Consider the following 72,089-nt stretch of genomic DNA (forward strand, 5'->3'; position numbering starts at 1 on the left):
AATTGCTCTTCACTGAGCTTGTGAGCACATTTTCCACAACATCATGGTGTGGCTCATCCCAGATGAATGCAGCTGCTTTAGTGATTCTTCAGCTCAGATCTGCTCTCTAGTAGTCACTGATAAGGAACTTCCAAACAGAGGCATATACCATCATGGAAACTGCTACAGCGATCTGAAGGCACTAGCAAAGATGCCTCCTGCAGTTTAAGCAGCATAAGTTATGAAAAATAGCAGACAATTATGTACCAAATCATACATTGTTGCATGTCTCCAGCTAAGTGAACACAAGGGTGAAGCCTAGGAGTGAAGCAAGTGTGAAATCACGGTAGCCAGGCCCTTGTTCATAGACTGGGCAAAGTATCTGAAGCAAGTTTAAGGTAGTATTTTTAGATTTTTCATGGCACATCAATGAATCAGTTCTAACATTAAGAACTTTTTAAGTAGGGGTTATTCCCACCAATGGAAGCCAATTCTTCAAAAGTGTTCTCCTTTTGACCAGCATTTACTAAATACTGCTTGAGTTCATATTGGACCAAATACTCTTCAGTTAAAAACTGTTTCAAAGCAGCAGCACTTAGAGCTGAATCAATGATAAAATGTGATAGACTTAGCCACAGTCATGGTATGGAAAGCATACTAAACATACTGGCTGTAGTAAGATCCTCCAGTGATTAACACACATGAAGGTCAGGCTAAATCAGCTCTTCTGCTAGAGAGGGGTGATTATAAAGCTCAGGATTTCAAGGGCTCATTCCTGTTCTTTATATATGCAATGGCTTCATGACACACCTGTGCCTCCCCCCAGCCCCTCCTCCTCCTCCCCTCAAAAAAAAAAAAAAAAAAAAGCAGCAGCAAAGGCAGCAGGAATCTACTGTCACATGCACAGAGACTTTGTTTGTGTTTGTGACCACATCCATGGAATGTCACTGTAGTCATTGCTGTGCTGTGGCTTTGAACTGTCATGGCTGATAAGTGTTACTGATGGCTGGAGGTCTTCTTGGTCTTGATCAGGAAGTGGAGATAGATGGCTTTGAGAAGAAAGTTTTGCAAAAACCTGGAAAATTAATTTTTTTTAAGCATAATGGTTGCTTATACCAATCTACCTCTGTTCCGTGCAGGAGGTCCATTTGGCAGTGAATCTTGGAAAGAAAAATCTGTTTCAAATAGTATATACCTGGACGAAGATTTCCTTTCTTAACCTTCTTTTCTTCTCCCTCCTGTTGGTTTTACACAGAACATGCTGCAGTGTTCCCAGACTACAGAATTTAGCATCGAACTCAAATGATTCTCTCAGCTGATTACCCAGCTCATCGTATAAAATTTCTTGTTATGCACAAAACTACTGTTTTGACAGCATAGAACTGGAAGGCTCATTTTGCCTTTAATCTTGCAATTCCAACAAAACTGCATATAGATTTACCTGCTAGTTGTAAAGTGGAAATCAGCATGAAGTATGGTTTTCCTCTCCACAGTGACAATGTACGATAAAGAAATCATTAGCAGTAGAATTTACATAAAAGAACCAATCTAAATGGTGGTTTGTTTTTGCACAGTTTACTTTCCTGCAGTAGACGGAGTAAAAGTATTTTTTCCCTTGACTATGCTGGGAAAAAGGGAATCCTCTTACCTCTACCAAACAGAATAATTTATAACCATTCTTATGAAGGCTGTTTCCACACACCTAATACTAAACAAATTCAGCTCCACTTGATCCATGGTGTTGGGGAAAGAGAAGGCATTTTCATAGATACAGGCTTTTAAAGACTAGTTTAACCTTAAGCATTTCTCTATATACATTTTTTTCCATGAAAATCAGCTTCTTAATTTCACAATGGGCTTTATGCTTTATTAACATCTTGGAAAAATCTTGAACATCATGAGAACACACTATCATACAGCCTAGTAGTTTCACTAATCATAGATTTGACCTTAACCCTTCAGATACAATTTCTAACATCTTCACTGAAACAAAGTCAGTCGCCTACTTTAAGGGGGAAAAAAAAAAAATCACCTAGCAGCTTCCATAAATTTCAATATACTTACAAACTCAATTTGAAATGTAGAGAGGAGTATGAATAGCCACAGAAAAGGTGTTAACAAGATCTCAGTGAAAAATGACCATTATTAGAATTATTTATGTTCTAGAAGAAAGCAATTCTATGTCTGTGCCATTTTTCTCTTTCGAACTCCTCATTATCACATAATTTTCTACTTTTCACAGTGCATTTCTGAAATTTCCTAGGACAAAGGCTCCTAAAAGACAAAGAAAAAAAAAAGAAAAAAAAAGAAAAGACTATCCCAGTAAGTTGTATTAATACTCATCATCTATTTAGACATCAGTTTCCCAAAAAACCTTTAACAGATTTCTGATGGAGTAGCTACCCACAAACATTGAAGGCTAAGCCTACCTTATTGCCAAGATATGCACTGGATAGCAAACCACCACAACTGCAAGAGCCCTGTGGCCAGAGAGAAGCCAAACCAACACACAACGTGTCCTCCAACACCAGCCTGACCCTGCACATGCGGTCTGTGTGCTGAAGAGACCAAGCAAACCCTAGATCATCAACCAGAGATGCCCACGCTCCCATTCTACATCTGAAATCAAGTTTTTTCTTGCCTCCACTTGGGCACTGAGGACAGGTAGGGACAAGGGGTGACAGGTTCTTTAAACAAGCCTGCCAGGCCTGGCATGGCAGATACCAAACATGACATCCTAACTCTCACACACAAAGAACAAGAGCCCTGTTTCACTCTTCCCATGTAGCTATTCTTGCATATCTTCAGCACTGTATGACAGTTTATGATTTCCTGATGGGTGCTTTTAGGGAGCTCTTATAGCTATGAACAATTTAGCATGTTTAGACCCTACTCCTGTTAAAAATTCAGTACATTATTTACAAAAGCACACATCAGAAATACATCGTGGGGGAAGAGCAGCATGAAAAATGCCATGCTTACAGGGGAGTATAAGCGCTGTTCACAGACACAAAACTATGTGGTGGATTTGTCTACCTTATGAGGGATCTCTGGCTCTGTAAGCAAAACATACAGAAGCATCAGTTCCATGTTTGATATTCAAGACCACTTGGGTTGTTGGTCCTCACTCCTCCCTAAACTTCCTTTCAACTGGAGTAGCAAAAAGATTGTGCTTAAATGCACAGAAAGAAAAAGACTACAAAGAAGTTGTGAACAATGCCATCTCTTCTTACCTGTAAATACATCTGCTGGCAGAGGAATCCAGATGAGCTTCCAATCACTTAAGAAACTGTACCTTGAGCAGATGCATCTTGTCACTGTACCCATACATCTTGCTGCAATAGAAAGGTCATGTGTAATCTAAACTAAGAAAAAAGTTAATATTTGCACATCAAAGTAACTCTCATTCCCTCCTAAACCTTTCCTTCATGAATTTCTCCCTCATGTTTGGGGAGATTTATTTTTATTTTGCATTATCCACTGAATCTGCAGTAGTTCCAGAGCACATGATTTCTTTCACAATTTAATTTGTAGTGGTGAGAATTTATGACCTTGTGACTGCATCAGTAACACATGTAGCAAGGTACTACTGTAATTTTAGGATGGAAAGAAATTAAGAATACAGACTTGTTTGAGCTGAATGCTGCATTTCAGTCCACACAGTAGGAAAGAGTACAGACTCTGTGAAAAATGCTTAGCTTGCAAGCTCATGTTATTAGCCAAAAAGAGAGAAAAACATACCAGTGTTCAAAGTGAAAGAATGCTCTCTGATCCTGCTGCTCCCCTTCTTTTCTCCAGAATCTGCAAACATCATACTAGTAATACTGATACACTAATACTAATAATTCTGAACATGAAGCAATGCTTTTTCCATAAAGCATCATGCACAAAATACCAGGCTGAAGCTGGAAGTGATGATACACGGGCAGCTAAGGCTGAGAAGTGGGGGAAAAAAACCCACCGTCCTTCAAACCAGCTTTGCTCCATCTAGTAAGAAAATCAGATTCTTAAGAGGGTTGATAGAACTCAGCTGGTGAGCAGCTGTCTGGATGTAGAAAGAACAGTTGAGAATCTGTAAGGCTTCCCAATATTTGAAGACATTTAAGGGGACCTAGCAAGAAACAAAAATTCCGTGGCCTTCAAAGTTAAGTGCCATTCACTGTAAAGATGTCACATCTGCTCGTCCATAGGCAAAGCAGTCTGAATGGACAGCAGGAATTAAACTAGGTAGACCTCAGATGCTATTTCTGTGGCAGCCTGGAGTTACTCAAGGTGGAACAGTAACAGTACAACATGACAAAAAGGTATCTTCCCAAAGCTCTGGTGTGCAAGTAGGTTCATTTAGATAATGAACAGCATGTCAGCAAGTCCGAGGGGAGATTCGCATTGGATGCCTCCAACAGAGTCCATCTCCTCTACTCCACAGCCAAGTTGAGCTGTTTAAGCTGTAGTGCATCTCTTCTGGCTAAGTAGGGTCCTATAACCAAGTGCAGAGCTGCTCACTTCATCCCACTTGTTAGTATCATTTTGGTGACTTCCAGCACATACTGTATGGATTCCTGGAGAAACAATGAATTTCAAAGCAACTTTCTGAAACTAAAGTCTTAACTCTTAATTTTCCACTTGGTGGCTAAGTGAAACCAGATTGTGATAGGAACAGTGTTTCTCCCAGAGCCTGACACCACTTTCTCCCAATGTATGGATACTTGGAGAAGACTGCTTTGCCCAAAGCCATGAAAAATCCCAAATGAACTTCCAGTCCAAAAACCTGCTGGTGCCTGCTACCATGACTACTGCTAGATTCTGCCAAATAGCTTTGAATTTGCACGTTTACCCAACTCTTCAAAGCCCCTTGTGCTGAAGAGAAACTTGACGTGGGATAGACTCAGCAGATTACAAGGTTGTTTTCTAGACATGGTATTTGGAAAAAAGCTGAAGATCAGAATTTGAAGAGGAATATTTTGTGACATCTCTCACAATAGTGTCATACTACTGAAGGATTTTTCATGTTTAGGGATCATCCAGGGAGAAAATGCTGTCAATAACAACAAATACGGTCACATAATGCTTTGACAAGACTTCCTGAAATCATGCTATGTATTCACTGGATTAGAACTTGTGAGACTTGTTCAAAGTTCATAAAAGTAAAAGATTAAGAACTAGACAATGCTATAAGATGATCTCAGCCTTAGTACCCCGAAATAAAACATTAACATTCCCACCTGGAATATATTTACAAAATTGACTTTCATCAATGGAAGAAAGTATCTCAGAGACAAAAGAAAGGCTTTGCAGCAGTACCTTCAGGAACTTTCCACAGCTGGAGAAGTGGAACAGAGAACAAAGTAATTATTAGACGTATCAAAATAACTTCAAATTCCATCATGAGGAAGGAAATTTGGTCATCACTTTCTTGCAACTCTTAGTTTTCCTAGATAATAGCTACAGAATTATATTGTGCACAGACACTTCAAGCAGGGACTCTCAGAGTCTCTTCAAAGATTTACCATTACCAGGTGAAGTCCTCAAGAAATACACAAGACTCCACAGGTGGCAATTCAGTCAACCAAAGATGAAGTTCACATCTAATTTATTTTATTTAGAATTTTATTGCATTAGAAATTCACCTTCCATTTTTTTTGTGGTGAGTAGTTTTTTGGTTGGTTTTTTTTTCTGCTCTCCATGCTTTGCATAGATTTCAAAGGAGCTCACAATCAACTGACAGAAGTGCTAAAATTTGGTATCACAATTGGAAAGCTCCTTTTCAGGCTTCTGTTGCCTTTTCTTTTCTTTTTTTTCACATCCTCTTTTTGCTTTGCTTCTGCTCTTCTGGAGAAGCTGTCTTGGTAGAATGAAATGAAATACCTACTTTCCCAGAGAAAGGAAGAACAATCAGAAGGACTAAGGAAGGTAGTCTCTGAAACAAGGCAAGTCTTGATAAGCTTCAGACAAACTGAATTTTCAGCAACTTTAATTTCCCTTTTTGGTCCAGAACTGACCATTCTGGGGTTCCCTTCTCTCTTCCCCCAGCTGCTGAGAGACGGCCATATAAATTCCTAAGGCACCAGCTTCAGGGTTACAGCAGATACTGTTAAGCGATTTAGAATGTGGAAGACCCTGCTTTCAAACAGGAAAGTAACCTGTAGCAGCCAGGAATGAGATCTCACCTGAAAGAAAATTGTTGGTCAGCTGTGGATCCATTTCTGTAAGTCTTAGATAGGAACCTAATAAAATTAATCTGAAGACTAATTTTGCACTTTCTGGTCTTCCCTGAAGCCTGTAAAGCACATAGCTACCTACTTTCTTGTTCTTAAGCTCTTCCTCTGTTACTTGCACAAATCTGTTTGCATAGCTTGGATGCACAATGAATGGGTTGGCCAATAACAGATCAGAGATGTAGGATGGGGCACAACACAATGTGTGGCTGCTGAGTGTTAGCGCAATGACAAGGAATCAGAGGAAGCCTAAACTCACTTTAGTACATGTTTTGCCCGTACAAAGAAAGGTCTCCACCAATAGGCATCACTTAACACAAGCATTACAGTTTCTCTCATAATTCAGATTTAACATATCTGAGTTTGTGGCAATAAAAATGAATACTGCAGCTATTTGCAATGAATATGCAACAAGAAAGTAGTAACTCAGCCAGGAAGTCTCTGGAGTCATAACTGCTCAGAAAACATGAACTGCTGAACATGGAAGACAGGCAGCTTGAAGTGAAGCATACAACTGAACTGTTTGGGATCCATCAGAATAGTGCTAACGTTCAATCAAGGACAGAAGAGAAGTCTGCCACCACAGTTTTTCTTGCTGCATTTTGTATGATGGTACGAAGTACAGATAGTCATAGGAAAGAAGCGTTTCACTTTTGACTCATCTCCACCCTCATTCTCAGAGAACATGCTGCTGCAGAATACTTCTTATTTTTGAAAGTTAGTACCAAACTTCTGAGACAGGTAGACGTCAAGAAGTGGGGGAATAGCTTTCAGTGCTATTTAGTTTTTTATTAGGGAATATTGGTTTTTGTAAGTGTTGGCAAATAGCCCCATTGTATCAGCAGCCGGGTGACCTGCAGAAGCTTTTATCAGCAGAACATTCAAGTAAACACATGCAACTGAAGAACATCCTTGCACTCAAAGCAACAGAAATACATGCGCTGTGCTACACAAGGGTCCTACTGCATAAATACAACAATTTAGTAAGAGTTGCTTCAAATTAAAATTCAGTTTTTATGTTTTTGTAATGTATGCAATGTTTATAATCAGTACTCTGCCAGTACTTCTAGTAACTTTCTTCACGGTATTACAGGGTTACTAAAAATGTTGCAGACTTAAACTCACTTATGTATAGGAGTCACATGATATAGCACAAAATAAGACATCAGATGTTTTACTAGCTTTCTGCAGTTATGCTTGGTTTTTAGAGTGGCCTTTCAAGTATAAAAAAATTAATGTTTTCCTTGTTCCCATTTATGTCTCTGAGCAGAATGCTGAAAATAGGAGAGCAATTACAAGACAGGACAGTAATCTATCAGACTTAATCGCATGAAGTCAGGTAATCTTTCAACCCACTGAAGTTGCTCACGTTGCTTTGAAAGTACCTGAAAGTTTACATTGCTTCCTCAATTTGCCAGTTACTGGAAGTCTGGGCAACAAGTCAATCTCTTCAGATTAAAACCACTCTTGACCCCAGCAGCAGATTCCCATATTGTCACAGTGTACCTATTCCACCTCCTCCCACAAGAAGATCCAATCTCTCCCCCAAGCTTTGTTCTAAACTGCTTGGTCCAGATGACCTGTTGTGCTAGCACACCTGCTGGCTCAAAGCATTAATCATTGCAGTAGTTTTGTGGACAGCTGCCTCTACATCAACATCTAATCAGGAACACTTCTGTGTACATTCCTCTTGCTTTTGAGATGCACATTGAAATGCTGAAGACCGGATGCCACAACTGGGCAGACAAAGCCCACTGTTAAAAGTGCAAGCACAGCTGAATCTGTGTTGACAGGGGTCAGTTAGCACAATCCCAGGCTATTATTATACATATGATGAAGCACATCTTAAATTGTGTTAATTTCTCAAGTTGTAGTGAAAAAACCCTGAAATACTCTTAGTCATAAAACATTAGTTTTTTGACACTAAGTCCTAACTAGTTGCTGCTTTTCAAGCTTTAACTTAAGTCAGTATTCCTACACATTTAGTCACTTTCACACAGTACTTGAAGTGACAATACAAAGGAAAACAAATTTTGAACATCAGTCAAGCCTGCTTAGCCATACGTAAGAGTACCCCAGACTGACTAGTACCCGGTGACCCTTGGGTGTTACACAATGAGTATACATCATGTACAATCCTAACAGCCGACCATCCATTTTAAAACATGCACCTTTTCCATTCATGCTGGGAAAATGCTCTTGCCAGAGGAAGGCTTTTTGAGATGCAGGTGGGAACTGTTGATTTCGTTGTATGCACCTTTCGCAGAAGATGCCACAGAAGCCTCACGCATGTATCTGCAATAAGGAAGCCCTTCCACAAGTGCTTCTGCTAACATTCATGTCACCTTGCTACAGCTCACCCTTTACCAGGGTCATGCTTCCAACTCATTTTAGCTACCACTGTTAGTCCCTCAGATGTTTACAGATGTTCCTTGAACTCTTTATTATTTAGGTGCGAAAGAAATTAGTCCTCCTCCACCACACGAAGCAGTTTCAAATCTCCTTAGCTTTAACATAAAACTTTAATATAGTAAGAAAAGTACTACATCTGTAGAAATCTGCATCAGGTTCTCTTACACAGAAGCACCTACAACCAAGACTTGCTCAGCTACATATAAGCAAATCTACATTTTTCATCACTGACCTTTCCTCTGGGCAACTGGACTTAACCAATAATTTTTAGTGCTGCTCATTGACTGCCTGCTTATCTGCAGCTAATCCTCAAAATATAGGCAGCTTTGATTTTAAACTAAAGGCAGTTACGTAAACTGGTGTAAGTTCAGAACTGAAAGTATCCTTTTGTGAAAGAGTGCAAGCTGAACACACAGATTTCCCTGCTGGAATATGAACTCAAAATATAGCTCCTCATTTGCTGCCAAGCACTGTGTCTTGCATCCTTTTCATTACTCCAGCCACCAAAGAACATAACTGCATAAACACTCATCAGTACATACTATTTCTATTACTAAATGTATAAGACCCAGTTTGTTAACACTGGTTATGACTGACATCTTGAGGTACTATTACCTACACATGTTCACAGACTTATGACCCATCATCCAAGTATCCATCACACTGTAGTGATTGATGGGAGATACCTCACACCACAACACATGCTATGAGGTTTTGTATATAAAAAAATCTCACAGTGAAGATGTGAAAGAAGGGGAAAGACAGTTAAAAATAAAATTTACACTGCATAAGCCACTTTTGAAATTGCATTCTCATTAGTGGAAACTCATTCGACTGAGCAAAGCAAATGAATTTACAAGTATACATATTTTAAGAGGGCAAGAGCTAGTTAACTGATTTTTAGACAACTTCAAGAGCTGGGAAGGGAAATGAACAGCAAGCCAAGGTTAACTTAATATTCACTGGACTAATGGAGCCCAGAAATTAATGCAGTAATTGAACATCAAATGGACACTGCAATAAAGAGTAAATCCTTCCTTCTAGTGGGTTAGGATAGATATAGGGGGGAGAGACAGCAAATTAATTTTTACTGAATGTGTTCAACGACCTTCATTTATTGTATCAGCCTAAGTATCGAGTGGTTCATATAAAACCAAAGTGAAAAGATTCAATGCTAATTCTAACATAACAGAAGTGGTACCCAATTCTAACATAACAGAAGTGGTACCCAATTCTAACATAACAGAAGTGGTACCCAGCTCCACTGTCTTACCTCCTTGTTGGTAACTAGGATCCTAAGCCAAGTTAAAAGGAGCTCAAAAGTTTTGCAGAAACCTTTCAGTCACATTGCTTACTCATTAAAGCACAGGACAATATAATAAAAGATCTGCTCATGACACTGTTTTCCCTTCAACTTTGTTTATTGATGTACTGAACATGAAAAAGTACAAAGGATCCAAACACAAAGTAAAACATGTACAACCTCTTAAATACTCAACAGAATATATTTTCTATTCCAACAGATGTGAAGTCATACTACACAACTTCAAATAAATACCAGCCTTATATTATTCTAAGTGCTTTGATAAACACTGTAAAGTGAAGCCCAATTTACATGCCTTCTCATCAATGCCGTTAGTTGCTACAGTAGTATAGGAAAGAAGCATGTAGCTACTGTTTTCCCCACATTGGAAAGTTTGTAATTTCTATAGTATATACAATTTTTAATGCAGAGGATTAGCTTTAACAATCTAAATGCACCTAAGAATGAGGAAGTGCCCAGGAAGCCAATTGATTTTTGAATAGCATTGAGTGGGTCAGCATGAAAACTCGCTTATTCACCTTAGCACGCGCTTCACAGTATATGTACTGTACTATACTGAAAAATTTGTAACTACAATTTAAAAGAATAAGAACCAAAAGCAACTGCAAAGATAGTGTACAACTATGTTATGCATAGAACATTGCTTTTTCTAAGGGGAAGCATATGAGCATCTCAGTTTATACAAAAAGCAGGATGTAACTACGTAGTTGTCAGTGCATCCTGGTGAAGACATCACACCCTCAGCTGTTTTTTAAAAATTTAATAAGCTAGATGCTAATCAGAAAATATTCTGGTGGTTTTCTTAAATTTCTTCAATACATGGTAAAGACTTTCTATTTACCCAAATAGTGATTTAAGCATCATACAAAGTTAATTTTCATAGCATACAGGTATTTATGGGTTTTGTATGAAAAATGTAAGGAAATTGTTCAAAACCTATGATTATACTTGTTTTCTTACCACAAACATATTTATAAACAGAAATGTAGCATTACCATAAACAGCTGAAGCTAGACTATCTACAGACAAAAATAGCAACAGATGTGATGCACTGTAAATTCAAGTCCTCAGGACAACAAAAATGAATAAGCAGACCTCAAGTAACAATGTTAATGTCATTTACAAAGAAAAAAACTCATACAAAAACGTTCAAAATTGAACATCACTTGGCATGTAACTTAAATAAACCAAAGTTAAAGTTAGCTGAAAGGTTCATAACTCAAGATCTTATTTACATTACACAAAGCTCAGGTGTTAGCCTTGAACATAACTTTCAAAATACCTCCAAATACAGCCAATTCAGGCCACTTCTGGTTTGCTACTGTACAAACCATGCTCCATGTCTTTTAAGACAAAACAATTCTTCAAACAATAGCAAGTACATCACTAAACACCATGAGCTCTATCTGAAGGGAATTCTTTAGGAAGAACAGATTTTTTTCCCCCATCTCTCAGTATTTTAAGTTTCCTGCTTGCTCTTATTTGTAAAGTTTTCATTTGTTTCAAAATCACAAATTAATGTGAGCCACCTATCACTTAATAACCAGGATGATCAAAGACTCCACTGATGATTACAAAAATGAAACCAACAGTGCATCCCATTGACTACTTAACACAAAGGTGTCAAAAGTATTTCTACATCATAAGTCTTCCTACATTTTCCCCAACAATTGCAAATTTCCTGGTAAGTTTTAAAAGCTCACTAGGTGTCATATGAAGAGATTTCTCAAAGTATTCAAGTCAAAATATTTGTTCCAGGACCAGTAAAAATTTTCTCCAAATTTCTTTTTTTATAAAAATAGATGCTTTTTTAAACCCACATCAAAGAGGCTCTTATCTCTTTGGCAAGGTACTGCTTTACGAAAAGTTCTCCAGTATTCTTACAATAAGCTTTTATAATGTGTTCCCATTACCCAACCCAAACGATAATTACAAAATAAATACTGCTTATAACTTTATAAATAAAGTATAAACATCAAATACTTTTATTGAACAAAACAGCAAATCATTGAATGTGTAAGTTAAACACAAGGCAAATCAAGAAATAACAACTTAAGTATAACACAAAGCCTTAGTATTAGCCCATACTTTAAAGGCAGTCATGTAAAGACAAGACTTCTTCCCTTAGCTGGAACGTTTTAAAAGGTCCACCTTCTTCAAAGAAGGCAATAGAATATGCATTGTGACAGGTAAAAACCCTGTATCTCTTGTCAATATTCAAACACAGAAGATATTAAGTTTTAATTCAAATATTAGCAATAAAAAAATCTCACATATTCTTAGGATGCTAAGTAGTCATTTTATCCCCATTTCCACACTGGCATACAACAAAGGCCTTTACTAACGCATAAAGCTTCTTGTAAAAGGCCTTTGTTGTATAGTTTTCATGTATTAATGCACTGAGAATAACTTGTTAGGGTTTGTGCGCTTTGTTTGTTTTGAAGGAGACCTGCAACACTCTGTCCCCAAGGCGGTATCCATTCAGGCTGGCTATTGCCATAGCTGCCTCATCGTAGTTTGTCATAGTCACAAAACCAAAACCTTTGCACTTGTTGGTGCTGAAGTCACGAATGACCTTCACATTGGTTACTGCTCCAAAGGGTCCAAACATTTGCCAGAGAATACTTTCATCAGCATCAGGGGCCAAGTTGTACACAAAAATGCACCATCCAGTTCCTGCATGTCCAGGGATATTAATTCCAGCCAAACTGGTCATTCCATCAATGGTCATTGGAGGAAATCTGTGGAAGAATGGGGGGAAATAAAACAGAATCATGAAGCAGCTGTTCACAGAAAGTCCCAGCAAAGAAATTTCAAAATAAAAAAGAAAATTATACAGGGCTTTTCACAATGTGAATGTGTTGGCCAGACTAATAAGAGTTAACACTGCAAGTATTTTTCCACTGCACAAATACAATGTACAATACTATATATAAGTAGGAGGAACAGTGGTATGTCTGTCTCAAATGAAATAAAACAGAAAAAGAGAAAAGCATGCTATAAAACCCAGTGAGGATTAGCAAGTCATTTGAAACGGGAGTTCCATGGAACTGCTACAAAAGATTTGTTTCTTTCATGCACAATGCACCAAGATGAACAATCTCAGCTTAAGTATGAACATGGAAAAATCCAACATTAGTCTTACTGAAAGAGTACACAAAATATTTATTTGGTTATTATGAACTTAACAGTCCTTTATTACCTCTTTACTCCATAAGCCATGTTGAGCAGATTGTCCAACCTGCAAAACACATTTAGCAAAGTGTTAAGTCTTCAGACTTTTCCAGCTTTTAATCTTAAGGGAACATCATCTATTGCTGCCATGTCCCTTGCACTGTATAGATCATGCAAAGTTACAAATATCAACACTGAAAGAGCTGTGGCACCTTACTACAACATGATACAGTTAGTGAATACAAACCACATGTTCTTCCGTAGCATCCACAGCCATAAATAATTCAGTTCAGAAAGTGGACTACTACCGTAAGTTTAGGCTAAGTCCAACACTTAGCATACAGTTAGTCAGTGACCAGCTCAGTGAAATTTACAAGATTACTAACTTGTTTTGGATGAAAAAGTTACCAAGGCTTCTGACATTTCAGTGTGCTGAAATGGAGAGACAGGCAGATGCAGGGTTTGGGGCACCAAATGTTATAATATGAATTGCAAAAAATTGCCTATTCTTTTCCAGAATAACACGTTTTCACAAAATACATATATATATTAGACTAAGCTTCCTCCATGTGTTTCTTCCCTCACCTTCCCCCAAGATGCTAAATTGTAGTATGCCACCACAATTCTAAACCCTTTGGAATCACCTAGCCAATACCTGGAATGCGCAGTGTCTACCAATCCTATTAATCTTATTCCTGAAGCCTCTTAGAGAAGCACTTTTTAAGGAAGTTTCTACCCTAAAGATCTGGTTTCTTCCTGGCAAAGCCCAGACATGTAAAGAGAAAGTCTTGTAAAGGTTCTCTTCAGGACTCCACAAAATATGAGCTTAGGTAAAAAAGGCACACTGATTTAGCTTTTTAGCTTGATTTAGTTTACAGCTACCTTACAGATCTGTATACCTTAATACGATTTCTCTCTGGTAACAAGCTACAGGATTTAAGAACCACTGCTAGTATACAGAATCTAAACTCAAGTGCTGCAGTAGTGTAAGTACACTTGCACACAAAAAATTGAAGAAAAAGGTACTTGGTCTTGTTTGCAGCATAGAGTATTATGATTTTGCAGCAAGCAGGCTTTGCAGAACACACTGACAAGAAAGCAAGCCACTGAACCCCTGAAAGCAGAGAAGGGGAAAAAACCCAGCCTGACTACTACCAGTAGTAGACTTAGTGTGGATGACAGAGGTCTGTCATTAACATTTGGGGGTGGAGAGGAAGATGAAGTGTTCCAGAACCACCACCACTTACAGGCCTTTGCTGTAGAGCAGCTGGCCGAGGACTTCAAACAGTAATATCACTAGCAGTTTTTCATCCGTTACCTAGATGACTTAAATTCTGGAAAAATTCTCAGGGGCATTCACTGGACAATTTGTAAAAGATGCTTTAACTTACACGTCCTACAGAAACCAAGGAACAATTACATAGAACTGCTTTTGAAACTCCAGCTCAAGATTTTTCTTCATAAGCACTGTAGTGCTTCTGTTGGTCTTTCCTACAAAAGCTTAAGCTGACTGTTTTCAGGCCTCTGTTAACTGTTAATAGGGAGAGGGCAACTGTAGCAGGTAATCCTGTCTGAAATGTGAACAGCTAACATTTATTGCATGTGAAAAAACATGGAAGATCTGAGGCACTGGTGCAATCTGAACTGTGTGGTCACCAACAGAACTAGAATGCTGCAACAACAGAGCAAAGAACTAAAAACCCAAAAGAAACAATTTCCCTTTACAGTTATAAAAAAAATTAAGATGTGGCCCAGCTGCCTTTTAGAGAAGAAACAGAAGCCTGAAAGCCTTGCCAAAAAAATACCTCATTTTGTCTGCAACTCCAGTTTACCTTTTGCCCAGCCAATTCAACCTTGTTCTTCCTTCCACACCAAAAAAAAAAGTGATATTTTACTCTCCCTCCTATTCACTACAGGCTTGGTACCTACTCAGAGCTTTTTGTTACCATCATACTTTTAAGCGGAGCAAATCACACTATCTCTTACAGTTGTTTCAAGCATCCATCACTTTACACTTAGTATCTCAGAAAAAGAACCCTCAAGCAAGAAAAGTTTCCATTAAATTTAAATGGGCATTCATAAAAATACACTTCCTATTTAAACAAAAAGAAGTCACAATCAATCAAGTAAGTTTTTAAGGCTCAGACCCCGATGTTGCAGGACAGGGGTAGTCTATTGAAATTACTTAACTGCAAAGAACTTTTTAGGTCCTATCCAAAAGTTGGAGAATTTACAAATCTTGAGAGCTCTACATGTACTTTCACTTACATACAGATGCTATCCCAGCCAGTATCAGTTATAACAGATACTTGGCTGTGTTTGGTAACAAGTGTACTCAGAACTTAAGAAGTCAGCAGGCCAGAATTGCCAGAATATGTTGAATGCTGTAACATAGGCTGTACAACAGCTCCCTCCTGATCTTACTTCATAAAATGCACCTGGGTCCATTCTGCGAGTGCAACTTCTGCCCCTACACTCTGCCTATGGAGCAATGGCAGGACTTTTATTCAACATTCAGCATAAACAAACCCTTTTAATTCCTAAGGAATAGTAAGAAAATCCACCAAACGTGTAAAATTGGTTATCCCTTCCCTTAGAGCAGAAAGCCTGCTCTAGTGCTGACCTTCACACCTATTGAGACACTTGCAGCATGTAAGGCTGAGAAGCTTAAGAAAAGAATTCAGAAGTTCTGCCAGAAGTGCAATCTGTGAGCTCTGAACATTTGGCCTAAAAGCAAGAGTAGCCAGCGCAGGACTTTTGAAGTTTGGTATATTCTCTTTGAAGCAAACTGCCAGCTGATTTTACTTCTTGAAAAATAAGATACAAACTGTTTGAGTGTATTACTGTTTAACGTATTCCAGTCACATAGCCCAGGGGCAGAGGGTGGGAAGAAACAATCAAAATCACTGGAAAAAAAAAATAAAAGGTACTCATGAATATTGATAATACGATATTTGTTTCACTTTGTTCTCACCATCTGTCTTTTTCAATACACTAAATACCACAGGGAACTGTATAGCTGTGCTTTCAATGTGACAGGAACATATATCCGCAAAACACACATGCAGAAGATATCTGAATAATCTTTATGACAAAAGTTTGTGGTAAGAGAAGACAAAGCAGGGCACACAGGATTTAGAAAACTGACTAGAAACAAACTGAAAGCCAGAATGGGGAGGAAAGACAGGGGGTGGGTAAGAGGAGGCTGGCTGTAGCATGCCATATGGCTAAGAAAACTGAATTGCTTAGGTCAATGTTAACAGAATCAACTTGCACATTAATAATCTCGGAACAACCTTTTAAAGGGGATTTTTTTATAGTGACTATGTGGAAGAAAAAGATGTCATCTCAGTGTAATTAAGTAGGTTTATTAGATACTGAAATGTTATCAATAGGGTGGAATGTGTTTTTGTTTTTAGCTGTATTGTAGAGGCATAGCACAAGTTCAGCATTTTCATGCGTCTCCTTCACACCCAGAAATCAAGTAGGGAAAGACCAGAGGGAAACAAAACAGGATCATAGGAACACAGGGCTTCCACCACAGTTGCTACAAAGCATTCCGACTTACCTAAAACGTTGAGCCTGCTGAGCTAGAGGTGCTGGGTACCTTCTGTTTGGAGAGTGGTACAGCTGGGAAAGGAATGCCTGACTGTTTTTTTGGCTTGGACTGTTAGCAAACTTGACAGTGATTGGCTCTGTGGCACCTGGAGGTTTCTGGCCATTCAAGCCCTTGATAGCTTCTTCTGCTTCAATTCGCTTGTCAAACCGGATAAACCCCACACCCCTTGATACTCCTGCACATGGGGAAGAAAGCATATAGTAATTGATTCAGGGACACTGGAATATTAGATGTTCACTTTTTTATAACTAATTGCTGTGAACACATCATTTTGATCTTATTAGAACTGAGCTTTTGCTAAAGTAACAGTTCTCTACTGTAATTTATTTTTTTTAATTTAACTGACAGAAGGTACACTGTGTAGAAAGCTTAGACATTTGAGGGAAACCACAGTGGAGACAAACATAGCAAGTGAAAGGGTAATTCTGAAACAAGGCATTTGAGGGTGTGGGTGGGGAGGAGATGAACACACAACCAGCTGCACTGTAACCTCTGTTCAGTTCATGCTACCCTGCAGTATCTACATTCACAGAAATTCTGAGAATAGCTTAGTCACCTGCTTCCTAGCAGCAAGAAGTAACATGTACTCTCCTGCAGCACCCTTTGAAGTTCCCTTTGGAGCAAGTATGCTGAGGGAACAAAGAATGGAGAGCAGGTTCTAGACTGCAGTAATAGGAATTATGGCCCTGTTTTAACAGCTCTTAGGTTACCTCTATGTAAAAAATTAAGTTTCAGCATACAACCATACTTCTGTAGGTATAATTTTTTGAAATTAACTTTTCTTGGGCCCTGGAATCTTCCTTGGTATACAAAGCCAAAAGACAACATGCAAAGGGGTCAGCAAGTGTTTGTTGAAGATCTTAGGAACATCACATCTCAAAAATTTATACTGTGTCTTAAATATAAACACACTGAGGTGTCAATATTTGAACCAGTTAACATTAAAGCTACTACAACCCACATTAATTAGATGCATGCTTTGTTCTAACATTTCTTCATCCATTTAAAGGCCCCTTACACTTGGGTTCATGAATAAACAAATTAGACAATTGTCCTCACCTAAGACATTAACAAAAAGAAAAGCATTCTGTCCATAATATTTTAAGCAATCAAAGTGACAATGAGCAAGCATAAGAAAGGCTTAAAGAAGCAAATGTCACAGCTTCAACTTTGCATTTTTTATCTGTCAGTTTGTGACACAACCTTATTATATTCCTATCATTTTGGGTCTACTTCTTCAAAATTACCAAGGAGGGAAGAAAGCTTAAACCTGAACAACACTATGCCACAGAACTACTGTGCACACACTAAGATTTACGAGAACTTTGAATTACAGTACAGAATTAAACATTTCAAAGTTTAATTACATTTACTTATTTGGCCCATTTGTCAAATCCTACCTATTTCTATGCATGAACATACAGGAACATCATGTAAACAGCTGGTTATTGCACAAAGACTGGAAAGTCTGACCTGCAAATCTGCTGCTTCTACAAGTCGCTATTTGGTGTTTAGCTTTCCCTTCCCTGCCTCTCTACACTCTCATCTACACATGCTATTAAAACACTCCATAAGTATTATGTGTCAGTATTGAGATTTTTGTTAACATGACAGAATTGCAAATGAGTACATACAAAGTCCTCTTCAGGTCAGCCAAGTGTCAAACACTGGGATGCACAATCTTTGCAAAGGACCATTTGAAAGCTTCAAGACCTCCTAAAGCTGAAAGCTGTTTGTCACACACAATGACATGTAACTTTGAAAAGGTACAACTATAAAAAAATTAATCCCTGAATAACAAGGCAGCTTGGATTCTTTACATGAGTAAATGAATTCTAACAGTCCACACCCCTAGCTGTTTGGAAAGGTAAGAATTTGGAGAGCCCTGCACCTCTGTATTTCACTTTGCATACTCAATACTTCTGTCACATGCTTGGCATTTCATTTGTTGCTTGTTCTCAGAACAGGCCTGCTGGAAGCAGGTAAGGCAGCAAATTATTAAAGCTCAAGATCAGCCACATGAGCCAGCAAAACCACATGCATTGCTGTCCAAATCTGAAGGGTAACCACAGAGTGTCACGGACACCCAGTCATTGGTTAAGACACATACTGTAACACCACAACTAACCTGCTAGGAATTTAGATCTTTAAGGCACTGCTAAGCACAGAACTGATCTGCTCCTGAAGAACTCCAAGTTCATGTTCTTCAGTGTGCCCAAAATTAACGAGGCAACCTTGAGAACCATCTTAACAGCAATTGCCAGCCTAGATCTCTCGTAACCCTAGCCTCAGAAAACCAGCTACGCATTTCTGCATAAAATTTTATTTTCTAAAAAAAGTGTTTAAGAGTATTTCATAAGGCACATAGGGACTGTTTTCACACAGCAGATTGGAAAGGGAAGATTATAGCAGCTGTAAATTACAAGCCATGAAACAGTCTTCAAACCTGCACCTTCAGGGCAGAAATGTCTCAAGCTGGCTCAGTACATTCCACAAACTATTTTTGTTCATACATATTTATGAACAATTCCAGCAGAAAATTGTATTTTCTGGCATACACACACCTTTCATACATTCTAGAGGCAAGACTAGTGTACAGAAAGATAACATTTCTTAAACTGCCAGTGCAAAAATTAGAGGAAGTGCAAAACTGCCTACTTACCAGTGACTTGGTCAACCAAAATACGAGAAGTAATAATGCGCCCATGTTGGGAAAAGAGCTGTTCCAGTTCTTTCTGGGTCATTACTTTTGGAAGTCCACTAACATACAAATTTGCATCTCTGATAGAAGCCGAACTTGGTCGTGCATAGGAAACCTTAGGGAAAAGAAAGGGAAAACCACTAGAAATCAAGTACTTCAAAAATAGGTGAAATAGGACAGCATCATTTGTTCTGAGACACTGAAGTGTTTTTAAGGGCAACCAGAAAAGCTACCTTACAAAGCCAGTTAAGTGGGTAGCATGTTTTTGTGCTGGCTTCTGTGAAAACACTGAAGGAATGCAACACAGACCATGCAGGAGAAGTTGACTATATGAACTTATATATTAAAGGACTACTTTCAAATACAGGAGAAAAGCTTGGTACACACTCCAGCAAGCCTTGGTAGAGAAAAAGTTTCTCAGCTTACTGTAAGATTAAAGACAAATTTAAGAAGATCCAGCAATGTTTTCCTTTGAAGTATCATTAAAGCACATTAAAAATACAAGGGATAAATATTTCACTTTGATATCTAGGTCAAAAACACAGACAGTCCCAAAGCACTTAAGAGGTTTGCAAGTGTTTTTGAAACACTGTGCCCTTTGCACACGTGATAAGCTTGCTATCAAATGACACAATGACTCATGAGGTCAAGGTAGACTCTGCTACATCACTTATAGGCCCAAGAATGAATGGCAGAAGTAGGAATGCAACTTGCATTTCAGCTCTTCAGCAGCTTGCCAAATTCTGCAACACAGAGGTCTTACAAACAAATGCCAAGTAACAGTGAGCTTCTCAGATCCTCTGGGACAGAAGTTTTTGCCTGCTATCTCAGTGTTGGTCAAATATTTTATCATCAGTTGGATTCCTCAACCCTTAAGACACGTGCTACAAAACCAGCACGTTGAAGAGTTCAGTACCTCCTACTGAAGCATGTACAAGTGGTTTATCTTCATTACAGGAAAGATTAAAACAGAACATCGATGCTTGAGGAACAGGACAGGACAAAATACTTTATTTGGGGCTTTCACTGTGCAAAACGTGAAAGTAAAAAGAAGCCTCAAAAAGTGGCCAGATTTATCTCCTTTCCTCCTCCCCCTGCAATGCAGGATCAGCCAACTCCGGGCAGCTTGAACTTAACTTTGTAAATGTACCTTTTGACTTGGGCTTTGAAGCTTCTTTTCAAATCCTATCCCTGCCTCGTTTCCATGCAGATCAGAAAACTGAAGACTCCAGTGCAAGCAAAACAAAGAAGGTGATTGTGACAGAGCACCCCAAACACTAAGCAAAGGAAGTACTCTGAAGACTGCTGTGATTTTCAGTGTCCTTCCCAGAGGCTTTGTGCAAGGTGTCTTCGAAAGCTGGCTGACCAGGGCTGACATGCAAAATTTGTAGCTGCTGAAAATAACACCCTATCCAACAGAGCCCTGTGAGCCACAGCGCCTTGCTCTTAACATGAGAGCTAAAGATCTGCGTTCACAGTGCCTGCCTTTTGATCTCCCATACCGGCAGCTGGGAACAATCCCAGCCTTTTCTCGTAATTTACTTATCTGTGAATATGTGCAAATTTTATCATAATAGAAAAGCTGCCAGTGTCCAGTCTTACAGCAGGAATGAAAATTTCCAAGTTTCCATACAGTTTATTTCAACTCTATCCCATAAAGATGTACTGAAGAAGAGTTTCTGTTGCACTGGAGACAGGCACTCTGAACTAAAGATTTCTTTTCTCTTCCACATGCCCCCTCACTCTTTTTTTATACTATTAGAAATATGCATTAGGGAATTCTCCACAGAATTGCTCATGAAGACTAACACCACCAAGTTGCCAGGTAGAAAGCCACAGACCTTTTAGAAAAAATGGATTCAGTGTCTACGATGCAAAGTGTAAAAAATACCCCAAAGAACAATCAACCAAAAAAGGCCCAACCAAATACAAAAAAAAATATAATCCTGACATATAGCAAGCATCTACAATATCACTGGATAAATCTTTCCACATCAGCTTCCCATGTCAGAGGGACTTCTATAATCCAGTCGCATACACTGACAACAGGCATTTTCCCTATCAGTGAAGTCATTCTGATGTAAAACTGAGGAAGTACAAATGTAAGTAAAAATCAGAGTTGTGCTCTTTTCAAAGGGAAAAACACCCATAAAAATCCCAAGAAAAACCTGAAGCGATCTCTGAGGCAGTGCTTAATATCTAAAATTTCTTTCCCCCCTGGTCAGTGACATTAAGGTAAACTAGCAGCAAATGACCAATTCACAAGGTATGCCTGATTCACAGTTTTAAGGTCAGTAGTGCTGAGAATGAAATTAGTATTCTCTCTTCTTACCCATACATTGCTCTGATGGACTTCCCTGGTAATTTTAACAACCCAGCAGCACATAGGCATGGATACCACAGTTCTTCGAAAGACAGCTACCCTAACAGCTTTATAGGTCTGGAAACCATGCTGATGTCCCTGCTTACCATCTCCAGTGACTGAAAGATGACCTCCAAGCCAAAGGTCCATGCTAGCAAGAAGCAGGAAATCATGCAAAAGTTGTCTGGGGGCCTGCTTGGATGAACAAGGGATTCAACTTCAAAATAAACCTTATGTGTACAGGATGTGAAAGCAAGAATAGGTAAGTGATGCCCAGTTGTGTACTGATGAGGTTAGGAAAGCTAAAGCCCACATAGACTGGAGTTGGTGAGAGACCTGAAGGGCAACAAAAAAGCTGTACAAATATACCGGCAGCAAAAGGCTGGAAAAATGTGAACTCACTGCTGAACAAGGCAGGGAAAACTGCCAACCAGGGTCACAGAAAAGGACAGGATACATAGTGCTTTCTTTGCCCCTGTCTTTACCAATACAACTGACATTCAGGGACTCCAGGCCCACAAAACAGTAGAAAGTCTGGAAATTGACTTCTACCCGAGTCTGAAAGTAACTTTAAGTATAAAGTGAAGGTAGTAAATCCAGGGCAGAGGATTCCTCAGCTTTTCATATAAAACCAGTGATACATTAGTTTTCCCCCTATTCCTTCCAAGAGGAATTCAAAATGGATACTGTCTTCCAAAGGTGAATTCACACTGCTGGACACGTTCTGTCACATATCAAGGATATCAACTCGCACTGAGCCCCTCAGAAGAGGGGGAAAACCAAAAAAAATTTGCTAACTTACTGCAAGTTTGCCTTATGCTACATCTGTCAAGGTGTAAAACAGTAGACTCAAAACTCCTCTCAGTTTTCCTGTCAAGTGAGTACAAATTCTTTCAGCGTCAGCTGATCCAGTGATGTCTATTGCCCATGCCCTAGCTGGTAAATGCTACTTGGAATAGAGTTTGACATAGCAGTCCAAGTCTATGCTGAATGTAATTTAAAATAAGCAAAAGCAGTAGGCTCTTAACCACTAAATGCTACCATTACACATTCAATTTCAGTGTCATTCCCTTTAAATTCTTCAAGTGTGTTTAAAGGGTCTTTTTCACATCTAAGCACATACACCAATCACAGATCACCCTACAATGGAAAAGTATCCCAGTGACTACTCCTGTATCCTAACTAATGCATACTGGAATCGGGGCAGGTTAGTCACAGGAACAACATGCATCAAACTGAAGTCAGTACTTCATTATCAATATCCAGACACTATCTCTAGGAATCTTGTTAAGTCCAAGAAGGTCTGGCCAGGCAAGAAATCTGAGAGAAAGAACAAAGTTCAGAAACCCAGTGAAACTGAAGTTTGACTTTCTTCAGCAAAGCATTACTAGTAACCTGCGATTACTGCAAGTCAGCAGCACTAGAAAGAAACAGACAGCACAAAACATTACTAGTATAAGGGAGCTAATTCCTATGCAAAAGCAGCTTGCCTGGAGTATGGGATATACAGTTTCTATTCACTATTGATGTCCAGCTATTTCACCTGTGACACAGATTTAAAGTAGAAACTCTCCAGATTCACCTCCCTACTTGCACCCTGTCAGTTTGCCCATTCAGTCATTACTTGCTGATATTTCTAGATTCAGTCAACAGTATGTATGCACTGAATCAATAGCTGTGCTAAAATTTTACTTCAACAGATGACTATTTAATAGATAAACATTAAGGTTATGCAATGTCAAAACCATGGAACACAATGCAAGTCAGGCAGCAGCCAGAAACCATACGGTTTTAGATATTTAATGATGACACACACTGTGCAACACTGAACAGAGCTACTCTGGAGACACCAGTTTAGAAGCAGTTTTAATGGAATTTTCTACTGCAGTTAGTTGGAAGGACACTTGTTTCCAGAAATGCAAACGTTACACCACCAAATCCATGTATTTTCACTGCTTTAATATTTCTTAACATCAAGATGTACTGATTTATAATTTTCAAGTAAAAACTGTGAAAGTTAGCAGGTTAAACAAAGAAGTTGTAAAAAATAGGTAGACAGTTCCTAACAAGTGTTTCAGTTTCTTACTGTCTGCTACTACCCATAAACACCTCAGCACCATCTTTTTATTTTATAGCTTATTAGTACTATAAAGGGCAAACAGAGTGTTTGTAATACCTACAAGAACTTTAGGAAAAAGTAATAATAAGCTCTGAACACTGCTACTCAAGGTATTCTCTCAAGTCTTTAAATGTGAAATCTTTAAATGTTAAAATCAGGATTTCAGTAAGTGTTTACATTCAGTAACTTCCAGTGTAAACTTTCAGCTTAGAACACTATTTGCCTTACAGATAGTATCCAGTTCTTTTAAAATGCATGTTTCAGATCCAACAAAAGATCCGAATTACTACCCAGTCAATGCAAATGGGTTAAAACTTTCCTGCAAGCCAGATTTATATTGGGAAGATGAAGACATTAGGAATACATAAGTCCTCTTGGCAAGCACAATAAAAACAAAGATATATTTTGTATTGTTACAGCAGTGTTCTTAGAGACCACTATGCCAGGCAAGTGTTCTTACCTTGCACTTAAATTAGTATATGAGATGTCATGATTCAAGAACTCCTCCTCTTAATTTGATTTTTAGTAACAAGATGCTGCAGCACACAGCAAAGACCAGGGCTCATCTGCCACTAGCCAGTAGGAGGCTGTTGTCTGAAACAGGAGCGTATGTTGCCATATACTTACCAAGTTTACTTTTTCTCCTCCCAAATGAAAGACAGCTCCATTTCAAACAGAGCTTGAAGGCCACTTCTCCCAGCATATAAGAGACTGCCTCATTAAATATATACATGCTGTGCTGAGTTTAAGTTTGTGGTACAAGCTTGCAGCAGCTTTGTTTCTGTGGACAAAGCAAACTGGAAACACAGACTTCCCTCTGTGAAGGCAATTTAGACAACTCTGTGGAACTACAGAAACATACTACCCAACACAGCTTCACTTATGTATGTAGATTAAGCCAATAAATAAACCATCCCATGAAGGCTTTGCTTTTACAGTCTGCCCTGCAATAGATAACCACATTCAAAAAGTAGACAGGGAAGTAACAGCCTTTTAGCACTACCATCAGAAAAGGTTTTACTATTTCAGTCCACGCCTCAAGAAGAGTGCTACCTCTGGCAGCTACAACCAGCGCCAGAGTCACAGGCCTGAGGTCACCCACAGGATCCATGCCTGTTCTGTGTCCCTACAGCTGAGGGCACGAACAGACCTACCTGACAAGTTTTTTCTTCCACAAAACAGACACAATTAGAACCAGATCTAGCCATGAACTAGGAACACTTCACTGACAAATGGCTCGTCAGTATCACTGCCCTGGTATCAGAGCTTTCTCTTCAAGGACTGCGCAGAACAGGATATATTTGTAAGGGACCTGTAAAGTCCATAATCATCTCAGGATATCACAGCACAGAGTAATCATATCAGTTGCTACATGCACTCTTGACAAAGGATCCCCTACAACCCTGGCATACCAGGAGGGCTACACCGACCAGGGCAGCACTTGTCCATGTCCAACAGCCCAGCTAGAACAGTGATCAAGGCTCCAATTCCTTCACAAGCTTCTTATACAAGCAGTCCTAAAATGAGATGTTCAGTGCGATTACTGATGGGTATAGTTCCCATAAGCATGACTATCCAACATAGGAGTACCTGGATTTTATAAAGCTCTTCCTTTAAAGTAATTTTATGTAGGTAATACCAATTTGCCAAGGAGTTGTATGCTAAGTACACCACACCACACCTACTAAGACTCACAAATAGTAACTCAACGAGGTTTTTGAGTTGGAGGGAAAAAATAACACAGGGATGTGTTTTTCAAAACTAAAGAACAACCTCTTTGCAGGCAAATGCCATTGAAATAACATGAAATCTCCTTATGGCTGTAGTCTCTTGCAGCTTTGGCAACTGCTCACAAGTAAGTCTCCCACCTTTACATAGTTACCATCTCCACTCTTGAACATGTTAGCGCACAGCATGGACATTGGATATAAGGTCTCCAGCATCTCAAGGCTTCCACCAGTTTTCAGGTTAGTTACTGGACAGAGTGGGGCACTGCTGATGCAACAGTGGGTACTGGAGCTCATGAAGATTTTACACTGTCATTTGTCTTTGACTGTATTTCTCTGTTTGACTCTTGTCATTCAGGAAACCACCACCACAGCCACCTGTGCTACTCACCTGCACAGCCCATGCTCACCCTGCCTTCTAGCAGGCAGCAGATCAAAAGCCCTAGCTCCACACAGCTAGGCAACAGAGCTAGCTTATGTGGATCAGCACTGAATCTACAGAAAAATCTGGTTTCAATTCTGGCTCTAAGTCCCAGCTCAGCATTTTAATCCAACCCTTCCTCTCGCCTTTGCAGTTTCCTCAGGATGGGACATGATTTATTCATTACTGAAGTACAGGCACCACCAAGTTCAGCCCAGCAAAGCAAGTTTTAAGAGGAATTTGTACTATGAAGCGGGTCTTGTCTGGATGAGAAGACTGATGAAGGCCTAGGACAGCAGTGAGACATTAAAGACAACACTCCTGAGAAGCTAAGAAAGCCCATAATTAATCCTTCTTGAAATTAAACATCTTGTAAGAAAGCTTGGGCTCCTCCAGTCATGTTTTTTTCCCAGTACTATTCTTCCCAAGATTATCTTGAAATGAAGTACCAAAATACCTCCTTGTGAAGCCAAGATCTTCTCATGTGTTGAAGGCTCGCTATGTAAAGTGCCTGAGCACTTCTGTGACATTTGTAAAGACCTGACTTTGTAAGACAAATCCTTAGTCTTTCATTAGTAAGTCACCAACCCATCTTCCTTGTCACCATCAAGGCAGTTGTCATGCCATTAAAATGGCATAAATAGTGAAATAAAAACATGGCCAGTTCTCATCACTAGGCAGGAGCAATGCTGATCAATAATGGTATCAAAGTCAATACACATAGCAGTAACAGACCTGATGAGTGCAAAAGACACTTGAACAGGCCCCTCCCCTCCTCCACCCTATGCTGAGAGTACCCAGCTAGATGGATGCCCTTTGCTTTGGATTCAAGGAGCCTTGATTTGCTCAGTCTCAAACCCTTGGGTAACTGCATTACCCAAGAAAACCATCTTTCATTTGGAAAAGCAGCAGGCATGACACTGGAAAGTGACATCCTTATGGGACTCCAGGCATCACTCGTGTCTCGCAGTTGCCAGCAGCTAAACCTGCTCCAGAAGGATTTATACCCTCAGTTATCTTACAAGCCAAAGAAAACGAGCAGCTAGAGTTCACTGCATGTCTGACAACACTGTCTGCAAGCAACAGAAGGTTCTTTTGGGTGGTGGAGGTGCTTCAATTAGATCAGCAGGCCTGTTCAGACTTCTAGTAGCTACCAGAAAACCACCTCTTGTTCCACAGTTCTTAGGAAGAACATTGCTTCTAAAAAAAAGTTTCTTCCAATTTGTAAGAGAATTTTCTGCAGACAACTATACCAAAGGTATGTGAATTTACTTCATGCAAGGGTGATAGATTTGTGACTTGGCAAGCAAAGACAGATAAAGTTGATCTTGCACTTAAGAAATCCACTATTGCAATGTCTTATGTTCAGATGGTTCTGCTGGCTCTCTGAAAATATTCCTTGGAAACATCAGTGACAGATTAAGAATAAGCTTTAGGAGTCTTAACACACAAAACCCAATTTTTCATGGCTAGACTTTGCTCGTGGCTTTAATTTTTTTCAAAGTCAGTGAAAGGATCTTTACAGATCATGTCACAGTACCAGATGAGGACTTTCCAACATCATAGAAAAAAAAGCAGTCTTTCTAAATTTGTTTCTGGCCTTACTTAGGCTAAAAGCCAAGTGTAAAATGATAGTAGAATGTATTTTGAAAACAATCACCTTATGCAAAAGCTGCATTTGTGTTCTCAAAGAGGCAGTGTCAGAAACAGCAATCAAGACAGAAGACACCTCAGAACAATGGCTACCATGTTCTGCCAGGATGGCTCACTGAATTTAGAGTAAGTGTCCAGAGATACTGACTCTGAAAGGGTAAACTGGCTTTCCTTCCGTTTCCTGCTATAAGCACTGATGAAGACAAAAGGGTCTGTTTGCTGCAGACTTCAAGATGAGAAAGGCCTGGTGTGATGACTAGGTTGGATGGGCTCTAACCTGCACTGTTGCTACTACAAGGGGCCAGCCCTAAACTGCATTGTTTCTATTAGAATTTAAATTAATTCTGTAATTTTCAGCTAATTCTAAACACATGTATTCCACTGTAAGAAGAAAGTGAATGAGAACTGAAATACAGGACACTCCACATTTGTTGGTTAGCTCTTCTCCAACTTCAGTTTGACATTGCACTTTATGCCCAGTTGGCAGCTTTAGTTCCTAGGTCTTGATCACATTCCTTTTTCTGTATTTTGTTTCTGGGTTTTGCGTTTGTGGTTTTTTCCCCTCTATTTCTCTTTACTAGATACAAGGTCTACACATTTTCATTATGCCAGCATTCTCTTATGACAGCCTTCTTCCAGGATGAAATTAAGTCTCAAGATCAGTCTTTATATGGCTAAAAGGAAGAAGACCAGGAGTCTTGCTTAGACTACAGCTGCTTAAGGACAGCACACTGCTCAAAGAGGAAGACCTCACAAAACTGCTGCTGTACATAACAGAGGAACACCACAAACAGGCTTTCACAAGACTTTGTCTGAAGCAGATGAGAGCCAAAATGCCATCTGGTGAACAGAAGCAAGTGTAATGGTACATACATGTTAACAACAGAAAACTAGAAATCCTGCTACAGACAAAAACAGAAACAGAGGTTTTCCTAGAGGGGCTCAGATAATATAGGTAAACTGTTGTACTATCAGAAGTGTATCATACTAAGAGAAAGAAAGCCAAGAAGGTCACTGACCTCTTTCTACACTAGAACAGGAGATGGGAATTAAGTACTACCGCACAATAGCAATTCCACTGTTCTGCCTTTAAAAATTAAATATGTATTTAAAATTAAATTTAAATATTTGTTTTTTATATTAAAATTAAATTTTAAATTTTAAATATAAAATTTAAAAATTTAAATATTAAAAATTAAAATAAAAATTAAGAAATATTAATACAGACGAACGTTTCACAATTTGCAGTTTTAACTATCACAGTCTCTGTAAAAGTAATAAACTTAAATTCTAAGTACAGTTAAAAGAAATAAAAGGACATCCAGTGTCCAAACATTTTCAGTTTCCTACTTCTGACTTTCTGATAGTCTTGAAGTCCCTCCCTCCATACTTTGTTTTCCTGCTTCTGATCTGATGAACACTCCCTCCCCACTCATGCTCAACCAGTAAGAGCATCATAGATTTCAGACACTTCCAATAAAAAAAACACCCATACCATTTAATACTTTAGAGGACAAGAGCACACAGGTTAGTATCCAACCCTCCACAGGAATAATCATCAAAACCAGGATCTCGAAACAGCAGACCCCAATACTCCTCCTGTTTTTGAAGCAGAGGTGAGCTGTTCACATGTTTTCCCTTTTTCTGAAGAAAACAAGTACACTTCAGCTTCACCATGTTGTGTCTAGGGAGCTGCTGCTGTTGACAGACATTGGCAGGCAGATCTCTTGGGCCTCTCTTGCATTATTCATTTCACACACACCTTATAGAAATGCACAACACATATCCATTGCCACTTCGTTATCACTTCACTGGAATATCTTGCATCCTTTCAGGAAAAACTATTACTGTTTGTCTTTCATCCATGCAGAGTCAACATTCAATTAATATCAAAAAACTTGAAAGCCACTACTTAAAAGAATTCAATTTGTCTCAAGACTTCTGTAATTTCAAAAATAAGCACAGCCATATTTTACAATAGTAAAAGCATTCGTATGGAGAAAACAAGTGTTTGGGTTAAAAAACCCCACCTAGACAGACCTCCATGCCTGGCATTTGCAGTGTTGTGGACCCATGCAGAAAGCCATATCCTACTTAAAGAACTTTGCATAGCACAGGGAGGGCAGAAGACTGGAAGATGCATCACTGATCTCAGTAGTAACAAGCAGGTTTTTGTTTGTTTTGTTGACTTTTTCAGCTTGCTTAGAGCTTGGGTTTCAAGCAATGCTTGCAGTCTTCCCTCAGCTTCATACAGTACTGCTAGCCCTTTCTAATTGCAGTGTCAGAAACACCACCATCACGCAGGCTCAGGAAGGACCTTACTGCACCACTGAGGGTTTTGGCTGCGAGCCTGCTCAGCACCCTTAGGGTGTGCTGCATTGGTCTATGAATCCTCTGCCACAGGGAAAGCAGGGACAGACTCCTGCAAGAAACTCTATAATCAGATGCAACACAGCACTTGGGGTCCAAACAAACAAAAAAAAAAGACAGGTAGTTACTAAAGATGAGATTAGCACATTTTGTAGTTTAGTCTGACTGCATTATTTTCCTCAGAGTGGTTAGGCATTAATGAACGACCATGTGGCTTACATGAAGTGACAGCAATATGCATTCAGAAGTGAAGACTTCTCTGAGTATTACTCAGCAACATGAAAACCAAGCAGCCAGCTTAAGCTGGTTAAGTAAGAGTCTGAGGGGATTTGAATTTCAGTGAACAAATTTTACCTGCGGGTGAAGAGGCATGTGAAGAGGGGGTTTAAAATGGAAATACTGTCAAAGCTTTAACTGCAACATAGCTAAAAGATTGTGTAATTACCATTTATACAACTCCTACAGAAAGAGGAAAAACACACCTTTATTTACTTTTGTTCCAAGACAAATTGTTTCTGTGCTTTGGATCTGCTACAGCACTTCAATCTTACCTTAAGAATACAGTCCTGAGGTATTCGATTACCCTGTCAAGACTGCTAAATGGTCTGGCACCATGCCCCCTTCTCAATCTTTGCTGACTGATAGCATCAGTAAAACTGACTAGCTTTAATTAAACTTCCAGATAGGATCCCCTTTTGCTACTCCAATATTCTTTAGTGTGTGGGGTGGATCAAGACTGTAAGGAGGGTTTCTCTCACCTTCACAGCTCACTTGCCTCTGGTATTTTAACAGACTTTTTTTTTTTTACACAACTCACTTCATTGCTCCCCAGGGACATTAATTAACGGAAAAATTGCTACAAAAAGTGACACTACCAAAATTTTCCTCTGTAAGTATCAGTGGTGAAGATGGGAATAGTTCCAATCTCTTCAGAGTTTGTGCATAGGTAGAACTAGCATGTTTCTTTTTGCAGAATTGTTATTTTCCACTAAGCGTAAAAAGCATTTTCCAGAGTACTGTCATAGGTAGAAGTTCATAAGGGTGGAGATCTTGGGCAGTTAAATTAACAGGTTAATTCCTTTAAAATGAGTCTTACCATAAATCTAAGTAATGGTTCAAGGCACCAGGTGAAGCTGCATTGCATAAGGGCAAGTTTTAAGGACACTGCCTCAGAGGACACTACTGAAGTTGTGGCACATCCCTCCACTTCAAGTCTTCCCTTGCTGTAATGCACTTCCTTGGGCATCTTTAAAGCCAGTATTTCCGTGCTCACTCTTCTACTGAAGTTCTAACTAGCTCTTCTCATTACATACCTTTCTACAGTAGGGCAGTTAACTAGGTGATGATGGCAAAGTAGGACACCTGTACTTGTAGCCTAAGAATTTATCAAACTTCACTCCAACAGGAAGTTGGCAGAGTATTACTTGTTAAGCCCCATTTCTTTTTTTTAATATATGCAAAGCTATAAAGAAGTGGGAAGGAAACCTACAGATTTAATACCTTAGATAAAATATTTCTTAAATCTCTATTCCCGTGACAGGTGGTGATTACCCATGTAAAACACCCCAATAGTCTGAAGAACTTAAAGAGGAGGAAAACTCAATAAATCTGCTTTTTAAGTACTAGGCTCATTAAAGATACAGCTAGATAATGCTGTCTTAGAAAAAAAGGACAACTCCTGGGCCTCTAACCTGGACAAATGATTTTTTTCCCTTTAACACATACTTGCATACATGTCTATACCAGCGCTGATGAGTAAGGAAACCATCTGTCAGCTCCTACATACAGAGATTCTGCTACTTGAGGATGCTCCTTTGCCCCAGTTCACTTTGTGAGGCACAACAAGCACTATATGACTGCCATCTGCAGTGTCCCTTTGGCAGCTATGATCCAGAAAAGGCCATGTCAATCATTCAAACAGTCTAGCACCCACAGAGAAAAGCCAAAGAGGTTTTCCTGTGTTCTCCTGCTGCTCTTAATCTAGGTAAAGAGTTGCCTCATATTCAGCATCTCACACAGCTCTGCCGTTTTAAAGGACAGGATTATTTTTTTCCCCACTCCTCTTTAGCTGTCTTTACTACACTTTCATAGAAGTCTTTTATGCCACACAAAGATATTCCTATTCAGATAATCTCACAATAAGTTACCTTTATCTCCCACCCACACACACCCCCAACAAAAACATTCACTGAATTTTTTTAACTATGTGCAAGTCAGCACTCATATGCTGTTTGCTCTTCAGTCTTCCACATCTGGGAAAAACCATCCTTCCAGGACAACCCAAATGGAAAAAAGTCATGGACAATCAAGTGGGTAAGCAGAAAAATCACTCCACATTTTCATTGGCTTTTAAATAGAACAGAGCCAAAGTGCTTCCCAGCAGCTGCTTCTTCCAAAAGAGAAGCCACAGAAAATGTTCTACCTCTAAGATACAACTTATTTTCACACTGAAGTTGCATAACCGAGATGAACCCCAAACTTCACAGGCTACTTGCAATACAAATAAGCCTGTTTACACTACAAAAACTAAATTATGCCACAGAGGCTACCATGTAATATGTGCAGGAATTCTGGCTAGCAGAGAGGGGTTCTGGTATCTAACACACCTAGACATGCCTTCAACATCAAGACATACCCACTCCACAGCCTTGATATTCAGGTCAAATCAGAAGGCAACAGAACTGGCACCAGGTTAGACAAGACTAGGACTGCTACAACTTGCTTTGGGGTATGGATCTGAAATCTGCTTGTGATACTCCGCAAGTAGCTCAATAGAGTACTCCCTCCATAAAGCATTCCACAAGATGCTTTTTTTAAAAAGGTATGAGATAATAGGTTTCAATGTCACCACCCATAATGCCACTACCCATACAGAATAGCTTAAGCCTGCCTTTTGCTAATTCACCTTTTCAATGTATTTTATTTCAAGAAAACAGTAGGTGGCATCCCCTTTTAGGAATCAGAGAAATATCCAATTACTAACAGGCTAGTACAGAAGCAGTGGATCAGATACCTGTCATGGCCCCAATCTACATCAGGATCAGGAAAATTCCCCGAGAGGGAGCGCTCTCAGTTCAGCCACAATATGAAGGTCCATCACCTAACCAACAACATTCCTTCCAGTTTTATAGACTAAGAGGAAACAAATGCTCTCAATCAATCTAGTAAAGTAATTTCTACAAAAATTCCCAGAAAATTTACAGAGAACAATCATCCAGTTTCTTTGGAAGTCAAAATATCCACTAACACTATCCGATTTTATCATTTTTCAATTGAAAGTATATACAAAAATCTCAATTACATCCATTTTTTAAAGCTGAAAGGAAGTCTAAGAGTTTGATTCCAAGTTTGCCAAACAGGTTCTTAATTTTAATAGAAGTATAAACTCTGGACAAATAGGTCTATAAACTGTAAGTAGTCTCTGCAAAGGTCCTAGCACTGAGGTCTGGTGAGTGACTCCCTGCACCCCTGATGTTGCCCACTAAGGCAGCAAAGGCTTCAGACATCAGCTTTGTATCTGCTCAGTATTGCCTCCAGGCTGATCAGAGGAATACGTAAAATTAGAGTGCTTCCCAGTAGGCTGGGCATTTCTGATGATACACAGAGAGGCAGAAACTCCTGGTAAGTCTCCTTTTAAGTCACTGCCACACAGACAATTTAGTTCTTTTAACAGGAGAAGCAACTGCCCAACGTACAAATGCCTTGGTCTTAAAATATATCAGGGATCCCCCTAGCCTCTGCCCATTCTGCAGCATGGGAGGAGGTAAAAACAGCCTCTTTAAACAACATCTTGGGAGAACCCAGTCATGAAAACTTGGCCTGAAACGCAGCTCATATCTAAGAAGGAAAATGACTTGAGAGGTGGGAGTAAAGCAGTTTTTCCCCCTCAGGTCATGCACACTAACACTAAAAGATGCTGAAGTCAAACAGGGCTGAGTGTGGGTAGCTAAAGTCAGAATTTTGCCTGTAACATGAACAAACAGCATTTCCATGTTTTTCTAACTAAAGAGATCTTCTTTGTTTTGGTGAAGAGGTCATTTCAGCATGTGAGAGCTCAAATATTTCAGATTTTCTTTAGCTGAGGACATCCAAGGCATGAATCCTTGGTAATTTACACATAAGCTTTAGTCTCACTACCAGGGACACAGTCTGGTATTGTTTATAACCTACAATTCTACTTTCTTGTCCTGGGAAGGTAGGAAAACAAAGCACTGGTGTCATCTAAGACATGAAATGCAAAGATACATTGTACCTGCAATACTGCTGGAATGCAAACTCATTCCCTTTCTCACCACCACCCAAAAGACAGAAACCTGGAGCACAAGATGACTTCCCTCAACTCTCCACCAAAGCAGAAAACAGCAAAGACTGCCAGAAGCACATAGGGCGCTTTCTACAGCAAATCGTCCGTCCATGTTTTTCATCCATTGTTACTGTCAGCTATGATTCACCATTTGTTAAACAGCAATATATAAGTTTCAAATAGTGTAATCCATTTTATTAAATCCTGTGAATCCAGAATAGGTAGGGAATTTAACCATATTTACTGCCATATTTTTGTCTCAGTCATCTGTAAATGGCTCTGCACTGCTTTAAGTTCAAACTTTTTAAGAAGTGAGCTTTATCTTATGGCTCAAACAATCCCAGTTAATGGGCAGTCCCTATCCAAGTGATCAGCTAGCAAACCCTGCTGTTTAATGATGGGGAAAAGCCTAGTTGGAACACGGATGGCCTTCAGGCACCAACACCTATGAAAAGTGTTCAGAAGTCTGCATTCCCTGGTAAAGTTTTAAGTTTCCTCTCAAGATTTCAGAGCCCAAACAGTTGCTCAAATGAGTATCCCAGCTTTTCTGATAATTAAGGGAGTAGAGATGACAAAAAGTAACTCAAGATTTCTGCTTCTAGAAATTCGAGAAACTGAGTTTAGTAAACAAGGTTCAGGAGTTACAATGCAAACAAAGAAACAGGAACCGCAAATTAGAGACTGGAGCCCTAGAAGTCCAGTAATTCATAGATAAGCAAAATAGTTACTTCAGGGTTTCATTTTAATGATTTATAAAGAGAAAAAAGACACTAGTAACCTCAAAAAAGAGTATTAGTAAGTTATACCATCTTCATCAACAAATCAAGGATGAAGCACATAGTACAGTGTTCAGACTACATGCAATATTGTGTTTCTGTGACTGAAATATACAACACAATTTCTCAGTTGAAACAATTCTAACTCACATCTAAAATGTTATCAAGTGCATTAAAAAAAAATCAAAGTTTTCTATACTTAACCATAATCTAACACTAAATTTAAACAGACTAGCAAGGACTCACCATCTGCTACGTAAGTCCTAGTCTATTTTTCTATTGGCATTAGCAGAAGGCTTAAGTTACACTTGGAAAGGGAAAAATAATCATGCATCCGATCAACAGTAAGTCAAAACATTTCAGTTTCTTTAAATAATTAACACTACATACTTTTATGGTTTTAGTTTGGAGTCTCAATCCATTCAGAGTGTTGATAGCTTTTTCAGCATCCTTGGGGTCAACGTAGTTCACAAAACCATAACCCAAGCTCTGTCCTGATTAAAGAGAGGAAGAAGAGTGATCATTAGTACCGCAGTGCTATGCGCTGGATAGACAACAGCTAAAATCTATATAAACACAGTGAGCAAAAATGGCTTCTGGTAAAGAACAGTATCTGCCCCAGATAGTTTCTAAGGCTCACAACACCCAATTTTTCCAGTAAGGTTATTTTTAACCAGCTTCCTTCCACGTTCCCATGGACTGACTGCCTTAAGTTCAACACAGAAATGACTACAGTCAGTTTAATGAAAGATAAACTGCTATGCAAAATAGGTTCAGGATTGTTATGATCTGGAGCTTCAAAGGTAAGATAGTATTAGAAATCCACTAAATCACTGTTAACTCCTTAATTGAACACAAAGTATAGTGGCAAAATTCTGGACTCATGCTTGAAACTGAGCATGTTTCAAATATACCTCAGTATCAGTATTGGAACCAAATGTGAAGCTGAATGTTTCTACAGATGTTTTTCATACACTAAATAGAAACTCTCAGTAACAAGGAGTTTAAAGGCTCACTTTGTTCCTATATTCAAAAAAAACCTAGTACGCGCAACAAGACTCAACATTTTCAGGTTTTTAGCATCAGCAAATCAGATGCTAGACGGACATTTTTAATTAGCTCTTTTATCACTGAACCACAGCCCATTTCTAACAGCATATTCAGTCTAAGCATTTCTTACTGAACATTTGCATTTAGTAGTAGTTGTCTCTTGACAATTTCAAAACCTACCATATACCATCCTTAAATAGCATACCCCTTTTAAAATATTTTTAGTGCATAAGAATGCAAATAGGTAGAAAATTTTAACAAAGCAAAAGGATACCACTTACTAAATATACTGTCCTTTACTAGGTTGGACCTTTTCAGAAACACTCCCATACTCTTTCACCATGCTTTTCTTAGAAATTGAAGTGACAAGGTCCAAAAACCAGTCAACAAACCAGAGGCAAGCATCCAATATATCTAATTCACAAAATACTAGTTTGAAATATTAGCTTGGAGACACAGCAATGTAAGAGTATAGACCACATTACATAAAGCACAAATGGCAAGTCAATTTGTTGCCAGCAAAGATATAGAAGAACGTACGCTGTATCGAGTTGTTGCATGGTATCTATACAGCATGTATTAAATAGTATATAAAGCAAAAAGCTGATAGGAAGTTTGTACCTGATTGAATGAGATTGATTTGTACAAAATCATGGATACCTGCAGTGGTGTGATTGTTACTAAACAGTCTACTATAGCACCAAAAGTTAGAGGACACTACCACTATGTCACCTTCCCCTAAAAAAGCTACCCTCGTTGTTCCCAGTCCCCTGCTCAAAACAGCACACAAACACAAATAAACTGGCTAATGAAGCCACAAATAGGTTTATATATATAAAGTTATTAAAAAACATCCAAAACCCAATTGGACAAAGTCCTGAGCAACTCTCTCTAGACAACCCTGCTCTGAGTGAGAAGCTGGACTACATGATCTCCAGAAGTGCCTCCAACCTTAGCAATTCTGTGTTTCTGTAACAAACAATATGGAAATATGCACAAGCATTTCTGTATTCATTTAAAGCTCCACCTAGCTCATCCTAGAAGTACCTTTTTCCTTATTAGTTTGATGAGTAGAGGAATTTCTATACCTGTCACCTCCATCATTCCCACTGTCTGCAGAAACTCTTCCCAGCAGTATCTCCAGAAGAGCAACTTAAAGGAATGTCCTTTTTTTGTGCAACACTTATTTTAGTCTTATTTCCAAATACAGAAATGCTGATTTTTCATGTTAATCATCTAGGAAGGAACCCATTTAAACACAACCTTGAAAGATGAAACAGCTTCCTCTGAGGTTTTAACATGTAAGACACTCCCAATACATACTCCCTAATTCCAGACTGAACAGAAAAAGGCACACAAAAGTTATTCCTACAACCTCTCTGTTCATGTGATCTATTTTCCACATTAAAAACACCCAGACAAGCGCAGGCAAAGAGCACACCCAGCTGTTACAAAGGATATCATTCATGACCAGTTCTTCTGGAGAAATTAGATTATTGAAACTTGGTAACTATTAGTAGACTAGCCTGGGAAGCTGCACAAACAAAATCCAGTCATTTATTCGGTACAAGCTTGAACTTAACTCCTGCAGGTTTATTCTGCAATTTTGCGATTAAAAGAGGTTTCAGCATTAAGGGGGTGAACACTGAAGCAGGCCACCCAGAGTGGTTGCAAAGTCTTCATTCCAGGAGATACTCACAGTCTGACTAGACATGGTCCTGTGCAACCCTCTCAGGGAGAATCTGCTTGGGGAAGGGGAGGTGACTAGATTATCTGCAGAAGTCCCTTCTGCCTTCAAATGATTCCATGAATGATTTCTTTCATTTAATTTACTTTTGTTTAACTTGGGCTATCATCTAAAATTCAAAGGTGTTCAGATCTGACATTCCGATGGCCTTATATATTTGAGGAGGTTAAGTAAAACATCTTAGAAAGATTGAACTTTTGCCTGAACATTAGTAGTTCAATTACACATTATAAATAATTCAGAGTAAAAAAAAAAATCACTTTTTTCACAGGAGCACACAAAGAAGATTAATCTTGACTCTCAACAAGCAATAAAATTGGAAGTTGAACCTGACTTCTGGAATCAGATGCTTGAGGGACCACTTAAGTCTTCCTGCTTTTGTTAAGGGAAGATGCTTAAGAGGTTTGCCAGCTCAGATGACTAAGTTTCAGAAAATCCAGAGAAGCATTTCAAAAAATGCAGTGGAAGCAGCTATTTCTAACTACCTATCAGATACCCCAGTTATTGCAAAGTATGTATCACAGCTTGTGGTATTTCTCACTTGGTAGAAGAGTGCCAGCTGGGTTACAAGAACTTAGAAACTCAGTTCTTTCTAAGTGTTTCACTGTTTTACAGTTCAAAAACTTATGCTAGTACCACTACAGCTGTACAAACCAGGAAAGTGCCATCTGACTATGCGTTTCAGATGAAGAAAGAGCAGCATGCCCACTGCACAAAAATGGTACTCAAGAGATGCCTGGGTAGTATAATTCAGAAAAGTTCTCCTGTGTAGCTTTCCCCTTCCTCCATGTCTAAACTTCTTGCTTTCAAGACAGAACAAGTCAAAGCTAGAAGCTCTTAAACCAAATCTGCCACCACTCGGGATATTTAAAAAGAGGAACTACATTATTTAGTAATTGTAATAACTAATTTGTGTTGCCAAGAATTAAACTGAACACTGACAGAAAACAGCTCTGGACTATTCTATTTGTGCCTCTTCTACACCAAACTCCATTTGCCAAAACAGACATCTCCTGCAGAACACACACTTGTTTCCAAGTCTAGTAACACACTTCAAGTAGATTACATGTCCGAGTTCAGTTGGGTGACTCAAAGAAAGAGGGTAAATCTATAGTTGTCCGCAAGTTAAATAATCCTCAGATTAAAATGTGTATCAAAAAGCATCTTAGTCTCCTACTGTTTTAAAACAGGGTGAGCTCCATCTGGCTCTTGCCTCAGCTCTGTTTCTCAAATTTATGCTTATAATCTGAAAAACAACTGACGTCTCTACAGGTCAGTCATCCTGGTGCTTTTTCTATTATGTGTTTAGGTAATCTGAATAGCCAGTTTAGCCCCTTCTACCCAGATCTTCAAAATTATGGCCTACACAACCTCAACACAAAAAAGAGATTATCTGTGCACATCAGGTATTTTTTCCATAACTGAGACCTATAACACTGTTGAATTTAGCTTGTATCGAAGAAAGGAGCAACCGAGTTCCTTATTTTTATGAGCTACTACTTGTGCCAGAGTAAGAAAACATTCACCACCTTCAGGGGGAATACTCTGATCATTTGCAGAAGTGAGCAATACTTCAGAGGCTACATGCTCAAACTGTCGATTCAGCTTCCCCTTGATAGTTCTTGTGGCTATTTCACAGCACTGTTTAAAGCTGTTACAGTACACTTTTTACTAGATTTTATACTCAGATCACTGTAAGTATTAGGCAATGAGGTGTAGAATAAAACAACAGTTAGCTAAATAATTGGTAAAAAGAAGAAACCACCTGAAGTAGAAAAAGTCAAAATGGTGAAGTGATCTGGAACGAATGAGGAAATACATGATGAAAAGCAGTTTGACTTGAATTTTTCTTCAACAAATCTGATAAACCCAAAACGCACATAGAAGTAGAAGTGCATCTCACACACCCATGAACAAAAGACTTCAAGCAAAAGTTATGATTTGAAAGTTCATATTCATTACTTAAGTTTTATGCTTTATGTAACTGACTTGCAACAAAATCAACATGAAGCCTAACTGGCAAAAAAATCCTTTCAGGCAGGCATCTTTGACTTAGGCATACTATATCCATCATTAAGTGGGTCACTGACAAAAATTCATATTTTTTGTCATATATGATGATATATATTTTTCATATATAATGATGATGCAAGTTAAAGAGTGATTTTGACATTACAGTAAATATACAGAGCAGATTTTGAGATGAGAGGAAGACAATTTAGCTCTAATCAGTCCTTGAAAGCACTTCTCAAGAGACCTGAGTGGAGATGCACACACATAATAATTATAAAATATTTAATCTATGCTTTAAGTAAGAAGGAAATAAAGACCATATTGATACAGACCTTAGGAAATTAGAAAGCCTTCACAGGCAATGGTCAACTAAAGACCAAAAAAGTTTCAAGTTGGAAAAGGGAAATAAAGTAGGAATATATAGCCATGTCCACTGTGCTCCTGAATTTACTACTGTGCCTTGAAAAATGTCACTTTTTTGCTTGAAAAATGCACAGGCTCCAATTCATAATACTTATCAGAGGAAGAGTCACAAAAACTAATTCTATCCTGCCCAAGTTGTTTCACAAGTGTTTGTTTACTATAAGAAAAGCCTATTTAAATACTGCACACAGCTGTAAATACTCAAAGAAAATCTGCTATACAGCATCCAGCAAAAGTCCCAAATGGGTGCTATCCACAGAGGAAGTGGTCATACAAAGTATATGTGACAGAATTGACACCCTTGTCCATTATTAACACTTTACTTTTAAAGTAGCAGCAATATTCCTTAAAACAGAAGAGAACCCCTTTATTGGAATTGGTAAAACAACATCATTCTTTTCCTGACAACACACATTCAACTTCCTGAATAGGAATAACTTAACTCTATAACTCTACTTATGTGAAAGGACACCTTGGTTATTTCCAGCAACAGCTTCAATGCTTTTAAGCTGATAGAGTGCAGCAGATTCCCATTGCAATAACTGAATTTTAGAAGTAAAGAATCATGATGAAGACTTCGGTTGGACTACTGGGGGATGTGAGAAAAGTGACGAACTGACAAGAAGACAAGAAATTTAACTGGCTGTTAGGAAGATCCAAGCCAAGTCTAATTTTTCCTTAAGGGAAAGGATTATAGGTTAAAAATAAAATGCATCACTACACTGTACCACACATTTCCATGAGGCACGGCTATTTATACCAGCTAGGAGAAGTTACTGCTGGATTGACAAATGCTCAAAAGCAATTACAAGCCACTCAGTTCACCTATCACTGTTAATTACTTCTGCAAAGCTCTCCCAGGAACTTAGAACCATTTAGGTTGGAAAAGACCTTTAAGATCATTGAGTCCAACCATTAACCCAACACTGCCAAGAGACCTAGAGGCAAGGCATTTTTTCTTATTGCCCATTACTATCTAAGTTATTCATAATTGAGAGTAAAACAAGATAGCTGGTGACAAAAAAAAAAATAAGTACTGAAGCTTTCTGAACACTCATGCATCTTACCACCTAAAAAAGGTCCTCTGCTAGAGAAGTGTTCACGCATGAAATACTTGGCTGCATTAAACAGCCTAGGTGTCCTTAGGAATCCTCCAGTTCAGTGTAGTAAGACCTGCCATTAAGAATAGAGACTGCTCTAGACAGGACAGTTAGTAGAACACAGTCAAGTAAGCGTGGAGCAACAGGTCACCTATTTTCCTGCTGCTTTCTGTAGTCTGAAGGTTCCACTTAAGTTCACTTCCACAGCAAATACAGCTCATGTCCCCCATCTGAATGGGGAATTTTACATCACTTGTTTCTTAACGTCTGCTGTCATTCTCAGTTGCATATACACTACTACATCAATTTAGAGATCACATATTCTGAATATAATAAGGCACTTTTTTGTTGATTCAATCGAAGTGTTTGCACTCTAAAAGCTAGTGGCATCTCCTTTCTATTGTCCGTCTACTGACAGACAGTTAAGGATCAGACAGCTGATCGCCCACCCATCCAAGGCAGCCATTTATGCCTCAAGTGGACTGACAGCAACACCTGTCAACACTAGTGAACAGTTGAAGAGAAGTGCAGGACAACATGACAAATTTATATATATATATTATCTAGGGAGAGTATACACATTACCATCTCTTAGTAGTCAGCTCTTCTCAAATTTCCGCTGCCTCTAAGCTTCCATTTCTCTGGGATATCCAGAACTTGTTTCCAAACAGTAGTCGAACTACACTGGAATATAGTAAAAACTGAAAGATGTTCCTAACTAAATTATCTATCCCCACACCAAGCCAGTCATCTTCTTTCCAAGAAACCTGCACTAAAATACTGTTAAGTTAAGGAGTTAAACAGCTGAACCTAGCCATTTAGCACAACCACAACAGGCTAGCAATCAAGCCTCTCCTCTCAACCTCCCTTGGAAGTGTCCTGCCTGGCAACTTTTCTTGCAAGACAAACAGACTTGCCACCACTCGTTTCCTTTCTTTTTCCTTTGGAAGCGGCTACAACAGCCACAGGCAGTGCCTTGTCTTCTAAAGATTTAATATACCTGCCACATAAAAGCCAAATTCTTCCATGCTGCACTTCCAAGAAGGACAGAGAGAAGAGAAACCTTCAGATCAGACAAGCTTCCTTGAAAATCAAGTTAAAGAGATTGTCCCTTTAACAACTATACCCATACACCTGGAAAACAGGTGAAAGTAAATAAAAAAGTGGGGCTACAGTACATAACAACAGAAAACTTCTTTAACCGGACTGGTATGCAGGAATGTCTCCATGTAGCTGCTCCCTTCTGTAGTAGCCAAGGAATGATAGCCTGTAACAGATGTCAGAGTGCAGAACTGCTGTAAAATGCTTCTGTTATGTTTTCAACTTATGAGCTGCCACTCAGTTTCCGGAGGAACATTCCCTAAAGCCTGCAGGCACCTCAGAACCAAGAAGGAATACTATTTCAGACACAAATGCCAAAGGCAACATCTTCAACAGCTCTTTACTCAGTGCTGCTGGGCTGGATGTATAGTAAGAGAGGATTCATTCATCTGAACTATGCAATCCTGTTAACATGTGTTTGCCTGGAAATGCTCAAGGGTCATTTACAATCTGTTACAGCTTAAAAGAAAGGCTTGAAAGGTAGACAAGCATGAGCTCTAACTTAAGAGATGTTAAGTAAGCCCTTTCAAAAGCTACTTCTGAAATATTGCAAGAGTTTTATCACACAGGAAAAGTCCCTTCCAGGTTACAAACGCAAAGTGAACTCAAGTGCTGCATTTTCAGTAGTCTTGCAACATCTTCTTTCTCCTGAAAAAGCATGCATTGTTTTCTGTCCAACATCATGATTACAGAGCAGCTGACTGGTATGGTAGTTTTATTTCATGACTGATTAAAACCATCTTGATAGTTTACTGAGGACGTGAAGTCTGATCCGAGACATTTTGGCCAATACTAAGCTTACTTATCTTCTGCTTTTGAAGTCTCCTGCTGTCCATTTGTCTACTGAATCTGTGTCCTCAAGATCTCCTCTCTAAACAGCTACAGCTGAAGATAATTTTCTTACATGCATGACTGAAGCCTCTCTACCCAGGCAAAAACTGTAGAACTTTCTTTGCTCGAGCACACAGCTGATACTAGTGGGTCAGTGCTGAAAAAAGTATGCAATGTTATTACCAGATGACTAACAGGTGCAGAACAAACAGCACCTTCGGTACTAGAAGAGTTTCTATTGCTGCATTTCCTCACGGAGGCAGCTACCTGCATTATTTCAGCATGCTCTCCCTACCCACACGAACTAGAACAGTGGCCTTCTAATGATGCAGCGAGATGCCTCTGAAAGCTTGGCACACCCGCCACACGAGGGAGTCCTTGGCTGCTGTTTCCCATCTGAGCCATCAAACACCCAACGCAACGGCTTGAGCAAGATACCTTTCTGAAGCAACCGTGAAGACTACCCTGCTAAGCCTGCACGTTGTCTGGAATTCTTAAAAACATTCCACGAGACAAGAAGTAATTAGAGCCAAAACGAATACTACAATCAGCTGAACTCTCAAACCTTTTCAGTATGTGCTCAAGCTTCTTAGAAGGTAAGACTGACTTCTGTAAAACAAACCGATTCATTTTAAGGAGCAAACAAAAAAAATGGTTTATAAGTTCCAGTTCCCCTCATCTACTTACTGATCTCCTTAACAGGTAGGAGTAACGGAAGAAAAGTAGCCCTGCTAATTGAGTGCTATCAATGCTTATTCTTAGAAGAACCTAGAACTATCATTTGTTTTCAAATGATCAGTAACAAAGTCTTGCAAGTGTTTTCAAAGGGAATATCGTTCCTTCAGTTTTAATAGCTGTGATTAACAGCTACTCAGTATTGCAGCTCAGTAGTTGCAGAAAACACACCATTTCTCACAGTAGTTGGAAAATACACATAGGAAAAGGATACGCACAGAGAAGCTCACATTTTTATTACTTGAAACTGAAATATGTTTCCATAAGGTAATTCTTATAGGGAACACAGCGAGATTCTTCCAGAAGGAAGCTTTTTTTATTTTAAAAAAGGATGGGGGAATAATAATGCATCTTGCTATAGATCCAAGATTTAATAACCATTGTGCAGCAACATTAGGCTTCAAATGCACTTTAAAAAAGGCTATGGCTTAACCTGCATGAAGCAGGTACCAGGCAGGCACTAGGAAGACCACAAGAAAAAAAAAAGGCAATTTATCTTCAACAGCTCCAGAAACTTGGAAGACAGGAAAGAATTCAGATTACAAGTCCGCATCTGTTTTAGTCAGTTTTATACCAAATGGCTCAAAAAAGAAAAAGTAAAAACAAACTAATTGAAACAGGTGGTCAATAGTGTGGAAAGCTTGAAGATAACATGGCTGTGCCTTTGACAACTCTGGGAATTGCTTAATTTGCAAAAATTGTTAAAGGGATCATACAACGAAATTGCAGGACCTGAGCTGTATTTGCAGCAGTTGTTCTCCCTTTACATATGGATTAAAGCATCACATCACTAAAACCAGAGGCTTGCACATTTTTCCTCTGCTGCCTTCTATAACTTTCTATCTACTACTCACACTTGGCGTACTCCAGGAAGACAAAAAATCCATACAGAATAGTTATAAATCCTTTCCTTCACTTATGCACAAAACCCATGATTTCAGCCTTGCAAATCTGTATTGCAGGAACTTCTAGTTGAAGTATACCATAATGAAAGAAAATAGTATGTATAAATACAGTGCTTTCATATAGCAAAATACACAGATCTGAAGAATGTTCCTCACATGTAATTAAGGTCTTGTTTATAGAACGCAATATACTAGCTGCTTCAATACATAACAGACCAACCATGATCCAGTTAGGACCATCTGCAGCTTCAAGTCTTACTGCTTAGCACTTTGCTTATGGTGGCTGAAAGGATGTACTCATTTCTGTAGGGATACCCAGATCCTTATAATCTACACAACACCCTTGGAGTGAAAGGGCTTCAGGGTGTGCAGGTCAGTATCACTACTACCTAAACTGAAGCAAACTTCACTACAACATGCCTTGATGATTATAAATACTATGCACTAATCTCACAGCACAGGTACCCTGAAAGGCAGTGATGCCTATACAAACTTCAGATTACTTGAGGTCTCTTAAAACACACTGGTTTCCACTAGAGTTAACATTTATTCAAACAGCTGGCCTAGAATCACTAGAACGTAACAGCAAAATGTATCTACAAGCACCTATGAAAGAGTAAGCAGTGATCAAGACATGCTGAACGGGCAGTGTGGGGACTCCCAAGCTGAAAGCAAAAAGTTCTGGAGCTCTGCTAAAAGCACACAACATACTCCACATCACTACAGGACCAGTGCCAATTTGCAAGACTTGACACTTTCACAGGCTTCTTGTAAATTACTGCAATTACCGACAAAAGTGAATTTTAATCTGCCCACAGAAAAGTGCAGGAAAATGTATATTGTATTAATCCCCATCAAAAAGCAGTGTTTGCTGAAATGCGGTGATTTAATGGTGTTCTGAATCACTACATTCAGAGGTCCCTCATCATATTTAGCCTTATAAAAAGGTTTCCTGTTTTAAAACATGAAGTTGTTGCTTATGCTTTATATGGAGAGAGGCTCATCAATTCAGGTCAATATACAGATGAATAAACTTTGACCATTTCAAAGCCAGCTTGTTTATACAGTGTCAATAGTAAGAACTGATTAGCTAGGCAACTTAACTGAATCCCTGGCACTGACTATGCCGGTTTAATCAAATGGGGAGGGGGTGTGTGCTGGGGTTCTACCTTTTTATTTGTAAAAACAAAACCTATAAACTTCTGAAAGGTCAGTGTCATGCCTTCAGAATCCTGAAAAGCAAGTGGAAGTGCAGTGCCAATCAAGTGCTATCTTGAGTAACATAAGATGAAAGGAGTTCTTTCATCTCCACCTGCTTGCACGACTTATTTCCAGGAGACATGCAAAGTGCAATAGATTAGGCAGTTTACTGTGAAAAAGCACAGTAAATGCCACAAAGTCTCTTTCAATAACATTTAATAGCAATATACAGAATCAGAGAAGGGTAACTTATAGGATACAATTATTAACAGGCTTAAGACAAGTCTCCACTAATAGTGCTCTGGATCCACACATATGGCTTATTTGAAAATTTAACTCCTTCAGGATTATTCCTGCAGTCCAAACAGGATAGTACTCCAATCACCCACTAAGTAGGCCAATGATCTGCTATCATACTTTCTTCCAATAAGCACACAAAGTTCAAAACTGCTTCACTAGCTTTGTGCTACAACACACTGAGTCCCTAGGCCACATCAGACTGCATTTTAACAGCTGCAGAGTTCAAACCATAGACTATCATGAAAATTAAAAAGCTGATGTTAAGAAGAACCCTCCCCTTCATGCCCACCTCCAGAAAATCTATGCTTCAAGATCTTAAGCAAGTTGCTTCAAAGAGATCAAAGTCACCATATAAATACAAGCTTGCCTCCAATCCCATTTGGTTTTTATTCTTGATTTCACATTTTAGTCAAGTTCTGCACAGGGCATCCTGCTGGCAAGACAGTTTGGCTGGCAACACCTTTTCTCCACATCCCTACCCAAATGAGAAACTGTCAGGCTGCCAGAACTTATTTCTTATCTCAGCACAGCACTAAGCAACAGCTAGCAAGAACCCCAGCCTCTCAGACTCAATACCCCACAAAAGAGCAGCCAGCTTCAGCTAGCTCCTCCTTTAGCTGCCAAACTACTCTACTACACTCCCACCCTGAGTGCACTCAGAACCTTGCAGAAACATCTGACAGATTAGATATGACTGCAAACACACACATTGGGAGTAAAGGCTGAGAAGGAAAGAGATGGGGAGTGTCACAAAAACAGCAAACCTCTTGGAAAGTGGCGAAGTTGCAGTGGTCTGTTCATTCATGTGGGCTTCCCTGTAAGAGGCACTTGTGCCCTACCATCCTCAAAATTTTCACTTTTTGTCACAGAATGTTTAAATCATCCTACACTGTATATAAATAGTCACTCTGCAGACTAAGTCACTCCACAGATGCACCATAGTATCTGTCTCCTCTTGCTTCCTCTGGGAGATGAAGAAAATGGAAAACTACTTGCCTAACTTTGTTGTCTCCTAACCTTGCCTCCACATACAGTACTTCAAGGCAGCAAAAAGTACAGAGTAAGATTACAGCATAAGTACATGACAATATTTCTTCCCATACTCCCATGAAGGGTAGTTTAGATGCCCTAGAATTAGTCTTATATTAAGGCTGAAATGAAAGATTTAGGGTTCAAGAGTAAGCCAATACTGTTCAAACCAACAGTGACAAGAAACTTGAAAGAAACTGCTCACCCTAGGCAGAATAATGAGATCGCTCTGAAACTTACTGTTCACATACAGAAAAAGTCAGAAGCTTTGCAGCAGCACTGACAAAGTATAAGGTTTCCAACAGCTCTGCTCTTGCCAGACAGACACTAACATGGGTACGATAGAAGCAGAGAAAGCTACAGAAGTCAAGGAGTTTCACATGTTCTAGATTGAAGCAGCCAGACAACACTTTCTACTGCCTCCACAGAAGACACACAGTATCTTTCCCTTGATTACCTGAAGACTGCTGTAAGAGTCAAGGCAAGCACAAAACCTATCAGGTGTTTTACCCATGGTCTACTGAGACAGAGCACCTATCCACAGAAAAAAAATTCTCCTCCAACTCCCAGCCTCAGTTCTTCGGGAAGATTACAGTTCAGCATTGTCACCAGGTCCTTCCTTGCACTCTGCACTACAGGAGACTACTCTTCACTGTCAGATTGTTACGCAGTCCCTCCTAACACTGCACCGACTGTATGCATATACATTAGTCAATTCAGTGTTTGTACTGTTACTAGAATTATTACTGCTGTTAACAACATAAGCTTAACTCTGAACACATCAAGTCCAACTCATGTTTTCTTCTGTGACCAAATCAGAATCCTTTGCGTTTGTTACCATGGTTCTTCAAGAATACTGAAATTTGTGTGTTCTGTATTAACTACTAAAAACTATTTCTGTACAAACTGTAATTGCAAACATACTGACTACAACTGCATCAACAATTTTCTGGAAATGTTCAGCTTCTACAGCAGCTTTTTTTGAACTGTAGCTCTAGACATTGAACTGTAGTTCCAGATACCTACTATGTTAGTGCAGGTGCAAAATGCAGTATACATGCAAAACAGCAATGGGACATTAGTATCTGCAGAGGGCAAGATAAAATATGCATAATTAAACAAGACATATGCCCATTTCCCTACGACTAAAGTTGATAGGACAAGAAATAAATGTGACCCTTCCTCTATGTGCCTGTCCATCCCTTTGTATTATTTCTAGATTGTAACTACGAAATTTTTAAAGGTCACATAATAAAACTTGAGGAATTTTACTCTGAGCCTATAATGTTGACCATAAAGAAAACACACTGCAATATGACAGATAGCTGCCAGCCACAAGCCAAACAGGGAATGCAGGTTTTCAGAAAAATGCGTGCAAGAAGATCAGGCTGCCAATGAACATATAAGCTTCACAGTAAGGCAGTTGGATCAAGTTTGAAAACCAGGCCCATAAACAGTGATCATCAAGTGTCCTGAGATAGGCTTCCTTCAGGTTTAGAAGGCAGGAAGTGATGCAAAAAAAACTTCAGGTGGGGAGTACCTGGCTCCTTGTACTAAATGGAACAGCCTGTTACCAGGGCTTCACAGCTAGACAGCTCTGTGGATGTGAATTACAGTTCCAGGCTAGATGCCTAAACACATCCTGCCTCCTTTTGTAGGAAGTACAAGCAGGCATGCTAAACTGCAAGCAAAGTCTATGTATATGCATTATTGCTAGTTCAAAGACAAGAAAGTCTGACCTATTAAATGGATTCTCTGTTAAAGTTGTGAATTTTATAAGCATAGGTTTATTACAGTTAGGGGAACAGTACAAGAGCTTTGAAGCCAAGAAATTCTCCCAAATTTATGACATCTGATTTCAGCTATTTCTGAAATGAGAGTCTGAATTCCATGAAGTTTCAGTTTGGCTAACAATTCCACAAGCACTCCTGGGTAAGTGACAAAGAAACAAAGGCCTGAAATCATGGAGATTCCACAATGTGAAAACTAAGCATTTATCTTCCACACATACAACTGAATTTGCAACAAAGACAGTTGGCATTAAGTAGTGCAGTCTTTTTTGTAAGAACACCACATTGTAGTTTCTACCTATTTCAAGTTTCAGAAATATAGGTCTAGAAAATGCAGTTTGCCATACTAAGTCTTCACTTTTACATGGCAGCTACTACTGTCTCTTGCATTCTGCAAACAGCTACTAAACTCCTCTATCCTGTACAAGCAGAAAGCTTGTGGTTTAAAGGCTTTAAAGACTTTTTTTAGACTTCATCCCATTTAAAGTATCATATTGCTTATATTTGAAGTATTTTTAGCTTAATTTTTATAATTACACATGCATAACATTAGATTAAGCAAAATGTTACCTGCTGCTTTTAAATATGTATAAGCACTTAAACTAAACAGTTACCTAGAGCAGCTGGTAAGAATTCAGTTATGGTGCTTTCCTGAGACCAGGGTCTCACACCTACTGTACATCTATATAGTTAGTTCATGTGGTTGCTCTGTATCTTGTGTTTACTTACATACACCGGCATCAGTCCAAAGCATCCAAGAGTTAGCAGACTCAAGAAAACCTGGGCACAGTGACTCGTTCCAGACATGCTCTCTGGTTAACAAGTGAAGATAAGTAACATTCATGCCTCAGTTCTCCGATAAGTCTCTTGTCAATGGGATTCTCACATAAAGAGACTGTTTAGTACCCTTTAAAATCTTCATTAGCATCAAGGTTTAATTTGTCTACCTTCATTAAAACGGAACAGCAATCAGCTAATTTTAGTTTTTGCTGAGAACACTTCCAATGTTTTTCCCTCAGCTGACCAAGTAGACTTTACTTCTGCTACCAATGTTTGCCCCAACAGCAAACTGTGTCCATGAATTCCATGCTTGCAGATTACCAGTGAGAACATCCTGCAGTTCTGCTTTCTCACCTACCTCCTTCATAAATAAACCCTTAGATAACAATCAGTAAGGGACCAAACTTTGTTGACAGTACACTGCAAGGAACTATAGTCATTGGCTGAAACGGTCAAGATGTTTTAAGAAATTCCACTCCATGGAAAAAGCATTACTGAAACTACTAGAGCAGGCCTTTAAAAACAGGGCTTCAGACTGCTCACATGAAATTCATAAGTGAACTCCGTGATGCTTCCCTTCCCTCCAATAGGTTTTCCAGAGGCAGGGAGGCCCTCAGGTTGAACTCATCCGAATACTAAAGTGTGCACACAGCTTCATGGAACTGGGACACTGTTATAATGCAATCTAGTATTGCAGTTGTGACCACAGACTGATTATTAAGTAATAGGGTAGGAGATAATTTGGTTCAGATCCACAGGACACTGACAAGTATTCAGGCCAAGATGGCAACAGTCATCCTTGATCACTCTGAATTCAAACACATGGCATTGGTGACCCAGTATGAAGCAGGCCTCTCCATATCTTAAAATTTGCTAGTGGATCACATCACTGGTATACAGACTGGGACTCTTGCAACTGCCAGCCAATATGGGCAGATAGATCAGAATTTTGTTTTCTTCATCAAAAAAATGTTTCACTGCTGAGAAATGGTTCAGGATCACCTGCATGTCTCATTTTATTCACCAATGCAGATATTACCAGATTTCTAAGCATTCCTCTACTGCTCAGTCTGATCTGCTTGGCAAACAGCTCAGTTCCAGCACGTCATAATGGAAGCTTCACCTCACAAAGACAGAGGATGCATCCAATCCCGATATGGACCAACTTGAATTAGACAGTCAAAGGCAGACCAAAACTGTGCCCATTACCAATTCTCATTTAAAGTTTAGCCTGTATGAAAGTATTTCAGCCTCTATTCTCCCGTGAACTTCTCATGAATTAAAAGGTATTAACCACGTATCTAGTACTCATGACAGTTCATTTAAAATTAAAAAAATACTGTTTTAACACAGGAATTAAACCAACTTAACTCAGAAATTAGTGCCAAATCTCTTCCTTGGCAGAAACCTGGTAACAATCCCTGTTCTGCATAGTAGAAACAAAAGAACTTACTTTTCAATAACTCTGTAGAAAGCCTGAAAATTATTATGAACAGGACTGAAACCAGAGCAATCTCTCCCCAACATCCACAAACACAAAGTAATCTTGCTCCAGGCTACTTAAATCAGAAGTATTGCTCCCAATGCAGTTATAAGCTCAAGATACCACATTTCTCAGTCTCATTTATACTAAAACCTTTTGGAACAAGACTGATAATGTTTTTGCTGGCAGCTGAATGTATGCCTCAAAGCTGAGAAGCTACTCCGATAAGCTAGAAACACCACCTATCTCAAATAGTTCCAACCCTGGATTTCTTACCTACTAAGTAATTTAAATTCAGGATCCTTAGGCATTACTTTATGCTATACATAAAGACATCACACCTTCAGACAAGAGGTCTGCAATTTAAGTTTTTCTGCATTCTATTCCCAGGTAGGGAGTCTTGACACTAGCAGCAATATAAGCTCCTAGCACACCGAACACCAAAACCATCGCATGAGGATGTGGACAACTTGCACATCCATCATTAAGACCTTGAGGCTCAGTTTTGTGCCTGCAGCAGCCTCTTAATTGGGAGAAGCATGTTAATACTTAGTAACTTTAACAAGTAACACTAAATATGTGAATGCAGATCTGCAAGACAGAAACACTTTGAATAGCCATTCCACTACCTGATCAAGTACCAGTTCCATCTTTCCACTCCCAGAACAAAAGGTTAGGAAACAGCTATGTAAAGGACCTTTTCTTTCAAAACCAGTACTGAAGTCATTACCTATAGAGACAGGCTTGTTTCCTGCACCAACCAGCCTACAGCTGAAAACAGCAACATGTGGCATCAGCCATCTAGTTTCTTTGGCACCCCCGACCATGTTCAGTATTCTTCCCAGTGAAGAGCAGAGATTGCTTTGAGATTTGGTCAGCCCAGAAGGACTAAAAGCAGTGGTTTCAGTAGCCAAAGCTACCATGCTGAAGGAGGGTACCTCACAAGTTTAACCATTCCACTACCTAATGTCTTAAGAGGAAGCCAACTGCTATGGTAGGAAGTGCCAGTCATTCAGATGCAAAAGGGGAAGGGCAAAGCAACCTGGCAAAGTCAGCCAGAGACTATTGAGTAAGAAGGAAACCAAAGGTCAATGCTGAGCTTCAAGCAGACTGTTAACCTGACTCACTCTGTGCCACTAAATGGTCCATACCCTCAGACTGGGTAAGCTGGCAGCAATTACTAACTGAAATGGGGAACAGCCATGAAGCATAGACTACCGAATTCAACAAGACACAGGTATACAGTTCTGGCAGTTAATCCTGAAGTCTTACTCTTCAGGCAGGATTCCCTTGTTTTGGGGGAACTGGCTTTCAAATTACAAATTTTCTGCAAAATATCAACACTTAAGAAATCCCATTCTTCATCTCAGAAGCACAGCATCTCCACTCTAGGCCTGAGTATGGACATTTCTCCTCTTTAGTTTCTACTTTGTAAAGCACTTGAAAGTCAAGCATAAAGTTGACTGATGCTGTATAGAGCTGAACTGCAGAAAGCCCAGGAAGTAAGGCCTGAGAATCCACCTTGTGACTGGGGACGCACAAGTGTAGTTTGATAGCAAAACTATAGAGGACAGCAGCCAAGACCTACAAGCAAGAGTGACCAATGCCAAAAACATCCTTTTACATGAAACAGGTAATTCCCATGCAATATGGGAGTACAAAAAACTACTCAGTCACAAATACAGTCTTCAGCATGCATCAAATAATGTCAGACAAAAGCATTCTCAAAAAAGATGGGCGATTGCCCTATGTCACTGAGTGTCAGGATTTTCACTAATTGTGTATTAGCAGAATGCAGATATGACCACTGGTAATTGAAGTACTTTGTATTATTCACTAAAGGTATAAGCTCTGGCTAAAGTTACTTTCCCTGTCCAGCAGATAGGTGGTCAAATTTAGGAGAAGAAATCCCTACGGTAGCTCACTGTCCTCCACCTGCAGCAGATGCACTACACACCTGGGACATATTCCTCTTGGTATCTTTTTGCTGCCAGATTCAGGTTTAGGCATCATCCCCTTGTACTGATGACACAGCAGTGACAGCATCAATGTGGGAAAGGGTGGCATAACTTTACTGCCACACTAGAGAAACAACTGTGTCATCAAGACAAGAGAAGAAAGCATGTGCTACCAGACAAGTCCTTGGGTTGGTGCTAGAGCTGTCTGAAAGTTTTTAGGACTTGTCTGCCACTATTCATATACACAGTCCAGGAACACATCTCTCCAGCATATCCAAGCCATCAACACAACACATGGCAGGGGCTGAAGGTACACAATCAGTGTCAACTGAAGCTTTTGCCTTCCCATTTGCTGCTCAAGGAACACTGAGTCACAGAGGTTTTTATTTAGTGTGAAAAGTGTCCATGTTCTGCCACTGAATTTCAGTAATAGGAAAGTATGGGCTTCCATCCCTTAAAACAAAGAGAACACGCAGCCTCAAAGAGGAGTGGCTTTAAACACACAGAAGCTAACCAGTACAACTCAGGAGTTCCAACCAAGAACATAAGTTCAAGATGTATTCTTGAAAGCTGGGTATGTAAGGACACTGCAAAAAAGCACCAGGAAAAACTCAACATTTCTGAACAAAACTGAAGAAATGCCAACATAAGTGGTACATCAGTGTCTTTGAATTCAAGAGTACTTAAGAGTTGAAAATAGAGGTGAGAAACTGAATTTTGCCAGCTATCCTTTCATTCTTGTGCAGGAATCCATCGGGTTGTTCTTTTGAAGTTAAACAACTGGTCTAAATACATGACCTGTGCACCAGCTGTTGCTAAAATAATGTACTAACAGCACAGAGTCACAATGCAGTTCATACCTGCACTCTGACAGCACACGTTGATTGATTCAAGCGTGCATCTGAAAAACTGCTCAAGTGCTGCAATGCAAAAGCAGCTTTACCTATGAAGTAAAGTAACCTGCCATTTTCCCAAAGTACAAGTTTAATTACCTGCACCCCTGAAAACAGAGGTTTTGCATCGACTAGAACAAAGTAGTCATGACTCCAATGGAGTTCACTAGAAAGTCAAGTAAACCTTGCATAAGTATCTGCTTTTCCACATCTTAGAGTCTTTGGAGAGAAGATTCAATCTCAGAAGATTTAAGTGTCCTGTTAGCATTCATAGCACTCATACAAACCTGGATGAAACAAATACACACACCTAACTTTTGGGTGTAGAATCTAGGTAACGATAAACCTAAGTTCCTTCTGACCAGCAACATCAGCACTGGTTTCTTCTGCCTTTATTCCATAATTTAAGAGAACTGCAGAACACCAACTGACAGCTTGCTGCTTGGAAAATAAGAACATGCAGAAAGTCTTAAAACCAGCATACCTGTTATTTTGTCCCTGACAAGCTTACAGGATTCTGTCTCACCAACGCTGCCAAAAAGACTCTTCAGCTCATCTTGTGTCATGGTCTGCGGAAGGTAGTTTACTATTAAATTGGTCTTGCTGTCTTCCATGCTCCCAGAATCAACTGGTGATGAGCAATTGTTTATGGTGGTTGAACTATGGGCTGTATTATTGAAAGTTGGTCCATTAGACAGTTGTGTTTCCATGGCAGCAATTATCTGCTGAAAAACAGAAAATAAGCACATTCAAAATTCATGTTTTGCCATCTATTAGGACAAGTCCAGGCAGAAAATCTAGAAAACCTGTTACTATGCAGAAATGGTATTGCCAGGGCCATACACTGACTCTATATGCAAAAAAATATCCCACCAATACAGAAGGTTAACTGTTAGTCAAGGCAACACTTTAAAAACTTACAGGCCAATAAAGAAGTTGACACCAAAATCTTCTACAAGCTCTCAATGAAGTCAACACTCAAAGCTTAGTTTTCACCCTCCCCAAATCTCTTCATTTAAGGGCATCACAGCCTTCCTAACATGGAAGTTACCAAGCGGAACTGGCCTGCTGCAGGGGTAATCAATCAGCTCTATAAACTTACAACTCATCCTGAGACGATACGAAATGTAGCTTTTAAAGTGATAATATTTGGTTATTTGCAAAAAGAGGTGGGCAATAACTGTATCCTGGGCCTATTTCTCATTAGCAATAGCAGAAAGCAAGTAATTAAAAGACAAACTTAAGAGATACATGAGTGTGCTGCAATGGAAAACAAACACTTTCTTGATAACCTCTAGGTCAACCTTCCGCCAGCACAGGTTGGAGTTAGGTTTCTAAAGGCTTTTATTTGATTAAACTGACAATTCCTGGTCCTCACCTCTTCTCTCCTCTGCACCCTGAAAAGTTAAATTTGATACTTTTAACTTGATTTAGACATCAAAGAAAGGGAGTGATCACCACTCCCACTCCAGGAACTACTGTGTTTCACTCCAGAGTAACTGACTGCATGATTGGCAGGCACAGCATTAATCACTTGGAGAAGCATCAGTACTTGCCTACCAGCTACCACATGTACAAAAGGCTCTCTGCCATCTCAGTCAGTTACTGAATGGTAACAGTTCACAAACACAGTAGATTAATGGCAGCCTAATATCCAAGACTTAAGCAGCTTACCCTGTTTGAGGCAACTATACAGGACAACATACAAAATTCTGTAAGTTAATTCTCCAGTAATATACGTTTGAGCACAGAAGCAAGATTCATCAAGAAGTTTCAGTAAAAACCCAGCAATCACCGAAATCCAACCTCATACTAAAATTTCTAGTTTTCACACTAAAGCTATAGGAAAATTGCAGTGTAATGTCAGGAAGTCTAGAGGTTCTGTCCTATTCAAAGCAGCATATGCAATCAATGCATACCCAAACAGCTGCAATTTCTGAAAAAGGAAAGGGGAGGGGGCAAGCTGAGCATGTTAAGCGACAATTCAGACACTCCTAGGAACACATTTCTGTGTTCTGCTTACAGAAGTATTTTCCAGGAGGACACAACACAAAAAAGGGAAGAGGCATCTATTAAGAACATTTTTATACCCAATGTGATCTAGTTTTCCTGAGCAGCTACAACTGGAACAACATTTTCTTCCCTTGTGACAAACTCCAAGGGTAACCTGCTCCTGCCACTGTGATGAAAAATCTACTAAACAGAAGAGTAGATGATCCCAATTAAGATAAATTGCTTTTCAAAAACTAGTGTATCTGGCAGAGCTAGTAGCCACAAATGCTGTACTCTGTCTCTAGGACTGCTTCCCCCCCTCCCCCCTTTTTCTTTCTTCTCAAATTTAAAGTGTTCATTGATCAAAATTAGCAGGATTCAGCAAGGACAACAAACAATCCCCACTTAATTGCACATTTACTTTCAAATTCAGGTGGCAAGAATGAGATCCTAAGCCAACATTCAAGTGAACAGCTGCAGTAGCTTGTGTGCTGAAATTACAGCACTTCTCAGCTATAGTATCACTTTTTTCAGAGCAGATGGTTCTAATATGTTTTAGAAATAATGCATATTCCATTGATAGGTTGAATACAACTGTTCATAAAACAAAGCACATCTTCAGCAGTTACTAAATATTTTTCACCCAGAAAGATACTTTGAGATAAATTTACAGTTTTCAAACAGTTTTTTAGAAATATACTTTTAAAATAGTAATCATAAATACACAATATACAGCTTTTTAAAGTTACCACAATTTAGTATTCAGACCATACCAAAACCATTTTCATACAATACTACTCTTCAATTATCCACCAGGTGTTTTGAATTAGTACTAAAATCTAATTGACATTAGAAAAGAGGCAAGCAGTATAATTGCTACAGGAGGTCACAATATTATAGAAAAAGTTGTCATGGTATGCCAGTGTGCTCTAGGCTCTCACAGAATAGGGACACAACCTACAGCCTATAACAAAACGTAGAAGAGTTAACATTCCAAGTTTAAAGAGTTTGGTATGGCCTCAGCACTAGTAACATGAAAAGTAGCAGCCTACAGAGTTTAAGAAAAGTCCCACAGACCCCAGTCCAAGGCTCTGCTGCCCACGAACCACTTCTAAGCAGAGAAGCCACATCACACAGTCTGACTGCCATGTTAGTTTGGAGTTGCTGTCTGCAATATGGACACAAAAAGTACCGTATGTTAGATTAACAAGATAATGCAACAGATCAGTTTGTACAAGTTTACAGTAATTGCATTTCTATTCCCAGCACTCCATGCAGTGTGGCTTAATTTGATTTGAGGCAATTCCAATCTAATCTTTCCAAATTCAGTTCTAAACTTATTTTTCTTACACGAATCAAGATGCTTACTTTTAAGAAGATTTAAGATAATGCAGTCTAGTTATCCCTGCCTCTGCCTTGGAAACTACCTCCAGAACCACACCATGCCTAAAAGGTACTATACCACAAAACATATTTTTAGATCTTCAAGACTGAAGGAAGACAAAAAACCCTAAAAAACAAACAGTGAGTGGATTTTCAATTAGCACATAAGATCACCATGCACCTTTGAAAAACAGCTTCCCTTACATGCTGTCTCTCTCCCAGCCCACAACCAAAATATACAAAAAACCTACTTTGCTAGAATCCAGTTAAAATCCTAGGTTTTAAAAATTAAGTAACTTGAAAATCTTGCACAGACTATACTCAGTAAGTTTCCTTGCAAGAGCTGGGCATACAAGTGGCAGTAGACTCAAGGATTTCTCAAGTGGAATAACAAGGAAGACATTGAAGAGAGAGTCCTTCATAAGGGCGTTCTTGTCCCCAAAGATGATCTATTTGTATCTCTGTGGTTCCCAAAGCAGCACGCACGACCTGATACGGTATTTGCTTCCCGTGAGCTGTGTACTGCAGACGGAAACCTCCAACAGGGCAGCTTGCTTCAGTGTGCTGACACAGACTTCACGGTGCCCCCCGAGCACCACAGCACTTCTGGAACAAAAGCTAAGAGCACCTCTCATTTGAGGTACTTGCGGTCTGTAACACAACTGTTTTCCTCAGAGTTCCACAAGGTACTCACATCAACATACAAAAGTCAGTTCCCTGACCACCACACTTTTGTCTCAAATTTTGCTCTACCAATTAATTCCTTTACCATATTTATTACTTTCAAAGCTGTACAAAATGGTCTTTTACATCTAGTTTGGAAAACAAGTCCTTACCATTACCATTTACACTTCTATCTGACCTGAAAAAAGGGATATGGCCAGTTACACCCAATTAAAAAAAATGCCATTTTTTAAAATTCGGTTTCCAGCCTGAACACTGTACTTTAAAGTTGCAATAGAATTCAAACTGTGAATGGTCTCCAAAGCTGTAAGACACTGAACTACTGAAGAACCAGCAGCACCATTAAAAAGCCAATAGTTTTTGACTATCAGCCTCAGAGACAGTATTACACTTCGGATTATTAAAACAGCTCAGCAATTACTGCATTCAAATCCTAAGAAATCAGTAGAGTTCACAAAGAGGGCTCTATGCCTATTAAAGAAATGTAAGTTTGTCTTTAAATACATTCAGATTAAGAGGAGAACAATTAAGTGAAGTTGGAAAAGGAAATCTGCTCTTTCTTTACAGTCCTGAAAGGAAACAGAACTGAAGACAAAGTTGTTCAGTTCAGCAAACCAAGTGTTTCACTTTGCTAACATACAATGCATGGGAGCCATCTACCTTTCAAGTAACTAACTTTGAATTCACAAAGCACAGTTAGGATTTAAAATACAAACACTCACTGTGGCATTAACCGAATCCCAGTTTCTAATTAGCTGCAGTTCGAGTAAGTAATGAGTAAGGTTTGCCTAGCAAAGAAGCAAGCAGGCTTTTTAAAAAAAAAAAAACAAACAAAGACATTAGAGTTAAAAAGCCATATGGTTTAAGCAGTTCTGGTTGCCATAGAACAGTTCCAGTTATATATCAACAGTACATTTTTATAGGAGAGCTTCAGAAAGTAAAGCAGAGCTAGCAAGATGAAGAGCAGTAGAACTACAGTGATCTACTAACTTACTCTTCAAAATAGGTGTTCTGGTATGTAATATACTAAATTTTTCATGCTCAGCTGGAAACAGAAGCTCAGGTTGGATCCTGCCAATACACACAGGTGAGCTGACACAACCAAGGTGAGCTGACAAAACAGGAAAGCCTTCAACCACTGTTACCTCCTTAGAGACATAGGCTATGGAGATACCTGTACTGCTTCAAAAACCCTCTTACTGCGTGTTTTGATTCACACTTGTGCATCTCCATCATAGAGGGGAAAAATTTCACACAGGTTTCATATACAGAATTTATTTTTATTTATAGACACTACACCAAAATCACTAGAGAGATGTCTGCCCTGGTCAAGCAGGGCATATACTTCTAAATGGTATTACCTAAAGGCGATTACAGAAAAAAGTGTTCTGAATTGAAGCAGTCAGACATCAGATACTGAACACATGTGCCTCCTCCAACAGGTCACCACTGTTCAGAGGCAACTGAAGCTGCACCACAAGATGCCCAAGATGCCTCCAGCCCCAAGGGTCACAGCTGATGCAATGCTCCTGATAAAAGCCTATGAGATGCTAAACATGCTCATGAAGGTCCTGCTGAAGCACCACACACCAGGAGACTCCACAACACATTTTAGAATTCAGCATTTGCCTCTTTTCTCTCTTTGGGTACAGGCAGGCAATAGAAGCACAGAACAATTATCACATGTTGCCATTTAGATAAACAAACCTTAAAGACTGTTTTCATAGTTCCAAATAGTGGACCAAACAGAACCCTGTGACTGAATACCATGTCCTTTTTATCTTCCAGATACTAAAGCTCTGGTTTAGACCTTTGTATCAGCTTGTGCAGTTATTCTCCTTTCTTAAATTTAAATACAGTGTGTTTTACAGAGGATTTATACCACCCACTTTGACTCACAGCAGTAGCTAAGGTAATTTAGCGAACATAAGCTGTTGTCTATAAGTAGTGTTGCTGAACACCTTTAAAAACAAGAGAAAAATATTTGAGGGCTCAGTGAAACCAAAAGCCTTGACATAACCTAGATGTGGAATTTTGTTTTAAGAAACAGAACTCCACAGAAAAATCTAGTAACTAAAAAAACTTGTAAGTGCAGTTATTTGTACTTTAAATAGGTGCAATTCTTAATACTTTTTCTTTACTCATTTTTTTACTAGAGTGTTAATTTGAAGGACAATTTCTTTAAACAGCCAAATATCTTACGAGCCTGCATGAAAGCACAGCATTAATTTGTGCTTACTCAAAAAAGCTGGAGATAATGGCAGGTGTTGAATCCAGCATATGCAAAAACTATTACACAGGCTGCTAGAATATGAACATCTTTACAGATAAAAGCATATACAAGGCCACAGGGCATCTCTTCAGTCAACCACCTTGCTTGACAGAACAAAACCATACTCAACTCTTTCAGTGACACTGTAGGAAGATCAATCAAGCAGAGCTTGATGGTTATTCTGATATCCACAGTTAACAGCACAAACTGTGCTTGGTGAGTCTGCACAAACAAGCTAAGAAATGCTTATTTCTTAGCCCATGTGTTCACTGTTATTTTAAAACTGTATAAACCAGCATTTCATTTGCAGCTCCTCCCTGCTTGCACGTCCATTCATGTCATTCTCTCCATTACACTACTGAAAAATCTGTAGCCTGTAGTATGAACTAGATTAGGGTACTGCTTCAGGAAAAAGCTCACTCAGCCTAAGACAACCAGCCAGTAGAGTATCTCTCCATTGGGCAAAGTTATGAGCAAGAACTTTGAGATACAATACTCAAGGACAAAAAACCTCACAGAAAGCTTAGAATTAGCTTCTAATAAGGTGGTCTTAAAAATTTCAAGGTAAACACAGGCAATTGTAAGACTAGAAAGCAGAGGAGTCCTATACAACAAAAAACCTAAACTATATATAGCCTCTCTAAGGTGGAAGGTTAAAAGGGAAACCTTTCCACACTGGCTCTCACTGAACAAGTAATACCACTTGAACTCTTCTATACCTTGGCCTCAAAGGCATGGTGAGAAAGTGAGGGAAGAGATTGAAGACTGATATGAAAAATCTGGGATGTAAGCAAAAGGATTTTAATTTATCCTTGTGACTGGTACTGCAAAAGTTAACCTGCAGCAGCTTTCAGCAAGGATGAAGAGGCAGCAAGACAGGCTTGCCTATTTCCAAGTGAGCAATGAGAAGACAAATGGACAACTGCTGACAACCAAACAAGAAACAGCCATTGGTACAGGCATGAATTCTGCTATCAGGAAGAGGGCTGGACAGTCCTAGTGATTGCACTAAAAGGACTGAAGGAAGTACAAATTATCTACTGAATATAAAAATGTATAGGGAACACTAAAAACGTACACACAAATTAAAAAGTGTCTCCACACAGTACACAATGCTTTTGGAAACTCTTAGTATCCCTGCAAGACAACCAAGAACTTATGAGATGCTCTAGACAATGCTACAGTAATGCTACTGGTCTGTTAGGAAAGAAGCCAGCATAAAGATCTGCAAGCAGTTCTGAAAAAATGCATGTAAAACAAGATGAGGACATTGCCTGTCAGAGTAATCCAGAGACCATGCAGGAACTTTGACTGTGATTACTCAGTAAGTATCTTGTCAGCTGGGGTAAACTGAGGTAATTTAAGTCATCCTAGAAACCATACCAGAAATATCAACTTGAATAGTCATCTGTAAAGAAAAACACACACCTGCATTCTACTAAGTGATCAGTTCAAAGTGAGACTCCACTAAAGTAAAACCATTTTTACTTTCCTACCTAGTCAGAACAATTTAGACACATAACTACTTCTACCAGCATAACTTATTCCCCGAGCAAGAGAGTATCAACATGCAGTACTGATTTTCTTCTTCACAATGAAAGAACTCAGCACAGAATTATACTCTTCCTTCTAATTGTCCTCTTTCATTTAAAAAGATTTAAAGCCAGCTGAAGGAAAACAATTACTTTTGTTACAGTTGAAATCCTAAGTGTCAAATTGGGCCTGTCTGAACACAGCCAGTATTGCTGATGTTCAACAAGAGTTCACCAAAACTACCACCCAATCACACAGGCAGCTGTTCAGACCTCAAACAGCAGAACTCAAGTTGTGAATGATTCCAGTCTTGATTGACACTTCAAGTAAGACCATTGTTCAAGGGAAATATGCTCAGACTTTTCAGCTGCACTCTACCATTCACAAGATCTTGCCAAGAACAGTTTTTGCTTACTCATTTAAACACTTGCGCACGCTGCTCCAGACTCATGGGCTAGCTCCCAGCCTTCCAGCAAAGTGCTCCCCAAGGCAATACAATCCTGTCAAAGTGAGTACATATTCTGGAAGAAGTAACAGTATCCTATTGCAGACATTTCCCTTCAGCCTTATACATCTGCAGTCTGCCTGAGCCTACAGAGAGTAACAGAAGACGACAGATTCTGTGGGGTGGGAGAAGACAGCTTGAGGACTTCTCAAATACAGCATCTTGATAGCTTGAAGGGTTACAAAGTCAAAATCTACTTTTAAGACGTATAGAGTCTTCTCCACTTGAACTAGATAGAATGCCTACTTCAATTTTTCAGCATTTGCCTCACTATTCCAGTTGGGCTGTGTAAAGCTTTTCCCCTTTCACCATGCAGTTACACACTTCTGCTCTACCAGCAAGTTCAAAAGCTGAAGTTTTTCCAATAGCCAGGAAAAGGAAGCAAACCAGGTCAGTCCAGGTATGAAGAGATGCCCAAATTTGAAACATAAGTTAAAAAAGCAGCTTCTTCCTGACCAAGAAAACATGTGCCAGCTTTAAGGCCGTGCACTACTCCATTTGCTCTCCCATTCATCTCCCTGAAGCAGAGCAAAGCTAAAAGGTTTTGTTCCTCCTGCAGCCAACTTCCCTCAGCGCAAGGGCCCCAGTGACAGGCAGCAGGACTCATCTCCCAGGCTCAAGTTGACTAGGTTTGAGGAACACTTTCACTCTACCAGTTTTTCACAGCAGCCCTCCTCTTGCTCACAGCTCCCTGCTAAACTGGAGCGATGGCTGGGCCCAAACCCTGGCAGTATCCCTGACACTCTGCTGAAGGCATGCCCCCCACCGGCCCACAGGGCCAGATTTTGAGATCTTGGTATCTCCATCACAGCCCTGCTCTTCACAGTGCAAGATGAATCCCTTTGGCTTCCTCCCTTTGGGGGAGCTTTTGTTCTCACAGTAAGCTTCCTTGCCTGCTCTACATTTGATATCAGAAAAGCTGCACAACTGAACATCCCTACCCCTTAGACCTCCACATATGCAGCTAGTTAGCTCAGCAACTGACACCATCAACCCCACACAAAGGAGAAAACAAGCAAGAGCTGAAAGTCAAACCCCAGCAGCCTCCATACCCCCCTCTGCCCCCCCCCCCCCCATATCCCCCCACAAATTCTTTCAAAGCAGCATCAGGCAGAGACAGCAACATAAAGCGTGTAGTGTCATCTACCTCCACCAGCTCAGGCCACCAGTGGCCTGACAGCCAGCCATGTCACAAGCTGGAAACAGCACTAAAAGAAGGATGCCAAAACTGATGACAAGCAAAGCTTACATGCAACACAAAAAAAGTATTCCAGCCAAACTGAAACACACACCACTACATACATACAGAACTGAGCCATTTTTACACAGGAGAAGTTAATCCTTCCATTAAATCTTCCAGGGAAGAAGAGATCCTGTGAGACAAGAGCTCACCTAGTGAGATGAAGCAAGAGGCACCAGAGTCTGGCGTGAACTCAGCATTACAGCAAAAGTGACAGCAAACAGACTACCTGGACAGCCTGGGACATCATGTTGTTCAAAATTGCTTCAGTGACCTAGGATCACATCTTACAGGTGTTAAGCACTATCCAAACACCAAATACTGGCCTTCCCTCATTGGTGAAGGGCCTCAAAGTAGCACACAAGGCAAAAAACAAGGATGTGTGGTACCAACCAACCTGAGCAGCACAGATGTTTTTCACAGCTGGGCATGAAAAACATGAGCAAAAGGAACACTGTCCAAACCAAAACACTTCTAGTTAGCATTTTCTGCCCTCTTCAATCAAGAGCAGCTCGGACTTCACTTACAGCCTTATAAGGCTTCTATTGCTTCACTTCTTAAAGAACACAATCACGCAGAAAGAGAGAATACATCAACAAGCCATTCTTGTCAACAATTCCTAACAAACTAATATGAAAGACATGGCCACAGCTAGTTTACTGAATGCCTACTGAAGAGACTTAACTATTCAGTCTCCAAGTAGCATTCTTAATGGTCTGAAGTTAATAATCACATCTTCTAGAAAAAACAAGCCTCAAGACAGCTATGAGTCCTCTCTGCCTGCCCCACCAGGAGTAGGAAGTCACTACAGGTCCATGAATGCAGCAAAAAGGCTTCCAGTAGCAGATTAAGAAATCTTTGTTTGTATAATCCAACTAAAACAGTGACTGATACTAGAGAAGTTTTCATATTTTAAAATAATCTTATTTCAGTCAGCACAGAAGTCTCACCCAAGTCTTTGATGTTTCCAACCTCTGTGAATGGGAATCCCTGCACAAATGTGAATTCAACATAGAAACACAGCAAGCGAAGATGCCACAACCTTTTGTTAAACCTATTAAGAACAGGTTACATCACAACTGATACCACTAATCACATTTTTCTACCATTCTGTCCAGAGAACAGGAAGTTCCTGGGCTGATTAGGTTTCTATACACTCTAGCTCTCTCCCCTAACCTTTTGTTCATGGGAAGCTGTGCCTAGTTTGTCTTGCACCTCTAGCATTTTCCAGTACTCTAATTTTTATTAAACTATGCAACACTAAATTGATGCAAGCTATCTTTGTTCCTTTCACCGGCTAACCTACAAGTTTGATTCTTATGGTATATTATTTCATGTATTATCCTATGCTAGGTGTTACACCCAAACCTCTTAGACATATCTACCACAGAAACACATCAAGGTGGAAGTTGTTATCCATGTCTAACCCATTAAACATTGTATATACACACTACTGAAACCTAGACCTTTTAACAGCAAGTTCTAATTAGGTAATCTAAAAAACCTGACACTTCACTGTCTTAGGAGATTACATCAAAAAAGTAATCTCACATTTCATAATAAAATTATATGTCCAATTCCACAGCAAGAAAAACAGTAGTCACAGAAGTACACCACTACAGAAGAGCTCCCAAATACTCAGAACAGTCTTTCACAATCTGATTTTATTCTCCTGTGTACATCTTCAAACTTAAGTATCAAAGGAAAAAAAATCAAGAGAATTGTTCACAAAAAGTTGTGTGAAGTTTCAGGACAGCATGATAGCCAGAATGCAGTCCCAACAGCACACAGCCCTGAATAAACTTATGCTTTCCTGCATCAATGCATATCAAGCACTAGAAAATCCCCTATGCCCCCAAAACCTCCCTATAAAACACACTATACAGGACACACACACAAAAAAAAAGCTGGACAGACCTGGATTTCTCTGGACAGAGAAATCAGACACACAGTGACAACCAGAAATTACTCTGAGAACATCAACAGGTGAAAAATACAATGCTGATGCTATCTGACTTAAGATACCCTTGCTTCCTATGTGGGCTAATGTGCCTATTTTCATTTCTGTTTCACTACAGCGATGTACCAATTCTGAGGCACAGAAGAAGGGCAGTTTTTCTCACCCAGCGCCCCAGTTGGAGATCAGGAAGTTAAGACCTTCCTTATTTGTAGGGCCCTTTACAGCAGACCTGTCAAACCACATTATTTGCCATGGCACCCAAAGGCTGACCTCTCAAGTATTGAAGAATACCTCAAAATAAACCAGATCGTGGATTTCATGCTGTGATATCCCTCTGACATGGAGAGAAGAATGTGAATTTGGAAGTTTGTATCATGACAAATTACTTTCAAGTCCACTTTCATGGGGTGAACATCATGCTTGGGGACAGAAGGGGATGTCTTGCTAAAAAGAAAAGGCATCAGTAAATTAGTAGAGGCTGTTCAAGAAACATGTATGCTTCTCCCCTCCTGGCACTTTTAACTTGCAAAAAATATGACAGTGGTTTATACTTAAATCTCCTAAACTACAAGATACTTATACATATACTTTACCAGCATCAAGTAAAAAAAATGTGCTTTACCACAGCATAAACAAAATAAACCAAAAGCAAGCACTGGAGACATGCTATTTGAACAGGTTAAATACCACCAACACTATGGAGAAGTCTGAACAAATTGCTCTTTGTGTATCTGATACCTTGCTGGTATCTGACACGCATTCTCACTATCCTATATGATCACACATTCCCACTAAATATACCCAGGAGTCCCAAACAGTTATAAAAGTTTAAAGTTACATTAAAGTAGGTTCATTTTCCTCTGTAGTAGCTGACTTCCATAGACCCCATTGTCAAGAAAGTGCCATCTAGATCACATTGGAACAGATTCTTCAGCAAATTATAATATAAGGAGCTCCGAGTTTGAAGAAGTCTGTTTTGTTAGGTGTCAGCATGGTCTAGCTCCAAAAAAAAGCATATCTGCAAGAAAACCATTTACTCCACACTGTTCATCAACAGGCTGTTCATTTAAACTCTGCTGCCCACATTTTGGATGTGGGCATTTAAAAGAACAGCATTACTAAGAACAGAAGGGTATAGGTATAAGACAATCATCCACTTCCGGAAATGTCAGGATTTTGAAAGGCATCAGTTTATACAAATTGCTATATTGTCTTACAGCTAAGAGGCAAGGGTTTTTCCTTAGTTACAGTGTAGGTAACTACTTAAAAGCATCACATTTTCCTAGAAGTAGTGCCATCATCCCAGCTTCTTTCCTGCTGCCAAAAAGATGACAAAATATACTGGAACTATCTTCTACTTATTTCCTAATACACAGACCAGCACCTCTAAACCCTGAAGCCCTGATATCAAGGAACCTCACATCTCTGCCTGAAAGATCACAACTATATCATTGTCCCATTATATAGGAATAACATTAAACAACAACATAGCATTATTAGCTTATTTTTAAGCCAACTCAGTCAAAAAAGATGTTCATCTACTTATTTCACCCTGCAGGCATGTTATACCATTCCAAATTAAATGGGTCTTTCAGTCAATGCTCAACTTCTGTACATTAGTTTACTTACTGCTTTGTAAAGATTTTTTGGGAAAGTAATAAAAAAATAGGGATTTAAACCTCTTACGGCAAATCCTGCGTAAATACTGTACAAAATGCATGGTCGCTACAAGTTACCTGCAAGCTGGTTCTGCAAGACAGTGCCTCAGCTGAAAGATCTGTTAAGTGCTCAGTCAATGCATAAAGGGCATTTCAAATGCTTTGAAACTCTTATGCTGAGCAGAGTGCACAATAAGGACTAGTTGCCTAAGGTTAGCAATAGCTGCATTTGCAGTAAACTTGTTAATTTATAGAAAAAAAACCTATTACAAGAACATTGGTTTGAGACTCACGACTATGGAAGTTGATTTAACCATACCAAAGCTCTGGAGCCTGATGTTGCAAAGACTTTTAAAAAGCCAGTGCATGGGAAGGCTGGAATAGTTAAAGTTCAATTCACAAACCTACAAGTCACTATAAAGTCCACACCATCAGGAGAGAAAGGAACAAAAGGAGGGCAAGATCAAGACACCATGCAAGTAGAACATGAAGAGCAGCATCCTGACACTGAGGACCTGCCATCAAGTATCATTTAACTGATGACACAAAGAGCTTGTAGTACAGTAATTATGTCTGATTTACAAGAAGTAGACTGTTGGTAACTTACCTCCTAAACCTACAAACTGCCAGCAGCAAAATGCCAGCTAAATTACATATAGTAAGTATAACCTGCACCACATGTGTCTGCCAGTTTAGATTTTGCTTTTTGCTGTGCATTTTGAAAGGACATGCAACCACTCTAATGATTTTTCTGTTTGTACACAGCAGCTTAAATGGCAAATGGATTCAATACAGGCAAGTACCATGTGTTCTCTTGCTTCTCTCGGCAGTCTGACTCTCTACAAGAGCAAGAACAACTCCTGAAGTAGGGTCTGCCACCCACTTCTCTGAATAGCCGCCACTGAAGTTACAATTCCTCAGAAGGTTGCTGTAAGGTTAAATAACTAACAGACCGGCTTGAAATAAATACAAGTCGAGTTTTGAGATTAAGATTTGTTACATTTTTCACTGGTGTAAGGTCTAAGTTTTTTACATTTTGTTTTCAACCAAGATCTAAAACAGATCCAGTAGAAAAAGATCAAACAGAATACTGCCATATCCACCCCTACTAAATTCAGAGAAAATAACCCCCTTTCCTCCTAGCTCTGTGGACAGTGACAGCAGCTCTCATTCAAAGCCATATGACTTCATCTAGCTGAAGAAATAGCTAAAAATGTTTAGGCACAGAAAGTGCTTAAACACAGAAAGGTTCTCAAGTAGCAGAGGCTGTCCTCACAATAAAGACAACCCATATGGTAACTATTTTTAGACTGTTAAGTATCAGAGGTTAGAGAAATCACATGGGTGTTTCCAAACTACCAGCTCCTCAGCTGATTCTTATCCTCTGCATAAAGAAAAGACAAGTTGGGATAATTTTTAGAACACAGCTCCAACTGAAAAACTCTGTCCCCTTCAAAGTGTGTTCAGCTTCTGTAACTAAATATTCTTTCTAGCAAGCGCCTGAAAGGAAAGCACCCTTTAACTTTTGACAATACCTAGAGCATTCAAAGCAGACCAGCTGAGTTGTATTTAAGCTGGTTCTAATTCATTGCAGCTGCACCTAATGTACCATAAACAAAAGCTTATTACTACAAATAAAAGGAACAGCTCAGAGCTCAGTGGCTGAACAGTTTCCAAGTTTCCAGCATCCTTCAGTCAGCTGTACTCAGCATCAGCTGCTGAATGATCCCTGTACTGTAGCTGAGCATGTAAAACTAACACAAATCACACACCTCCATTTGTAATATCTTGGATACATTATCTGGGGGATATCAGACGGGATATGCTACCAGCTATGTTCAGACAGTTGCTTGCAGAGTGTCTGCATTCCTTGATCACTGAAGTACTCACCTGCTTTAAACACTGAAAAACCGATGTCTCTTGTAAAGATAACTCAAATAGACTACAACATAGGAGGAGCTTGTTATCAGCCACGCTGAAATCAAGTGAAACACCCAAGCTACCTGCAGGATTTTCAAGATCATCTTTCCAACAGGTGACAATGGGTGATCTAAAAAGATCAGGTCTTAGTGCAACTTGGACAAATATTGGTTAAGAACAGATCCATGCATCAGTTTTACACAAAAAACCCCAGACATTTATGGATTCCCATACAGAACTATGTAAAACTTCCACCCACTTCAATAAAACTTTGTAAGAGTGTACAGCGCACACTAAGTCTCAGTAAAAGATTACTAAACTAAAACAAAGACTTTGGAATGTTGTCTCCACCAAGACCATCTCAAACCTGAGCCCGAGTACTTTATTTGTAACAACTGGGAGTCATCAATTGCCCTTTGATATACTAGTATACTTTTATGAAGGCCATTGTTTAAGAACAGGGTTGCATTAGAAAGTTCACCATATCCTCATCTGAAATTTTACAAGCATTTTTCCAGTCTTACAAAAGATTTCTGGTCTCCAGAGTGTCTCCTAGTCATGTGACTGCAAGTTATCCAGTCCCAAACAGAACAGTACATGAGATACTTAAACCTAAAAAACATACCAAGTAATTGAAAGTATTCAAGATCAAGTTAAATTAATGTACTTCATCTTCTATTTTAGAAAGAGGAGAGGTAAGAGAGGGACATCATGCAGGAAAAGCTTCAGAAGCTACTTAATGTTTTCAGCTTTGACAAAGATTAATGTATACCAGGTGCTTCAAAAAAGCACTGTCTATATGGAAAAGCAGCAAGACTAAAAGCTTTCCCATCTTTGGTAAAAAGAAAGTGACACACTGAATGCAAGAAACTTCACCAATTTACTCAACAGCTGCACTCCTTGTTTCACAGTAGCATTTAACACATGGAAAGATTCACAAATCCATGGGGGAGACACAGAATGAGGGAGGAACAAAAAGCATTTTGTTCCAGGAAGTTTATTGTTAAACTATTTGTTTGTGCTACAAGAGCTTTGAGCTTTCTGCTTCATTAGTCTGAAAATGCACAACCTTAAATAAACCCTTCAAAAAGAAGTCAGGTAGACCTCAAGGAGAGAGGTAGACCAACCACACACCAAGCTGTAACACGCAGCAGCAGTGCCTTTAAACAGTTTTCCAGCTGACAGACACTAATGGGTATTTCAGAAGTTAGTAAGCTCAAGCACCACAGGCTAGGATTAGAAAGTTTGTTTCTCCCATAATTGCTCTTGTACTTCTCTTCCCTTTTGCTTTTCCAGGCAGCATCAAAAACATTGCATTCTATTCATCCAGGATCTGTGAGCACTCTTCAGTGAAGCACTTCTCACAGCTGACTTGTAACACAGGTAACAAGTATTTCTCCCCCTTCGGACCTCAAGGGCTATCAAGACCAGCAGAAACAGTGTTGAATGGGAAACAGCCTTCGAACAGTAAATCAGAAGCTAATAAAATGTTAAGGGAAAAAACAATAATATTAAAACAAGTATTATTAAAAACAAAATATTTAAAAAGTGGTGCAGACTGTCACACCAGTCTGCTACATTGTAATTTGCTTATGCAAAGTACAGATTGTTATATTTCTCTACAGAATCCACTACAGTAAGTGGATTAGCTTCAGACTAATATTATTAGCAAGACACTGCTCTGAAGCACAAAGAGTTACGACTCCAGGGGTGGATTTCTACTTTTGAGACAGGTGGCAGAAAAGAAGCAGCAGGAATCTTTCAACAGACCTCACAAAGGAGTAAGTGGTAGAAGTGATTCAGTTGGCTGAGAGCACCCACTTGACAAGCAAGTGGAGAAAAGTGGCATCAACTGTTTTGCAAGCCTAACAATTTGATTACCTGACCCAGAATGAACTGCACCAAGTGTTAAGCTGACCCAGCAGATTCCGTTCACCTCAGGGAGCAGCCTGCTCCTAGGACTGCTTGTTGCTTCTGGTTTTCAGCAAAGTGTTTGTGATTCAACAGCACATAATCATGGGATCTTGGGATCTTATGGAGGGCAATGACTAACTACCACCATGAAACAAACTCCTTCACCCCACAAAGCTGTGCCCTCTGAACACTGATGCTACACAAGACTGCAGAACAGAAAGACTATTAGTCAAGTTTTTCTAGCTAAAAATAGGTGCTCCTGAAAGCTTCAGAGAAAATGAAGACTCAACATCTTAGCATGTTAATAACATTTACAAGAAGTTTAAAGAAGAACAGGCTATCCCAAGTCAAAACACAGTGTTAAACCACATGACAAGGTAAGCAATGACAGTGAGAAACAAAATCTTCATCTGGTGAGCTCTAGAATGCCAAGCCCTCCATTACACAGAAACTTTACTTCCAAGCCTTACGTATTTGAATTTGTTTACCCCTTTAAAAAAAAAAACCAACAACTACCAGTTGTCAGTCCTTACAG

At 39.3% G+C, this 72,089-nt stretch overlaps 1 protein-coding gene across 2 annotated transcripts; it reads right to left on the reverse strand.

Moving 5' to 3' along the window:
* Positions 1–11,723: 11,723 nt before the first annotated feature.
* ELAVL2 (ELAV like RNA binding protein 2) lies at positions 11,724–57,882 on the reverse strand. 2 transcript variants are annotated; one of them, XM_037374572.1, is made up of 7 exons: positions 57,563–57,882; positions 54,978–55,215; positions 35,546–35,649; positions 19,386–19,539; positions 16,673–16,898; positions 13,133–13,171; positions 11,724–12,671 (listed from the first exon to the last, which is right to left on the reverse strand). In XM_037374572.1, exons 1-7 carry the CDS (start codon positions 57,632–57,634, stop codon positions 12,344–12,346), a joined length of 1,161 nt encoding a protein of 386 aa, XP_037230469.1. In that variant the 5' UTR covers positions 57,635–57,882; the 3' UTR covers positions 11,724–12,343. The 2 variants fall into 2 exon arrangements, with proteins under 2 accessions (XP_037230469.1, XP_037230468.1); XM_037374571.1 differs by having other exon boundaries at positions 54,978–55,218.
* Between the last annotated feature and the right edge of the window lie 14,207 nt (positions 57,883–72,089).

Source organism: Falco rusticolus, chromosome Z (genome assembly GCF_015220075.1).
Source record: "Falco rusticolus isolate bFalRus1 chromosome Z, bFalRus1.pri, whole genome shotgun sequence".
Classification (NCBI taxonomy): Eukaryota; Metazoa; Chordata; class Aves; order Falconiformes; family Falconidae; genus Falco; species Falco rusticolus.

Excerpts from the sequence above, each read along its gene's own strand:
- ELAVL2 (XM_037374571.1), bottom strand. The coding sequence starts at position 57,634 with ATGGCAGTCAGACTGTGTGATGTGGCTTCTCTGCTTAGAAGTGGTTCG. Across the intron at positions 55,219-57,562 it reads CAGCAGAGCCTTGGACTGGG|CAGATAATTGCTGCCATGGA; the intron begins GTCTGTGGGACT and ends TCTGTTTTTCAG. Across the intron at positions 19,540-35,545 it reads TCCAAACTAAAACCATAAAA|GTTTCCTATGCACGACCAAG; the intron begins GTATGTAGTGTT and ends CTTTTCCCTAAG.